Source organism: Henckelia pumila, chromosome 3 (assembly GCF_033568475.1).
Source record: "Henckelia pumila isolate YLH828 chromosome 3, ASM3356847v2, whole genome shotgun sequence".
NCBI classification, from domain to species: Eukaryota; Viridiplantae; Streptophyta; class Magnoliopsida; order Lamiales; family Gesneriaceae; genus Henckelia; species Henckelia pumila.
This window is the reverse complement of record NC_133122.1, coordinates 184,022,762-184,080,057: the sequence shown is the minus strand read 5'-3', so window position 1 is coordinate 184,080,057 and position 57,296 is coordinate 184,022,762. Positions and strand designations below refer to the sequence as shown.

General features: G+C 33.4%; 2 protein-coding genes across 2 annotated transcripts; both read left to right on the top strand.

The window, feature by feature from the left end:
- Positions 1 to 12,272: 12,272 nt before the first annotated feature.
- Positions 12,273 to 13,944, top strand: LOC140886171 (uncharacterized). The gene is made up of 2 exons (XM_073292678.1): positions 12,273 to 12,560; positions 13,120 to 13,944. The coding sequence occupies exons 1-2, from the start codon at positions 12,273 to 12,275 to the stop codon at positions 13,942 to 13,944; spliced, it is 1,113 nt and encodes a 370-aa protein (XP_073148779.1).
- A 7,324-nt stretch (positions 13,945 to 21,268) lies between these two features.
- On the top strand, positions 21,269 to 22,040 carry LOC140890130 (uncharacterized). Its single transcript, XM_073297890.1, has 2 exons — positions 21,269 to 21,454; positions 21,507 to 22,040. The coding sequence occupies exons 1-2, from the start codon at positions 21,269 to 21,271 to the stop codon at positions 22,038 to 22,040; spliced, it is 720 nt and encodes a 239-aa protein (XP_073153991.1).
- The last annotated feature ends 35,256 nt before the right edge of the window (positions 22,041 to 57,296 follow it).

Sequence of the window (57,296 nt, the reverse complement as noted above, 5' to 3'; positions counted from 1 at the left end):
TTTTTATATTTTGGTTTTCATTTTAGTTTTAAATCCATAATTATTTTAAACAATGCATATTTTCTTTGTCTCTAAACTAACATTTGCAGTCGTGAAAAATAAATTTAATTCATTACTTAAACCGTATAAAACCGACCAAAAAAACCGCATCGTATCACAAAAAAAACGGACCGAACCGTAATAAAATGGTTCGGTTTCGGACCAGAGATTTTGAAAATCGAAATAGAAAAAACCGAACAGTAGTAGAGTAAAATCAAACCAAATCGACCGATTCCCACCCCTAAGAGAGATTACCACCACCGACATCAACCAAATAGGAATGCCAAGGAATCAAATCATGACATTGTCTTCATTCCCAATATAACAGATTTTACGAGACAATTAAGGAATGATACTGAGACTCAATCGTAAAATTAAAAAAGAGCATATATTGTGGGGGATCGGGTTGCTAATCAATTCTTAGGGCCAATAAAAAGTTGATCATAATTAATCCAAGCTCAAATGAATTTAAATTTTTTTTTTACTAGGTGGCTCGCTCGAGCGAGCAGGGCTCGGGTCCAGCCCCTCCTAGCTCGCTCAAGCGAGCCCAAGTGGCGCTCGAGCGAGCTGAGCTCTGTTCGAACTTCCGAAATTCTGCTTTTGCTGTCAAAGATGGATGAATTCTGATGTACTTCAACTACAACAACTCCAAAAGCATACAAATAAAGTTAACATAAACCAATCTCCTTCTAAACATGCATTTCAACATCTCTATTCGATATCGTTCATCAAAAGTAGCTACAACAAGTGAAATACTCAAAGTTACTACAAGAACAAGTTGGGATCTTGAGTTCCAATACCAACTAAGTTCATTACAAGTTTATGACAGCAAACTCTACATCTAAAACCCGAAGCCACCATATTCTAAGTCTCTCTCTCGAGCTATCAATGTCGTCTCTGACTAGCTCCTGCCCCATCTGTTGTCATGCACACTTACAAAACAAGACAACAGTTGGAAACATCTGGTGAGAACATAATTCTCAGTATAAAAGACATATACATTCCATATCAATATATATCAACTTCAAGATATAAAGAATAAGTTGCATAATTCGTAAACGGACTTCGTTCGTTGAGATTTAAAGACGCTCCAGGCCTCAAGATTTAATAAAAACTCGGTATTGAGATTTAAAGCCGCTCCAGGCCTCAAGACTCGTATATGTTCTTGGATAGAGATTTAAATTCGCTCAAGGCCTCAAGATTCATATCTGAACCTTGGATGGATCCATTTTCGATAGTTCATAATCGATACGATACCAATATAACTTCAGTTATAATTTAAAGATCCACTATTTGTGATGGATCAACAATTCAAGTTCTAAAACACAAACATAAAATAGCAAGTATGTGATTTCTTCGGGAATACTCAAGAAATCAACAATCTCGAGTATTATATCCCTTTCAATCGATGTCGTCTTATACCTTCTTATTTCTCGATTCTTGAAGGCTTCAAATCTTGATCCAATCTTTCTAGGTTCAAAGGGCTGGATTCTCGAGCTCGTCAATCTCTTATCAAAGATGAAATTGGAGTGTTCCTTAGCTATATTTATCAGAAATGAAGTCATATCAGATTCAGCTCAATCACAAGATATCAAAATGGTTTCAAATCGTAAACCGGCGGCGTAACGATACAAAATCGGTAACAGAAACGATATCAAATCCAATATACCAATCTAATATACTCAAAACCAACTCATTTCAGCATATATATATCACAACCAACAAGATTAGAAATCATAATCTCGAACCACCCAAGCTTGACAATTCATATCAAATACTAACGATAACCGTTCTTCGATCCGACTTCGAATATGCGATACATAGAAGCTTAAGAATTCATAACCATGCTCAACTTATGATTTCTTCAATATACATGATTTAGAAACTTACTGAATCTTATCAATACTTACATCAAATCAAACCTCTTAAATATAGGATTCTAGAACTATGCTCGGATTAAAAATCGGACAACCGGATCTTCTTGAATCTTATTTGGAAAGTGAATTTTGAAGTTGAAATATAAAATATGAAGGGAGTCTCGACTTTTGCTGATAAAATCTGATGCAATTCATGTAGATACACGTTAATATACATTCACATGCCAAGTGTCCTCCACTAAATCCACTATTTGCATTTTGGCCCCTCAATTCTTTACTATTTGCTAATCAGCCCTCAAAACTTCTTTTTAATTAAATTTCAATCCTAAATAATTTAAGAATATTAGAATTTAAATCTAAACTTCAAAAATTCTTAAATTAAATATTTTCGGATTAAAATTAAATAATCTCGGATTAAATCAAATAATCCCGGGCCTTACAATTCTCCTCCACTAAGACATGATTTTGCCCTCGAAATCGCATGCAATCTGTACACACATAAGATAAGGGAATAATAAAATACCGAATAAGACTCACGTCAGTGAAATAACTCTGTAAATTTCTGTCTCATGTCTGATTCAGTCTTCTAAGTAGCTTCTTCAATGCCATGTCGTCTCCACTGAACCTTGACCAATTGAATAGTCTTTGTTTCGGAGTTGATTTTCTTTCTGATCAAGAATCTGCATCATCTTCTCAAAGTAACTCAATGTCTCGTCAAGTTCAACTTCATCAGGTTGAAGAACATGAGAAATATCAGGCTGATACTTCCGCAGCATAGATACATAAAAATATCATGTATTCCAGATAAAGATGGAGGTAATGCCAGTCTATAGGCAAGATCGCCTATCTTCTCGAGAATCTCATAAGAACCTATGAATCGTGGAGATAGCTTTCTTGGCTTGCCAAATCTGAATGTGCCTCTGAACGTTGAAATCTTCAAGAATACTCTGTCCCCCTGATCAAAACATAACGGTCTACGTCTGACGTTCTCATATGTGGACTATCTATGCTGAGCTGTTTTCATTTTCTGCTGAATAAGCTTCACTTTCTCAACCATCTCTCGAATCATATCTGACCCAAGTTCAGGTGTCTCTGAAACATCATCCCAAAACAGAGGATATCTACACTTCTTCCCATATAACGCTTCAAATTGAGCCATCTCAATACTCGTCTGATAGCAGTTATTATAAGAGAATTCCACGAGTGGTAGAGAATCTTGTTAAGTAGTGTTAAAATATAACACCACAGCTTTAAGCATATACTCAAGTGTCTAAATAGTTCGTTCTGACTGTCCGTTAGTTTGAGGATGATATGCAGTATTCAAGTGAAAACGTGTACCTAGAGCTTGTTGCAGAATGTGCCAAAAGTGAGATGTGAATCGAGGATCTCGATAAGATACGATAGACTTTGGCACTCCATGCAATCTAACCACTTCTCTAACATAGATCTCTGCCATCTGATCATGTCTGTATGTCATCTTATATGGAATAAAGCACGCAGACTTCGTCAATCTATCAATAATCACCCAAATAGCATCGTAACCTCTGGATGAACGTGGTAGCTTCGTAAAGAAATCCATGGAAATGTGATCCCACTTCCATTCAGGAACAGATAAGCTATGCAATAAACCACCTGGTTTCTTCTTTTAGGCCTTCACTTGTTGACAATTCAGATAACGAGATACATATTCAGTGACATCATACTTCATATATTTCCACCAGTACTGATTTTTCAAATCGTTGTACATTTTTCTGCCACCAGGATGAACAATGAATCTACTGCAATGAGCTTCTTTCAATATCTGTTGTCTCAAATCTGAAACATCTGGAACCACAATTCTGTTATTCACATATAAAACATCATCAGCCCTAACCTGATATTCAGATTGAAGCCCTGATCTGACCATCTCAATCGACTTCTGAATACTCTGATCATCTTTATGTGCTTCTCTGATTCTGATCAACAACTCCGGTTCAGCACTGATAGCACAAATACGAATAGGCTTCACATCTGTTTCAAATACTAATCCAGCAGTACATCAATCATCTATCAAATGAGAAATACCGATAGTAGATAAAGATAGGGAACATATCTTTTGACTCAATGCATTTGCCGCTGCATTGGATTTCTCTGAATAGTATTTGATCTCGCAATCAAAATCTTTCAACAACTCAAGCCATCTTCTTTGCCTCATGTTCAGTTCAGACTGCGAAAACAGATATTTCAAGCTTTTATGGTCAGAATAAATTTCAAACTTCTCACCGTAAAGATGGTGTCGCCAAATCTTCAATGCAAATACAATGGCTGCCAATTCAAGATCATGAATTGGGTATCTAGTTTCATGTGGCTTCAACTGTCTCGAGGCATAAGCAATAACATGTCCTCACTGCATAAGAACACATCCTAGTCCCCTGTGAAAAACATCACAATAAACAGTGAAATCACCAGTACCTAAAGGAATCGCCAAGACTGGTGCACTTGTCAACCTCTTCTTCAGCTCAAGGAAACTAGCTTCACAAGCTTCAGTCCAAATATATTGTGCATTATTCTCTGTCAACTGAGTAATAGGCTTCGCAATACTAGAAAAATCCTTGATAAATCTTCGATAGTAACCCGCTAAGCCCATAAAACTACGTATTTCCGGAACTGAAGTAGGTCTTGGCCAACTGATAACTGCCTCAACCTTGCTTGGATCGACTGAAATACCATCACCTGAAATGATATGCCCAAGAAACACAAATTTCTGCAACCAAAATTCACATTTGGATATCTTGGCATACAATTTTTCTGTTCTCAAGGTCTTTAATACAATTCTTAGATGTTCAACATGATCACACATATTCTTCGAATAAATCAGAATATCGTCAATGAAAATAATAACAAAGTCGTCAAGATATCTCTGAAATATTCTATTCATCAATCCCATAAAAACTGTCGGAGCATTGGTCAGTCCAAATGACATAACAATGAATTCATAGTGACCATACCTCGTTCTGAAAGCTGTCTTTGAGATATCCTTATCTCGCACTCGTAACTGGTGATAAGATTAACATTTGGGGTTGTAGTTAGCTAGGTTCAAATTCATCATCTTAACAATCTGTTTCATAAGATTAACATATTAGATAGATGATCGCACGATAGTTTTTGTGATATATGATAATTATCGCCTTGACATTTATAGCGCTCTATGTGCAATTAGTGGCATATAAATTTCCAAAATGTAAAAAATATATATAGTTTACAAATTAAGTTGGATTCTGCAAAAATTAATTAAGCTCAATATGCCAAAATTTCCCAACTAATAAGTGCAAATTAAATTCCCCAAAAAAATAAAATAAAATTGATGAATGATGTTGCTACCATTAAAACTATCTTAATATACGATAAACCATTTTTAATATGTGTGAACCTCTATTGCGGCTATGCTTATATCAAAATGGATGAAAACTGTATTTTAGTCTTGTAATAATTTTGTCATTTTGTGATTTTGATTTTTTATGTTTTTAAGTTTTTTTTTTAGTTCTGTATCTTTTGATTTTTTTCAATTTTAGTCATTTTTCAATGAGAATATATGTAACGCTCGAAAATTTGCTACGTAAACCTGCATGAATAACTAGGGGATTTAATGAATTTTAAAAAATTAAGAATAAGGGGTTAAATGATTTTTATGTGCTATCTTGTGTAATATGTGATTTATTTGCATGTTTTAAATTTAGTATAACATTTAACCCGTTATTATGTAATTTATGAATTTATTTGATAAAAGTTATTTTGCGATCGCGTAGGCGGGACCGTGGATGAACGAGATAGATATTTTTTTTATCCCAAATTTTTACGAGGGGTTTTTTAGAGCCATAAATTATTATTTTAATATTTTATAGAAAATAGAAGTTTTAAAAAATATATATGTATAGAAACTCAGTTTTCACTAAAATAGGCCATTTTATGGGCTTTTAAGATACTTTTAAAAGCCAATAATTATATATTACGAAAATTAGAGTTTTAAATCTTAATATTTAGTGGGCTTAAAAGTTTTAAACTTGATTTAATTAATTTTAAAGCCTAATCCAATACACTATACAAATAAATAAGTTAATTTGACTTTCATTCTTCTCCACTCATCTTTACGTCAATCTAGCCCTCAAATCAGATTTGCAGCCGCCTCCCTCACACTCACACACTTTTCATGTGAAATTTTAAGAAATATTGAAGATTCGATGCCCCGTTCGTCTTGGACCACGATCTACGCGACGATAACGTAAATTCGAGCGTAAATAACGCAAAGACACGTCTCGAATCCATTCTTGACCACCATTTAAGTCATATACACTGTTTTTAAGCATGAATGATCTGATAATGCATGTGTTTTCAGTTTTGAATGACATTCTTCATGGTTCATGCATGTTCTCACGTTTTTTATGCATATGGTCCTGTTTTGGGCATGATTTCTGATATAGTATGGTTTGAACTGCTGCACCATGGTTTGGGGTCTGAGATAGGGTCCCTAGGGTCGAGTTTAGATGGGGGTTCAACCATGGAAGTGACTGGAAAAGCTCCTGGACGTGAGTGTGTGCAGAAGTCGCGCAGGTTGAGCAGTTCTTGTAGATTTGATCGTGTGCACTGTAGGGTACGAGTTTTAGGCTGGTTATAGTTGAGTTATAACCCCAAGACCCTTGGGAAGGTTTTCCAGGTGGTTCTCCAGCCAGTGGTGGCCGGATCTGGGCGGTCAAACGGCCGGAAGTCTGTGGTCGCGTTATGCACGTATAGCAGCAGAGAGGCTCTGTTGTTTTGGTTCGTTCTCCTTCTACAGGGCTTCGTTTTAGGTCAAATTTGTTGGATTGGAACTGTCTGGGTGTTGGATAAGTATGGGAGGTGGTTTCACAGCCAAAGGTGGCCTGAGAAGGCGACACGATTAGATGTTCTGAAGCCGCTTAGGGCTGGCTTGAGTTGGGCTTAGGGAGAGGTAAGCTAGGGTTGTGTCTTGTGTTTTGGCAGGCCGGGCTCCGCTTTTCAAGTTCGGTCGGGTCTAAAATTTAATGGGTCGAGTTAGTTTGGTCCGGGTCCGAGTTATATTAGTTGGGCTCGGATATTTTTATTTTAAATTAAATAAGAGATTAAGTTAATAATTAATGGGTTTGGGCTTGACTTAATTAATTAATTAGACTAATTTAATATTAATTTTGGGCTTAAATAATTAATGAAGTGAACCCACTAATTTGTCATGGGCCGTCTGATCCATGAGAATTATTGGGCCAAGTTGTGTCGGGTTTAGGAATTTAACGGTCTAATTTTTAGGCTGATGGACTAGTTAATAAATTATTACATTAATTTTGAGTTAAGTAATTTAAATGGACTTAAATAATGTTTTTAGTGAACCCATTAGCTTTTCATGGGCCTGGGGTCCATGAGAGTAATGAGTCAAGTCATGTTGGGCTAAATGCTTATTGGGCCAGTCTAAGAATTTTTGGGGTGGTCAGCAGCTCGAACAATTCCTTGAAAAAAATAAAAGGTCCGTAAACATATATTTAATTCATGCATGCATTTTTATTAGATATATAAGTATGATTTTTAAGAAAATAAATTAAATATTGAAAATTTTTAAGTTTATGCATCATGTAAGAATTTTTATGTGAAGTTTAAGGACATGTTAAGAAAAATAAATTTTTATGGAAGTTGAAGTGAAGGTGGAAAGTGATGTGGTTGGAGGCCGGGATACCTGGGTCCGGTGACCTTCTTGTTAATGTATATGTTATAATGAGCTTATAGATGCAACATCGAGTGTTGGTGAAGTGACAGCACAGAGGTGGAAATTACCCCACCGCCACGTACGTTGGTTTTTATGATTGATCAATCGTTAAGTATGAGGTCACCGACATGGATACAACCTGTTGAGAACTAAGAAATTAAGACATGTCATTTTATGAAACATATTACGTATAATGTTTATGATAAAGTATGATGATGATGTTTATGGTTAATTCATATGCATATATTTTTAAGATCATGCACGTATAAGTATATTCACGTATTTTATATGATGTGTGCTTGCGTGTGATTTCATTTGTTACATAAGGATAGAACGTGCTGAGCCTCTAGGCTCACTAGATTTAAATGGTGCAGGAGAGCATGAGAATAATGAAGAGAATGTGGTTCCGACTGGCGGCGATGACATATGAGCATCCATGCAGCTAGTACCCTTGACCATAGCTCTATTTATGATATTTATGTTTGAGAGTTAAAATAAATATTCCGCACATGTTTTATTATTTTGGATTTTTAGAGTATGCATGGAGTTTTATATTTACGTATTTATGTTCAAGTTGCATGGAATTTATGAAAGAAATATTATTTAAGAATTTAGTAATGGGATTTTTATGCATGATATATATATATGTATGGGCATGAATATATGTATTAATATTATTTTATAGTAAAGAAATAAATTAAAGTATAAAGTTTATTTTTTTAAAAAAAAAATTCATTAGTAGTTTTTAGGTCGTTTCATTTGGTATCAGAGCCATGGTCCTTGGAGGGTGACTATCCTGCTACATGGAGCTCAGAAGCCGCACTGCCAATTTGTAAGTTTTAAATGTTTTAAATTATGTTTTATGCATGGGACACATGATTTTTGTTTTAATGATTTAAAATAAGAATTTTATGTTATGACAGTCTTAAAGTTAAAAAAAAAAAAAACTTAGTTATGGAATGCGGTTACGTGGATAATTTATGGAAATTACAATATGCTTCTTAAACGTGTTGCACACGAGGATGACTAGAATGATATATGTTTAGACAAGTAAGTTTGAGAAATTATGAGATGTAAGTTTGACATTTAAATTTATAGATTAAGTTATAATTTTTTTTAGATTTAAGTTTGACAAGTTAGGATTTCTGATATTTAAGTTGAATTTTAGATATGCAAATTAAGTTATGTTTTTGGGATTAATTAAGTTTGAAAATTATTTTTGAAATAGTTTAGTCATGTGTTATTAAAAGACTAAGTTAAATAAAATTTCGAGGACGAAATTCCGTTTAAGAAAAGGAGAATTGTAACGCCCGAAAATTTGCTACGTAAACCCGCATGCATAACTAGGGGATTTAATGAATTTTAAAAAATTAAGAATAAGGGGTTAAATGATTTTTATGTGCTATCATGTGTAATATGTGATTTATTTGCATGTTTTAAATTTAGTATAACATTTAACCCGTTATTATGTAATTTATGAATTTATTTGATAAAAGTTATTTTGCGATTGCGTAGACGGGACCGTGGACGAATGAGATAGATATTTTTTTATCCCAAATTTTTACGAGGGGTTTTTAAGAGCCATAAATTTTTATTTTAAGATTTTATTTTCAGAAAATGGAAGTTTTAAACCCAGTTTTCACTAAAATAGGCCATTTTATGGGCTTTTAAGATACTTTTAAAAGCCAATAATTATATATTACGAAAATTTAGAGTTTTAAATTTGAATATTTATTGGGCTTAAAAGTTTTAAACTTGATTTAATTAATTTTAAAGCCTAGTCCAATACACTATACAAACAAATAAATTAATTTGCCTTTCATTCTTCTCCACCCATCTTCACGTCAACCTAGCCCTCAAATCAGATTTTCAGCCGCCTCCCTCACACTCTCACACACTTTTCACGTGAACTTTGAAGAAATATTGAAGATTCGATGCCCCGTTCATCTTGGACCACGATCTACGCGACGATAAAGTAAATTCGAGCGTAAATAACGTAAAGGCACGTCTCGAATCCATTTTTGACCACCATTTAAGTCATATACACTATTTTAAAGCATGAATGATCTGATAATGCATGTGTTTTCAGTTTTGAATGACATTCTTCATGGTTCATGCATGTTCTCATGTTTTTTTATGCATATGGTCCTGTTTTGGGCATGATTTCTGATATAGGATGGTTCGAACTGCTGCACCATGGTTTGGGGTCTAAGATAGGGTCCCTAGGGTCGAGTATAGATAGGGGTTCGACCATGGAAGTGACTGGAAAAGCTCCTGGACGTGAGTGTGTGCAGATGTCGCGCAGGTTGAGCATTTATGGGAGATTTGATCGTGTGCACTGTAGGGTACGAGTTTTAGGCTGGTTCTAGTTGAGTTATACCCCAAGACCCTTGGGAAGGTTTTCCAGGTGGTTCTCCGGCCGGTGGTGGCCGGAGCTGGGCGGCCAAACGGCCGGAAGTTAGCGGTCGCGTTATGCACTTACAGCAGCAGAGGGGCTCTGTTGTTTTGATTTTTTTCTCCTTTTACGGGGCTCGGTTTTAGGTCAAATTTTTTGGGTTGGAACCATCTAGGTGTTGGCTAAGTATGGGAGGTGGTTTCACGGCCAAAGGTGGCTTGAGCAGGCGGCACGATCAGATTTTCTGAAGCCGCTCAGGGCTACCTCGAATTGGGCTTAGGGATAGGTAAGCTATGGTTGTGTCTTGTGTTTTGGCAGGCCGGGCTCCGCTTTTCGAGTCCGCTCGGGTCTAAAATATAATGGGTCGAGTTATTTTGGTCCAGGTCCAGGTTATATTAGTTGGGCTCGGGTATTTTTATTTTAAATTAAATAAGAGATTAAGTTAATAAATAATGGGTTTGGGCTTGACTTAATTAATTAATTAGACTAATTTAATATTAATTTTGTGCTTAAATAATTAATGAAGTGAGCCCACTAATTTTTTATGGGCCGTGTGATCCATGAGAATTATTGGGCCAAGTTGTGTCGGGTTTAGTAATTTAACAGTCTAATTTTTAGGCTGATGGAATAGTTAATAAATTATTACATTAATTTTGAGTTAAGTAATTTAAATGGACTTAAATAATATTTTTAGTGAACCCATTAGTTTTCCATGGGCCTGGGGTCCATGAGAGTAATGAGTTAAGTCATGTTGGGCTAAATGCTTATTGGGCCAGTCTAAGAATTTTTGGGTTTAAGTGGTCAGCAGTTCGAACAATTCCTTGAAAAAAATAAAAGGTCCGTAAACATATATTTAATTCATGCATGCATTTTTATTAGATATATAAGTATGATTTTTAAGAAAATAAATTAAATATATATTTACGGGCAAATTTTCATGAAATAAAGAAATAATGAGAATTTTTAAGTTTATGCATCAAGTAAGAATTTTTATGTGAATTTTAAGGGCATGTTAAGAAAAATAAATTTTTATGGAAGTTGAAGTGAATGTGGAAAGTGATGTGGTTGGAGGCTGAGATACCTGGGCCCGGTGACCTCTTGATAATGTATATGTTATAATGAGCTTATGGATCCAACATCGAGTGTTGGTGAAGTGGCAGCACAGAGGTGAAAACCCCACCGCCACGTACGTTGGTTTTTATTATAATCAATCGTTAAGTATGAGGCCACCGACATGGATACAACATGTTGAGAAATAAGAAATTAAGACATGTCATTTTATGAAACATATTACGTATACTGTTTATGATAAAGTATGATGATGATGTTTATGGTTAATTTATACGTGTTCATATGCATATATTTTTAAGATCATGCACGTATAAGTATATTCACGTATTTTATATGATGTGTGTTTGTGTACGTGTGGTTTCATGTTGTTAAATAAGGATAGAACGTGCTGAGCCTCTAGGCTCACTAGATTTAAATGGTGCAGGAGAGCATGAGAATAATGAAGAGAATGTGGTTCTGTCTGGCGGCGAGGGCGTATGAGCATCCAGACAGCTAGTAACCTTGACCATAGCTCTATTTATGATATTTATGTTTGAGAGTTAAAATAAATATTCCACACATGTTTTATTATTTTGGATTTTTAGAGTATGCATGGATTTTTATATTTTCGTATTTATGTTCTAGTTGCATGAAATTTATGAAAAAATATTATTTAAGAATTTAGTAATGGGACAAGTACGTTTATAATTTATCATGCGAAATGTAAATTTGAGTATAACCGAAATGTAGACACAGAATTATCCCGTATACGTGATGGAATCCGAGGAACTAATTATAGCAAGACTTGTGTGTTTTTGAATTAATAGTATACCAAGGTTTGGAATCTGACGAACTAATTATAGTATGCATGATGAATGGTTGTGATCAGATTAATATATGTTTTACGACTAGAGAGATTAATGTCCTCATAAAACCCTAAAAACAAGGGCAGCCTTCCATGTGTCCATGACGATATTATCGTACCAAAATACACACCAAAACAACTCTTTCTGTTGTTCTTCACAAACTGCAAAAATTAAAAAATAAAAAAAACCCTAATTTTGTTCTCTTTTACATCAGATCATTCTCTTATTTAAATTCCGGCCAAGAAACGGCGAAAGCGATGCATTCCAACGCACAGCAGAAGAACAAACAAGCTAATTTCATGCGAAAATTGTGCCCTAATTTCGACCGAGAAGATGGGCTGGAGACCGTGCTGGAGGTGCCGATCCCGGAGGAGATGTTCACCAAGATGGGAAACAATGTGGCGTTGCGGTGGCAGAACATGGCGACGTGGATGAAAGCTCAGACTTCCGACAAGTGGTCCTCGCCGATCATTGCCGGAAGATATAACGAATTGAGCTTCCTTTTGTATTTTGTGGGATCTCCTCTTATACCCATGCAAGTTCAGCTGGATCCATCCATGAATCGTCCCGTTAAACATGCTTCCATTGTGAGTAAATGACACTGCATGTTTTAGCCTTAATTATTTTCTCTTTGGGTTTTAAATTTTAATCTTATGATTATTTAGAGTTTCCCCACCTCTATAAGTAGTAAGTAGTAGATAGATCATATAACAAGTTTAAATCGAGATACAAGTTTTGTATATCTGAGCTTAATTAGTGTACAGATTTTGATAATCAGTGATATTCCATGTACGTGATATTTTTTTTTTCTTGAAAAAATGACTTTGATACCTGAGTAACTATGGTATAGTGTTCGAGAAAGCTTTTAGAAAGCACTTCTCAACTTTTTCTTAACAAAATTTTCACATGAATTGCATGTTACTAGCGAAATCCACCATTCATGTCTGAGCAAGTGAACATGCAAAATATATATTTCAAGAATTATATATAGTTGGTTCAACTGTATAGTGTATAATATTCAAGTTAATTAAAATGATAGCTAGTAAAGTAGACAGTTTGTATACAAATTGCTGATGTATAAATAGTAGTAACTCATTCATGACTCTTAATTTCTAAATGTCATATATATATATATATCGTTTCTAGGAAGCATCAACAGCCAAATACATAGTGCAACAATACGTAGCAGCAACAGGAGGGCAACCGGCGCTGAATGCGGTAAACAGCATGTGTGCAATGGGACAGGTTAAAATAAGTGCATCAGATTTTCATCAAGGTGACAACGAAAGCGTCAAGGTTACCAACACAGAGGAAGCAGGGGGTTTCGTGCTTTGGCAGAAGAATCCCGACAAGTGGTGCCTAGAGCTGCTGATTTCGGGATGCAAGGTTATATCAGGAAGCAATGGCAAGATTTCTTGGAGACAGTCTTCGAATCAGCAAAGGCCTATGTCCAAAGGTCCCCCTAGACCTTTACGTCGATTCTTGCAAGGCCTGGATCCACGTTCCATTGCCAATTTGTTCATCGACGCAGTATGCATAGGCGAAAAAATCATAAAGGACGAAGATTGCTTCATACTAAAGCTAGATGCAAGCCAATCTACGCTAGAAGCACAAAGCAGCCCGAAATCGGAGATCATTCATCACACCATATGGGGATATTTCAGCCAAAGATCAGGCCTGCTGGTTAAGTTGGAGGATTCCAGATTACTGACGGTGAAAACCAGCAAAGATGATGGGGACGTTTTCTGGGAAACGAGCATGGAATCTGTGATCGAGGGGTACAAGTATGTAGATAATGTGAATATTGCACATAGTGGGAAGACATTTGTCACTGTTTTTAGATATGGGGAGCAGTCAGCAAACCACAAAAGGGAATTGGAGGAATCATGGAAAATCGAAGAGGTCGATTTCAATGTTTGCGGTTTGAATTCTGAATTTTTCATGCCTCCCACTGATTTTAAGCTAAAATAAGGTAAACAAATTTCTAACAGTTTTGTTTTGTTTTGTTTTGTTTTGTTTTGTTTTCTTGTTTTTAGAAATCAAATCACGTATCTGAATCATATTTGTTCCAATTAATTCTGTTACAAAAAATTTCATATCATATTTATCCTTAGGCCGGTTTGGTTAACGCTCCGATGGGACAATCCCATCAAATGTTTGGTTACATCTTATTATTAATCATATAATTGAAAACGAATTTACAATATTATTATTCATTTTTATTATTATTAAAAAATATAAAATTGTAATTTTATAATCTTATTCCAAATTTAATTAATTAATCAAACCAAAAATGTTATTATTCATATTCAATGAATTCACATCCTACTCGAATATTTTAATACGTACTCACAATATTATTAATTTATATGTACAATTTCATAAACTTTCATCAACACAATTAAACAGACCCTAAAGTACCGTTTGATACATAGAATAAACGAATTATGTGTAATACAAACTAGCGACAGAAACACGCGCATAATATTTTATGAATTCTTTTATGAAAGAATGTATAAACAAACATGAGAAAGATTGGTTGAAGAAAAGATGAAAGAGGTTAGTGGGAAAAATAAGTTGAGAAAAAGGTAGAAAAAAAAAGTATAATTGGAAGATGATTTTTGGTGTGTCAAAAAATAGTTATTATAAGGTACTCAACCTTTATATAATAGTATAGATGACAAGTAGATATTAAATAAAGATACATAATTTTGTTTGTTTATGTGTACCAAGTTTGGTGAATATGACGAACAACTAATGTAATGTATAAATATTTGGCGTACGTAGTTGATTGTTAATGTAAATATGACGAACAATTAATGTAAATATGTTAATTGTTTGACGTCGTCTGTGGAAAGTTTGAGTTAAGACGTAGAGATGGTTGAAAAGAAATGGAGTAAAGAGCCCACACTACCTCATCTCGCCAAGGGCCGAGGATGGAGTAGCCTTCCCCTAGAAATACGATGGGGAATATGGCTTTGGAAGAGTTGGGCCAATTTATCACTAAGGTTGTGGGAGATGTCTTGAAGAAAAATTAGGAAGCCTCGCAAGGCCGAGGTCATGAACAAAATCAAGAGCAAGAGCAAGAGCAAGAGCAAGTGTCAGGTAAGGATGAAGTGGGTCAGCGGAGTCAGGTAGGGGGAGCCCTACCCCCTCCGGGCTTGGATGATCAAGAGGAGGAGGAAATGTGGAAGGAGATAAGGATGTTGAGACAACAACTTGGAGGCAAGGGTTCAACTCTTAAGATGGCAAGTCCATTTTCCCTTGCGATTTTGGAGGAAAAACTTTCAGCTAGTTTCAAGAAGCCAAGCGTGGGAGAATATGATGGAAGTACGGACCCGAAAGAACATATGGGAAGATTCGAGAACGCCGCCTTATTGAACCAATACTCTGACGATATAAAGTGTCGAGTATTCTTGAGAACGTTGGTAAAGTCCGCCCAGCAATGGTTCAACATGTTGAAGTCTGGGTCCACAAGGTTTTTTGAGAATTTCAGTGTAGTCTTTATGCATCGGTTTGCTAGTAGCAAGAATGATAGGAATCTTAGATGCATGAAAAACAAACACGATTATAAATGAATCGTACCCTCAATTCAATAACAAAAGGATTCAATAATGTTGTCTCAATCTTTTGAACAAATAAGTTTTTGGATATTCACCTCTACTTTATAACAAAACTAGCAACATATAATCACGATAGAAAACAATCAACAATTCAGTTGGATCTTGAAAGGAACCTGTCTTTGAAAACCCAAGTGAAAATCAATTGACAAACGTCACAAAGTTTATGAAACTTTGATAAGTTTGATTTTGATAAAAACAAAGCAAAGCTTTGAAAAAATTTTAGAGAGAATTTTAAAAAATTGATAAAAATCAATAATTCAATAATCAACGTAATTGTTCTCAATGAATGAGAAGTTTACAATATATAAAAGAAATAAACTAGTAATCCTAATAGAATTAGACTAAAGATTTTTTAGTTGGATTATAATTCTCAAATCTTAAAGATAATGTAAAAATACTTCAAAAGATATCAAAGATATCTCAAGATATCATCTAAAAGTTTCATAATAGACTTATAAGACTTAAAATAACACAATATATCAAAATATATCAAAAATACTCAAAATTCCATACACACACACACTAACACGCCTAAGTGTGTGTAAAACTCGAAGGCGCGGGCGCGCATGAAGTACGTAAATCCGTTTTCAAATTTGATCAGGCAGTGCGGGCGCGCAGGCTTTTCGCAGGTAACGCGCGGGCGCGTGAGTTCAGGGGCGCGAGCGCGCATAAGCTTCAACCATTGTGACCAATTTTTGTAATTTCTTCAATATTTTCTTCACTTTTTTGGTCTTTTTGGACTTCAATATTGTTATAACTTCTCCAAGATGATCTTCAAGCATTTCAACTTGATTCTCATGAATTCCAAATCCTTCAACTCTCGATTGTAAATCACGGAGCAAATCTTGGAACAATATAAATCTTTGAGCACCTCCTAGATTCATATCAGACTCCCCTTCTTCAAAAAACTTTGTCCTCAAATCTTGCTCGTGACCTATAACAAACAACGAAAAATTAGTAAAACTAAGAATTTTATTGAAAATACACTTAACACGTATTTTCTCGTTGCAAGCTTTATCATCCAACTCAAGCAACTTTTCCTTGTCACTTAATGTACCTTACATTCTCATTACAAAATCAAAGAACACAAAATTCTTCATGCTTAAACTAAACGCCTCATAACCATTAACACACATAAACAAGATTAAAATTCCATTAAGCAATACATACACGAAATTCCTTCCCTTCTTAGACCTGGTTAACCCTAACACAAAATTCATAGATAAGTATAAACATTGTTCCTTAGGAATAAGAATTAATTCGCATAGAATATGCCACTCACGACTTCACTCAACATATCTCCTCATATGCAACCACAAAAAATATCCATGAAAACTATTCATTGTTTTATAACCTCCCAAACAACACATCAACTTATACTACATGATCCCACAACAAATAACTTATTCAATGATGAAGATGGAATGAAAATTCTATTCTTCTTAAACAAACACTTATTTCTCACATAGAATTTTTCATGAGTGTCATGCAAACATAACTCAAACATATTTTTCAAATAATTATCCAAAATGCATTCAACTCCTTAACATTCTCAATCCACAACAATTTTAAAAACAAGGTAGATAAAAATACGTACCTTCGTGACAGTGTAGTAACTACCACATACTCTTTATCTTGTAAACACTTAATCACCTTTCCATCAAGAACTCTTTTTCCTTGATGACTCATACCATAAACAAATAAAACAAGTTCTCTTGTGCACAATAGACACACTTTAAAATTTTCATAAAAATCCCCATCACTTTGTGTAAATAACACAAGTATCAAATGTTCAACATGACCATTCAAAATTTTGCTATATACTATGATATAATCAAAGTATACCATAACAAATATATCTCTAGGCGCATGCAAAACACAACATATCAATCTCATGAAAGTATTATGCGCATTAGCTAGACCAAAAATCATTACTAATCACTCAAAAAAATAAAACTTGCCACCTATATTATTCATGAACAATTCTCTCATATCAACAACTCAGATACTTCACAACAACATACACAAAATTATTTACTCTTGTATCACACCAAGATTCCAACTCATTAAGATCGAAAAATGACTCCAACACTACTATATGATCCAAATTATTCAATTCCTCAACATACCTAGATTCCAATAACTTAAGATCAAGATGTGAATTCAATCCATATTTCATAGATATCATATTCACAAATCTCTCAACAAAGAATTTAAATCCAAAACAATTGAGAATTTAGACAATACCTTTTAAAGTAGACATTTGATTGGTATTCAACATTTAAAGTTAAATCATACCTCTGGAATGGAATAACTCTCAAATCCCTAACCTCTCCAAGGAAGTGACCAACCTCACATGGAACCAACATGTTAAGACTTTTAGTATTATTTCTCCTTTGCTTCTACATCAACGCATCTCCAAAATCCTGCAAAGAAGAACAAACGATGCTCGGGATTGAACCGGCTATATCATCACAATGAGATAAAACCTCTTTGTACATAAGTACTTTAGGGATTTTATTCATTCGCACAAAATTTTCAACGTCACAATTTTGGACCATAATATTTTTTTTTTTTGGTCTCTTTCCACTCTTTTTTTTCTCTCTTTTCTTACCTCAAAGACCACGTCACTTTTTTGTACACTCTTTTTTTTGGCCTTTAATATTTCATTTTCATTCTTTTCAATGGTTGTCTCACTTTTTTTATCACTCTTTTTTTTTCAGCCATATCACTCAAATTTTGAATTTTTAATTGATCCTCAAAAAATTCTTTTGGATTCAATTACAAAAAAATAATACATGAATTATCCAATAACTCATTACTAGTTTCACTAGTAACATCAACACTACTATCAACCACATCATGCACAATAAAAGATTTTTCATCAATCAATGATTCACCCTCCACCGCACATATTTCAACAATCACTTCATCAATCATTGGAGAATCATCATTCTCAATTTTCTCAACTTCACTTTTAGACTCAACATCCACTATAACTTTGGATTCAACATCTATTTGAGAATCCACTACTCTTATCATAGCATTATTTAGACATTGACTCATATCATGCTCAACTTTTCTATGACACCATAAACATGAAATATCACAAGTACGATAAGTTGAAAGTTTAGTTGTACCTTGATATTCACGTTTGAGAACTTCATAGAGATTAGGAGCAAAACGTTTTCTCATAGCTCTTTTCAACTCATCCCATGTAGAAATAGGACTCATTCCACGTCTTTTCCTATTCTCATCCAATCTATCCCACCAAGTGCAAGCATAGTCGGTAAACTCTTTTATGACAAGTTTCACTTTCCTAGCTTCAGAAATATCACGGCTATCTAATACACTCTTTATCCTTTTCTCCCACTTCAAATATAATTCCGGATACTCATCTCCATGGAACGACGGAATTTTATTTTTATTACTTCTATTACTATCACACCCATAAAATCTCCTTTTACTCTCCATATACTCATCATCATCTCCACCAACAAAATATTTTCTATAGGACATCGTACTTGCAAGAAAAATATTAGTAATAAATATTTACCTCGCCCAAATTCTAACAAATCATTTCAAAGAAAATCACTCAAGCACTTTTTTTTCCACTCAAAATATAGTAGAGCTTTTGATTTGTGTGGGAGTGTATCAAACTCACAAGTTCAAAATTTGTAAACACTTGTCAATCGACTCATGTAGATTGCACAAAAACAAGAAATTGATTTTATGAAGATTGAAATAACTTTGTACCCAAAGACTCACAAAACACAAGAAATTTGCCACAAGTTATTTTTCCACCTTTTTTTTAAAAAAAAAATTCGGTCCTTTTAATTATTTTTTTTGACCAAAATAATCCACCCTTTTTTTAATTTTTTTTTTTAAAAATAATAACTTTTAGCACAAGACACGAAACTTGGGAAACAAGGTTGGAAGAAACGACACAGAAATTTGACGAAGGATATACTCCAACGAAGAACAAAGATATGAAGAAGAAAGAACACGAAGAACTACTATGGATGAACGAAGAATAGATAAGAAGAACAAATAGAAAGATACGACTTACTTGATAAAAGACCTTAAGCTCTGATACCAAATGATAAGAATCTTGGATGTCATGAAAGACAAACACGATTATAAATGAATCGTACCCTCAATTCAATAAAAAAAATATTCAATAACGTTGTCCCAATCTTTTAAACAAGTAAGTTTTCGAATATCCACCTCTAGTTTATAACGAAACTAGCAACAGATAATCACGATAGAAAACAATAAACAATTCAGTTGGACCTTCAAAGAAACCTGTCTTTGACAACCCAAGTGAAAATCAATAGACAAACACCACAAATTTAAGGAAACTTTGATAAGTTTGATTTTGATAAAAACAAAGCAAAGCTTTGGAAAAAATTTAGAGAGAATTTTTAAGAATTGATAAAAATCAATAATTCAATAATCAACTTAATTGTTCTCAATGAATGAGAAGTTTACAATATATAAAAGAAATAAACAAGGAATCCTAATAGAATTAGACTAAAGATTTCCTAGTTGGATTATAATTCTCAAATCCTAAAGATAATGCAAAAATAATTCAAAAGATATCTCAAGATATCATCTAAAAGTTTCCTAATAGACTTATAAGACTCAAAATAACACAATATATCAAAATTATCAAAAATACTCAAAATTCCATGCACACACACTAACACGCCGAAGTGTGTGTATAACTCGAAGGCGCAAGCGCGCTATGTAGAGGTGCAGGTTCGCTATGTAGAGGCGCGGGCGCGCATGAAGTACATAAATTCATTTTCAACGTTAATCAGGCAGCGCGGGCGCGCAGGCCTTTCGCAGGTAACGCGCAGGCGCGGGCGCGCATAGGCTTCGACCATTGTGACAAATTTTTGTAATTTCTTCAATATTTTCTTCACTTTCTTGGTCTTTTCTGACATAAATATTGTTATAACTTCCTCCAAGATGATCTTCAAGCATTCCAACTTGATTCTCATGAATTCCAAACCCTTCAACTCTCGATTGTAAATCACAGAGCAAATATTGGAACAATATGAATCTTCGAGCACCTCCTAGATTCATATCAAAGAATATAAAAAGAACTCCTTGAGTTTATTTGTGATAAAGCAACAGGACCAGGAAACTTTGAGGGAGTTTATTCAACTCTTTAATGGTGTGGCTTTGAAAGTTCCGACTGCTACTCTTGATATAGTGATAAGTTCTCTTTTACCTGAGGGTTGAAAGGAGGTGAATTCTTCAAGTCTTTGGTTAAGAAGCCTCCGTCAAGCTACGTTGATCTTTGGCACAAGCGGAGAAATACGTGAATCTAGAATACACTCAAAGAAACAGGAGGACTGAGCAAAGGCAAGAAGGTAGTAATGTGGAAGGGGTGGATAAGAGAGGTAGGAAGAAAGGCATGGGAGAGAGAGAAGATGACCGAGCTCTAAGTAAAGGGAAATTCTCACCTTATGTCCCCATGGATCAAAACCGGGACAAGGTGATGGAGGTAGAGGAGAAAAGAAGGAATCAAGTAAGTTCAAAGGATTGATGAAGGCCCTAAGTTGGCTCCACCTATGAGGAGAACAAGAACTTCGTCAAGAGGTAATCAAGAGTTTCATTTGCCCCTGAGGCAAGGGCGAGGTCCTCCTTGGATAAATCAAGAAATGGAGGAGCCGAGAACAGAGATAGAGCGTCAGGGTCCTCCTCAAGGATTTGACCAACGAAGTATGATGATGGACAATGCTAACAATCCTACGAGAAGTATGATTCATATGATTTCAGGAGGTGCCACCGATGGTGATTCTGGGCGAGCACGTAAAGCGCATTGGAGAAGGATGGAGAACTTTGAGGTATCTAAGGAACTGAATTTACCACAATCCCGTTATTAGTTTTGGCCCCAAGGACCTACGAGGTGTTGTGGCTCCACATAATGACGCCTTAGTGGTGACAGTTACTGTTGCAAGTTATGATGTAGCAAGGATATTTGTTGACAGTTGGAGTTCAATAAACATATTTTTCAAAGGGACGTTGGACCAAATGAATATAGAAGGATGTGAATTAGAGTCGATCTCTACACCATTGCATGGAATCACAGGCCATGCTATTCGACCAATAGGGCAAATTGATCTCTCGGTGTCCATGGTAAGCGATCCTAATAGGATAACCAAGATGGTAAGCTTCACGGTTGTAGATGATCCCTCATCATACAATGGAATTTTGGGTCGGCCAGCTATGAAGGACTTTAAAGTCATCGCTTCTACATATCATCAAAAGCTCACGTTTCCAGTAGAGAGAGAAGTTGGGGTCTTGCGTGGGGATCAAATGGTGGCACGACGATTTTATGACGGGGTGGTGAGAGAAGGAGAAAAAAGAGAGCGGATGGAGGTTAACATAATAAAAAGTGTAAGGAGTATGTTGTCGGTGGTTGAGGAATAAATATAGGTACTTGAAGAGGAGGAAAGTCATGAAGAAATAGAATTGGGGGTCTTGGGAGGAGAAACTTAGTTCTTGGGCTTATTACTGAGAGATGTACATGGCGGGGCTTGGAAGAGGTCTTGAAAACCTTGTCGCCTTAAAAAATGTTATCCTTAAACTAATTTTTGATGTATATCATTTTTAACTATTTCTTGTGTAATCATTTGAATTTCAATGAAATTAATTTCTCTTTCTAAATGTAATAAGTGTTATTTTGATTGAGGGTAAAAGATGGTTTTGTTGGGTCACTAGGCCTTGGGTACTTAGGTGTATTTCACCTATAACTCATATTTTGCTACTATGGTTAAGGCCAAGTAGAGGAGTTAGTGGGTGGAAGGTGAAAAGTTGCATTTTCATACTTCGGCTAAGGCCAAGTAGAGGAATTAGTGGGTGGAAGGTGAAAAGCTGCATTTTTCCTACTTCAGCTAGGCCAAGTAGAGGAGTTAGTGGATGAAAGATGGAGAGTTGCATATTTTCCTACTATGGCTAAGGCCAAGTAGAGGAGTTAATGGGTTAAAGGTGGAGGCTTACATTTTTTCTACTATTACTAAGACCAAGTAGAGGAGTTAGTGGGTGAAAGGTGAAGACTAGCATTTTTCCTACTATGGCTAAGGCCAAATAGAGGAGTTAGTGGATGAAAGGTGGAGGCTTGCATTTTTTTTTCTATGGCTAAGGCCAAGTAGAGGAGTTAGTGTTGCAAAATTTACGCTCGCAAGCGCACGATTGTCAAGTTTTAGTGATGAATAGAGTATCGTTCCCACGAGGAGTAATATGAACTTACCTAGTACTTTTAATTAAAATAGTTTAAACTTTATTTAGAACATTAATATTTGAAAGATTTGCAGAAAAAAAAATAATCAATGGATTTTTAGTAGCACACACACAATTTTCAGAGAAATATCAATCAGAGGAAAAATTGTCCAGAGTTTATATTTCACCTGGTTTCGACAACAATCACTCCTAAGTAACTTATTTTCATGAATTCCTTTCAATTAATAACCAAGAACACCTAGATTTTTCTATTTCCCTTTCTTGAGTGCCAAATAGAGTGTATCAACTACAGTTCAATTCCAATATCCCTATTAAGAATCTAATTGCAGCGATATATGTGTAAAACAATGTTCTTCTTAAGGCTCTATTAACGCTATATACTCTCCCGAGGTATATAAACTATTAACAGTGTTATTTCTATTGGTCCTATTCAAAATCCCTTCTCCCGAGTATCGGATTCAAAATAAATATAACAAATCAATTATTGATCAAGTAATTGAAATGACAATCAATACTATAAAAACAATTAATCTATGGGAATTCAATTCAATAAAATTAAAAAGTTGTAAAAGTGTCTACACCAGGTTTCATCATCCCTCTAGACTAAAGAATTTAGTTCATACTCAAATTCTGATGAAACCAAAATATATTCATGAAACTAGACATCAAATCATAATTTAATAAGAAAACGGGAAAGAAAAACAAATCCGAAGTAGCTTCCGCGTCCTTCATCTTCGCTTGCTTTGATGTTCTTCATGTTTGATGCAGATTTTCTCCCAATATTTTCTCTCAAATCTCATGTTTAAGCTCTAAAAATTTTATGATGTTGTGCGGCGGCTTCCTCCCTTCAATTATGTGCATCCAAGTTCCTTTTATATGTGCTTCCAATCCAAAAAATAAAATCCCACGAAAGTCCAAAGGTTTACTTCTCGAAAAATCAAAAAATCTGACTTTTGTGATAGCGCGGGTGCGCTTGAATAGATGGGCGCTCGCGCATGGTTCTCTAACTTCTCCAGGCTCAAAATTTCTCAAACGGCGCGCCCGCACATGAGGATATGCGCGCCCGCACATAGCTCTCGGGTGTGGAATTCTTCAGAGAGCGACAATTTTCAAAAACTATATCTCACAATATAACTGTCGGATTGAGCTAAAATTTTGACAGCAGCTTCAAAACATCCTAAAATGTATTATGAATGGTGGAGATCAGGTTTGGATGTTTAAAAAATTCCCAGTAATTTTCTGAAGTTGATGATCCGTAATTCACCTTTCCGCTTTTTCTCGGTATTTTTGCGCCAATCCTTGCAACTCACAAAAAAAAAAACTAATATGCATAAAATCCACTCGATACATCACAAAAGTCAAATCAAATCATATATAAATTAAGTGCATAAATTGCACTTATCAGTGTGAAAGGTGGAGGCTTGCATTTTTCCTACTATGACTAAGGCCAAGTTGAGGAGTTAATGAGTGAAAGGTGAAAAGCTGCATTTTTCCTAATTCAGCTAAGACCAAGTAGAGGAGTTAGTGGGTGAAAGGTGGAGAGTAGCATATTTTCCTACTATGGCTAAGATCAAGTAGAGGAGATAATGGGTTAAAGGTGGAGACTTGCATTTTTCATACTATGGCTAAGGCCAAGTAGAGGAGTTAGAGGGTGAAAAGTGGAGGCTTTCATTTTTCCTACTATGGCTAAGGCCAAGTAGAGGAGTTAGTGGGTGAAAGGTGGAGACTAAAATTTTTTCTACTATGGCTAAGGCCAAGTAGATGAGTTAGTGGATGAAAGGTGGAGGCTTGCATTTTTTCTACTATGGCTAAGGCCAAGTAGAGGAGTTAGTGGGTGAAAGGTGGAGGCTTGCATTTTTCCTACTATGGCTAAGTCCAAGTAGAGGAGTTAGTGGGTGAAAGGTGGAGACTAGAGTTTTTTCTACTATGGCTAAGGCCAAGTAGAGGAGTTAGTGGGAGAAAGGTGGAGGCTTGCATATTTCCTACTATGGCTAAGGCCAAGTAGAGGAGTTCGTGGGTGAAAGGTGGAGACTGGCATTTTTCCTACTATGGCTAAGACTTAGTAGAGGAGTTAGAGGATAAGATATGGAGGCTTGCGTTTTTCCTACTTTGGCTAAGGCCAAGTAAAGGAGTAGATGATCGAAAGTTGAAGTTCATATTTTTTCTACTATGGCTAAGGCCAAGTAGAGGAGTAAGATGGATAAAAAGGGAGACTAGCATTTTTTCTACTGTGGTTAAGACTTAGTAGAGGAGTTATATGATGAGAGATGGAAACTTGCATTTTTCCTGCTTTGGCTAAGGCCAAGTAGAGAAGTTAGAGGGTTGAAAGATGAAGAGTTGCATTTTTTCTACTAGGGTTAGTGTCAAGTAGAGGGGTCAGAACATTGGAAGTTGAATATTTATATTTTTTCTACTAAGATTATAACCTAGTAGAGGAGCTTAAAGGGAAGGAGGTACAATGCATATTTTTTCTATTAAGGTTATAATTTAATAGAGGAGTGCAAGGTGACAGAGGACCTAGTATATGTGTGAAGATGAAATTTTCATTTTTTTTACCAAAGAAAACCCTTGAAGAGGAGTTGGCTTAGTTGGGAAATGTAAGACCCGAAAATATTAAGTAATTACAGAATTTGAGATTTAAATTTCGAATATGAGAAAATATTAATGTGAGAATTCACGGAAGTAGAGATTTAAATTTTGGGTCGAAAATACTTAATTTGAGGATTTACGGATTTTAAGATTTTATTATCTGAAATTCTTAAATTAAAAGAACGGTTAAGGAATTTAGGTTTGAACTATCCAACTATCGAAAATATGGTTTATGATATATTTTGAGAAGAATTCAACTATTAGTGATACAACTAATAGGAATTTGGGCAAGTAAATCTCATAGACTGAATTAAGAAAATTTCAGCTAAAGGAAACATGTCGAGATGATGGTTTTAGGGAATTTGATAGACCACGTAAGATTTAAGTAAATTGGATTCAATTAGTAAAGTTATGCAAATAAAAAAAATAACGGTTTGAAATTCTTTTGGGTTTAAATAAGTTCGGATACAAATCAGTTTATTAGAATTTTAAAAAAAAAAACCATCTTTTTGAAGTTATTTTTCCCCTCTCGACTAACCTATTAAATTGATTTCTCTTTTTATCTTGCACAATGTTTACACATTGCATATGTCCATACCATATTTTGTATACAATTTTCTTTTTTTAAAAAAAAAAAAAATTTCGCCTCCGATTATACATTTTGAGTAACACTTCCATTTTTCCAAGACATCATTATTTATCTTGATCGAATAGTAAGTTTGACAATATCATTCTTTTTAGTTATTCTATTTACAAACATACCACAGTCTACTTAAATATTTTAGTTTAACCTCTTATGTGAATATCAAAAAATTTTACTTTTCGACTTGCATTTGTTTTTAGAATATATCCCTTTTGATTGTTATTATTTTACTGAACCATGTTATCGAGTCATATAATAAACTTTATATGATTATCAGCCTCACCTATTTGCTAATTTTTTTTTTTCACTCATAGTCTAGATAACCCAATATTTTTTTACTATTAAATATATTTAGCATCCTAATTTTATTTGTTTGATTGGGTTATTGTGGCATTTTTTGAGCTACAAAGTTTTGTAGATCGTTATTTAACTAGATTCATCTTTTCACAATTGACTACGTTTTTTACGTACCTGATTCAGTTGTTTAACCAAAATGGTTAATTTCTTTTTTGATAATTCACTTGTCCGAGCTTTTCAGAGTCATTGCCTGTCTACATGATAAAATCCATAACGCACTTCTATTGTCCAAGTCATTTTACTTAGTTTTCATAATCATATTGATTATACTAAGTTAAATTAAATTTTATTTATTTTCTATCGTTAATTTGTTTTAGATATCAAAATCCTTGGTATATGATGAAATAATCATAAATACAATTAATATTCTATTCTTATTATTTCATGATGAAAAATCTATTCAATTTTCTTCCATCATTGTCACTTTCGAAAAACTAAGATTTAAAATTTTAGAGTAGAATCCATTAATATTTAAGTGGATATAAGGAAACTAGGCTACATATTAGAATTATAATTGTATGTAAATTCAAAATTTACAAAATAGGTAAATCATGGTCATTTAGTTTAAGTTAAGACCATAGTCTTCCGATAGAAGGAGTACCTATAAGGACGAATGTAAGTTCAATTAAACAAAGAGCTTGATCGAGATTATGATCCAACAGATGTTAAGTTCCAACCTTGCATCAACTTCAAATCAAGATCTGATATCACAAATTTGGAAGAGTGTCCAACAACATATGGTTTCTATGGTGACTCTTAGCGTTTTATATCAACCGCAATTCAATGGGATGATTGGGATACATTTAGACCATCAAGAATATACTACTATCATGATCCTTAGATTTCGATTCAATTGAAATGGAATGAAGAAATACTATACTAAAACAGCTGTTAGATTCCAAATGTGTGGGAAAAACAAATTAGAAAACTTGAACGAAGTTGAAGTATGAAGAAATTCCAATTCAAATTGTGAATAAAAGGGACCAAATAGTTAGGCGACGGACCATTCCCTACGTGAAGTGGTTTAATCATTCTAAGAGGTATGTCACGTGGGAACTCAAAGAGAATATGCGGAAACAATATCCTTATATTTTTGAAGAACAACTCAACTCAAGTTTTGACGACAAAACTCCCAATAAGAAGAGTGGGATGTGAGAACCCAACATTTCCAGCAGAAATGAAGAGCCATAATCGATAGAATTAGGAGCAGGTTTGTTCAAATTCAAGGATTGATGTGAAAAGTTGTAACAACCAAAGAAATTAAGAGGAATGATTGCTCTTTATGGGAATTATTGGCCATGAATGGGAGGCTTTTCAGTTTATATTTTCAGCCTATAAGTAGTGGCCAAAATCTGGATGAAGACCATACCCAAAACTACAATTTCGAGCACCACTATCCCACATATTTAAGTCCCAACCATCTGTCATTTTTTAGCACCCTTTGTTATCCAGAAACTCAAAGAACTCAGCATCATTTCGAAAAGATATTCTGGCCATTTTTGAAACCAGTGAGCCACATTCTGAGAGTAAGTTTATGTCCAATTTTGAAGCCTAAATATATTGCTCATTGTCGAGCACGAGTGCAGATAAGAAACCTTGGAATTCGGCATCGTTTCGAACATATTTTCTATCAACCATCGAGACCTTTGAACAAGCATTTTGAGAACCAGATTCTGTCCATTCTTGAAGACCTCTGAATCTGCCAAAATTTGAATCCAGTAGCAGAATTTCAAGCTCTGATTTTCTGCTCTCAACTTTGAGTGCAAAATCTGCCCAGAAAACTTGGAGTGTGGCATCGGTTCGAAAGAGCTTTCATTCCAAATTTCAAGAAGACTTCCTGTCCACTTTCGAGCAAAGATCTTACCTTATTTTCAAAGAAGTTTGTTGTCCAATTTTGGCGATACTTTCTGTCTGAGTTTGGAGCAATCACCTACAGCAACCTAAGCCAAAAAGTTGTCCAAAGTCGATCAATGAACCGCATTTTTCTGTCCAAAACCAAACGGCTTAGATCGTTAAGATCAAGAAGATTCTATTTTGAACCTAGTTTGATATTTTCTCAGTTTGAGGTTCTTCAACAATGTCTACTCCTACACAATTTTCTTATAAATCAGATATAGTAAGTGGGCTTTTATACTTCTATTGCATGATATAAGTTTTTACACTTATATTTATTTTTGTGTGAGTTTAAGATATATAAAATAAATTACTTATGTTTTTGAAAATTCGATCGACATGATAGTATATTCGTTCCACTTTGATATGCTATTTGTTGGCTATTTATGGTATTATTTGAAGCATGTTAGAGTTATTTGGAAATATTTGAGATGCACTGTTAAGAGTTGATTTAGAAATGGTTAAGGAATTTCCGATAATTTTATTTGATATGGCCTAGATGCGGTGGGTTATAATAACCGTTCTTTTGGACTCGCCCCTTAAAGGAGTAACATATAGGGAACTGATAAGTAAACCATTGAAAATGAGATAATTAACTGTGCAATGTTTGCTTTGTATTTGTATCAGATTATTCATGATTAAATTATTTCGAGATTATAATATATATATACATGTGTATATTTTGGTATTTATCATGTTCGATCGGCCCCTACTTGTTGAGTGTTTCCCAAAACACTCACCCTTTTACTCTCCCTTCCCAAATAAGAATGAAGATGAGTTAGATGACGAATAACAAAATATTTTCTGGGGCTGGTGAGGATGGATCAGTTCAAGTTGAAGAAATATTTTTACTTTAAATTTCAATTTCGATTCTGCATTGTCGCACTTTTGTTTTTCTCTGTAAAAATAGTTATGGTTTATAAATAGACTGGTTTTTGGAAAAATTTGTACTACAAGGCTTGTTGTTTCAATGTTAAATTGTTAAACAACGCCGATGTCAACTAGACCCGTTTTTGGGGCGTGACACAATCCTTAGAAGTCCCTCGTTTTACCCGATAGAAGTCCAGAACAGGATCATACTAGGTTGTATCCTACTTTATAATTTTATTCGGTCTCAAATGCCAGACGATCCAATCGAAGACATAGAACAAGATGTGGTCAGGAGGATCTTTTGCTAAACTGACAGTGGAAAAGTTCAAAGTGATGACGACAATTTTCAAGGGTATCAAAATCAACTTAAGAAACATTCTATTCAAAATCTTTATTCAAATTATGACTGCATCCAAGAAATCACCAGGTTTTGTCTCTCAAATCAATAAATTACTCGAATGTTTTGGAGTCACTCTTCAAGAACCCTCTCTTTTACCCAAATATAGAGTGCTGAACTTTGAATACCTAACCAGCTTTCACTCGAAGGAGTCTACCGATCATTCTACCCAAAAGAAATCAAAAACTAAAGTCAAGAAAAACATCAAAAAGAAGAGGAATCTCATCATTGTTGATAGCGAAAAACTGACAGTGAGGAGATCGTGAAACCTCCACCGAAAAAGTCAAGAACTCTACAGACATACCAAACTAATAATTTCCTTGGTTCCTAAATCTTTGGATATTTCTACATCAGTAGCTCCAAGACCATCTGATGAAGCACTAAAGGGTCAATGCATTCAAACTATAAATGATCCAAAAGGGAAACAACCAATGGTTATAGAACCACTTCAAATCATTGAGCCACTCCAAGAATCACAGTCAGATGAAGCTCCTGAAGATGTCAAATTCTCACAGGCTCAATTCCAAACAATTTCAGTACCAATATATTTACCTCCAGCCATAACAAAAGGGGGTTTATCATCAGCACAATTAGTAGAGTATACACACTCTGGTCTTGATCTACAGATAGGAAAAACTCCAAATTTAATCGCCTCTTCTTCAGATGCTGACAGGCCCTCTAATATTATTCAAGTTCAAATTTACTTGGCCATGGATGAAGTTCTTGAATATGCTGAACAGAGTACAGACACACTTTATGATGAATGGTATAAGTATAGAACTTCCACATTCCAGACATCTCAATAAAAATTGGGAGTTGAACAGATTTGTTAGATATAAAGAAATTGTGCTAAAAATATTCAAAACTGTTGATATTTTAGTAGCTATGGAAAGAAGGCAAATACTTCTTTGATCTCATGAAAGTCAAAAAACAAACTCAAACTCTTGCAGAACTCCAAAAGAATTATGATCCTACCGCCACAACTGCCTATGAGAATAGATCAGGTTTTACTCAACTACATAACGATTTGATCACAATTCAGATGAAAGTTAAATTTTGGGAAACTGACAAGGAACTGGTCATACCAGAACCCTTTGTTCATGAGAAACACAAGTCTCGATCTAAATCCCGATCTCGAAACAAGGAAACCACAAAGACTCAACACTCAACTGCATCCTCTACACATACAATTGACCAAGTCTTTGAGGAATTTCAGAAGGAAGTTTCTACAGCTCTAGAAGACAAGGATCTGCCATCCATTGAGAAACAAATGTTTGTCTCGGAAAATGAGTTAGTGTTCCCTGAACTTCAAATAGTAACCTTGGATGAAGTTATCTCCCAAGTTTAAACTCATGTTGAGCATGAAGAACAACAATCAGCTCTGATAGAGGAACTGCCCCATCCAACTAATTCTATGCAGAGAACTACTCAACCAGCATTTGATACACTCGTCCTAACCACTGAATCATCTACAGCTCTAAGCAATCAAGGACATTCTATGGCCATCATTATATATACTCTTAAATTTTATCAGTTCGAAAGAGTGAACATTCAAAAATATTTCTTTGATGAGTCTCTGGATCATCTGCAACTTGAGGAAATTCAAATACCAGATCCAAATACTGGTTTACTTAAGAAACCATCTGATCTACCTATGAATACTTCTCCAGAAAAATCCTAGAGTAACAGTACAAGTTCTCAAATTGATGATCACGTCCCTGGTAACGCTAAGTCATGTCACGCCCAAATTACCCAACTCAAATCAGATAAACAAAATATGCAGTAGTGCGAGTAGGGATCGTTCTCACGAGGAAAATGAAATTTATTGTATTCTAAAATAAAATAAAGGGGGTTTTGAGTTTTAAATTAACTACTAAAAAGTAACAACAATTAAATTTAAATTTTATCACTAACATGCAAGATTGAAAATTATACTGAATAAATAAATTAAAAACAAGTCTTGGTATTGGTCGACTACACCCTTGAAATCATTCATCTGATCAATGATTACCAAGAAATAATTAATTCTATCAAATATTCATCATTGAAAACTAAATTATTGTTTCACCTTAATCTTAGTTAACTAGACACAAGTGTTCTAAATTAACTCTTACCAATGAATTAACCTAATACAAGTGATTAAATTTAAATTCATGATAGCATGCAAACTAGTGAAACTGACGAATCTAGACAACACATACACAAGCGGATGTATTTAATCTAGTCAATTATTGTTCCTAAAATTTAATAAATTCACAAGAGGAAAATATCAATCGTAGTTGCTTCGCAAATTAGTTGATTCAAAAAATTACGATTTTAATTCTAATTTAGCTGTAGATTGTATAGCGAAATCCTAGGGTGATCAATCCAAAAATCTCACATACAAGCATGAAAAAAATCAGAACAACTTTTGATACTCAATAATAATTAAACACTGAAAATTCGAATCTCACAAACAAACAAAATCAAGGGTTTGTCTTCCTCAACCAAGTTCTAGAAACTAGCCACAATGATTCATGAAAAACGAAAGAAAAATCAAAAGAAGAGAAGAAATCTTAAGAAAAGATGGAATAAAAACCTAGCCGCCAAGGAATAATTGGTGTTCTATCTCCCAAAAGTCTGATAATCAACTTAACAAAACGGAATAAAGACTTAATAATATACTAGAGTCCAAAATAAAAGAGTTTCAAAAATAAAAATTCCTTCCCGAACTGCGCATCTCGCTCGATCCGTAAAGTTTAACGGATCGAGCAAAATATTCTCTGTCAAAATTCCTGCTTTTCTTCTAACGGCCGCTCGATCGGTAGAGTTTGACGGATCGAGCGGCCAAAGTTCTGTCTCGAAATCTTCCTTGCTTCATTTCCCTCGTTCCAAGATTCTGTCCAAATGTTCTTCAAAATGCACATCCTACAAAATAAACCGGAAAACATGTAATGTAGACACATAATATGAAATACAAACAAAATACTAAATTAAAAAACATAAATGCATGCAAAACAACAATATAATGATATTAAAATATGCAACATAAACACAAGTATCAGTCCCCAACCGCTAGCAATAGTCATTACCTCAGTTCCAGCGTCATCTTCTCAGCAAATCAAAGATAAAGATAAAGTTGCAGTTTCATCAACTGCTCTTCAAGCTCCCTTCAAAGCTCAAAGATCAGACATTATGAGCATTTTACATCAAGAAACTGCTAGAAACAACAGAGAGCATCTTTCACCAAAATCTGATACAGATGATGATTAGTATCAAATACTTTCTGAAATGGAATCATCGTTGAACTTTATGTCAAAAGATGTCACTGTTCTCAAATAAAATCATCATCAAACCAACAACAACATCACTTTTCTTCGCCAATCTTTAAGTTCTGAACTGATCAAACTACAAAACCAGTTTGCACTCTTAGACAAGCTACTACACGATTCAAGTCAACTATATACTTAATTGTCTCAACTGCAATACTCTCATCAATCTCTGGAGACCAAAGTTGACAGCTTGAATGTATACGTCCAATCTCTTCATACCTCTGTCAACTCAAATTCTTAATGACTTGCCAAACAAATTGCTTCATTGACAACTATTTCTCGGCAAATTCTACATTCTCATAGTTTTTTACCTCAACTGGCACCAGTCCATCAAGCACCAACACTTCATCTATCCTCTTCAAGTCGCAGCTCTTCTCTGCCAAGAGCTCCGACAGATCGAAGATAGTTTGTTGATTATTCATTATTTTATCTACAATTGTATCTGGATTTCACGATCTTAAACAACATGCTTTCTGTTCTACATTGGCTTTTAGTTGATTTATCAAAAAGGGGGAAGATCCGTACATTGAAATCTTGCAAAATTTCGATGATAAGTTAGTTTAATCAATTTACCCTTGGTGTTATCTAAGTTTTGATAAACACCAAAAAAGGGAAAATTGTTGAGAAATTAAGTTTTTGTGTTTATAGATAAAGTACTAAACTGAAGAAAAGCTTAAATTGACCTCTCAAAGGAAAAGGGATAAATTGAAAAACACGTCTCTCGGACTAGCTCAACTGATATTACTCAAGTCAACCAAACTGAAGACACTAAACTGACCTACTATCAATTTACCTTCGCGTTATAAGTCTACCAGAGAAATTTACTTGGATAGATTTTTTCGTACTCTGACACATTCTACAGAAGATAGTGCCGCGATCCAAGAGAATGTCGGCCTCAGAAATTGTTCGTGAAAGTGACAAATGCAACGGGAATATTTCAAATTCTATTTGAGGATCCATTTTGAAATTATTACCATAAGAATCCGAAGATTATAAATAAGGATCCAAATCGATTAAAGAACAACTTTTGCCAACTACGCTTATAGCAAGAATATCTGAAGCTCCAAAGTTTGGAAATCGATTAAGGAACTCAAAGCACAAACACCCAAATTGATACTTTGATCATTGAAGGATCATTCTTTGTGCCAAGTCAATCGAGTTGTAAACTTCGATATTTCAAAAGTCTAGGACTGAAACTGAGTTGTAACTACGAGTTCTTGTCTAGGTAGTGGATAAGTCCTAAACCGAATCGGGGTTTTGCAAAATTACTTGTAAAATTCAAAGTCTTCTAGTGATATCCTTTCGAGGAGAAAGAAGGGGTGATGTATGGATAATTGAAATCTTCGAACATCCATAAACATTTCATCGTGTCTTTCATCAGTTTACTTATTTCCTACCTATCTGCATACACCGATTTCACTAGTATTCAGAATCTGTAACTTGACATAATTTCGCACATTCACTGATTGTCAAATTGCGTTAGACACCAAGTTAAACATCGAATTCACTCATTAAACCGATTGTATTAAGTACATCCTTTTTAGAACAAATTTTGAGTGTACTCTCTCTCTCTCTCTCTCTCTCTCTCTCTCTCTCTCTCTCTCTCTCTCTCTCTCTCTGATCCTGGCAAATCTCTCTCTCTCTCTCTCTCTCTGATCCTGGCAAATAATAATAGATAGATTGATAGATAGATAGATATATAATATGTTGTTGAAACCATTGACGCCTTGAAAACGATTACATGACACCAAATTATAAAAATGATCGCAAGATGTGGGCATCAAATACATGACATGAAAAAAAAATGATTAAATTTAATGTCCATCGGTACGTGACGCGAAACCAAATACTATTGACATGACATCGAATATACACGGAATAATACGTTAAGATAACCTATTTTATTTTTGCATATATGTGAGTACATATATGATGCAATTGATTTTAATATAATATATATAGTCTGATCTATCTCATCTATATTATCTAATATCAATATTATTATTGTTATTACTTTTAAAAAATATTATTGTTTTTATTATCTATTATCTATCTATATCTATATCTATTTCTATACTTTGTTTTTTTTTTATGAAAGTGTGAACTAAGATCAAAATTGACAAAATACGTGCATATTAGATGAGTATTCAGTTTTCGAAAGGATTAAAATATACCAAAAATACTTCAAATTTTCATTTCTTTGTAGATAAAGCAAACATATAATTTTCCTTGTGTGTGTGAATTAAATTACACGTTGATATTGAGATATATCAATAAAATATAGTCAATTTTTAATCCAAACTAACAATTTTTTCATCCGTTTAAAGTCTAAAAATTATAACAATTATTTTATGAGATTATTTTGCAATTAATGCATGAATATTTTTACAAGAGATAGAGATTGTTAAACGCTATAGATTTCTGTAATTTAAACATTGTTTTGAAATTAAGTGTTTTAAATAAATTACAAAATTGATTTATTAACATTACTCACTATTTTTTTCCAATATTAGTATGAAAGGTTCAGCTTAAAACAAAAATGATGTTTGTAAACTGATCTTGCATAAAAAAAAGAAACAAAGAATATATGATATGATATATTCAATTATTTTTAACAAAACTATCATATTTATATTATTTTTATAATTATTCAGGTGTATAAATATATCTATGTTAACGAGTCTAATAAATGCTAGGTAATAACTTTGAAAAAATATCTAAAATAATTATGGGTGATATATCAAATTAAATATCCTGAAAAAAGATTATGATGATGCAGATTCTCCAGATGAATAATCTACAAAACATACAATATCATTTATTATCAAATTTATTTTTACCATAACACGAGCAAAATTTTGAATGATTTACATTCGAATAAACATAAACATTTTATAAATGTTTTTTTATTGATTTTGCGTTTTAATAAATTTAGCGCAAATTAATTATTTTTTATTTCTTGAACAATGAATGTTAAATCAAATACATATAAATTTATTAGGCTCCATTTGGACATGTACTTATAAAACGTTTTTATAATAGTGTCTTTTAAAAGTTTTCATAACATTTTTTAAAAGTTGTTTTTAAGAGTAAATACGTGTTTGGCAACTATTTTATATAAATATTTGTATAGTAAAAAAGTTGTTTGGATAACTATTTTAGAAAAATAATTTTAAATTTAAAAATAATTAAGAAGATGTTTAGACATCTATTTTATAAAAAAATATTAATATTATTATTTTTCTCTTTTTTACTGACGAAAATTTTTATTTTTCCTTTCATTTTTTATATGCTTGTGTGATTTTATTTTATTTTATTTTATTTTTATTTAGTGCATAATTAAATATAATATAATATATATATATATATAGAGTTTTGTTATTCTGCCCACCCACCGTGCCCACCTAATGTGCCCACCATGAGGTGGCACTCAACTATTGGACGCACAATTCATCACATCCAATAGTTGAGTGCCACCTCATGGTGGGCACATTAAGTGGGCACGATGAGTGGGCAGGATAGCAAAATTGTATATATATATATATATATATATATATATATATATATATATATATATAACTAAAACATAAAAATTCTCATTTAAATATTGAAAGCGAAAAATGTAATAAATGAATTAAATGTATAAAACTTACAATCTCATTCAAAATGTTGAAAAAGAAACATAATTTATAATAATAAAAATTTTAACTACTTGATCTCGATGCATTTCACATTTGGTTCGCCATAGTAATTCGATAAATACGAAAGTCATACAAATATGTGACAAAACATGTACAAATTTAAATGAAAACTCAACAAAGAGTAACTTTAAAACCTACAATAAATATGGTTTATATGAGTTGTTCTATACTCCGATCGGGGATGTGAAATCGATAGAGATTAACATTTGTTTCTGCTGGTGTTTTGATTTTCAAACATGATACGAGATGGTGTTTATGGGGAAAAAAAAAAAAAAAGAGTTGTGGGGACAGACGGTGTTGTTAATTGTTTTATCCTTAACTAATTACGTATATCACACTTGAGGTTTTAAAAAAAAGAAAATACTGTGGCAAGTGCTTGGAAAACTGAAACGCACGTGGTTTAAAGAAAAATTCTTCAAAACTAATCCCAACATATTGAAGGGCTGTAAGAAATTCGAGTGAACTTATTTGAGAATGTCTCCAAATTATTCACTGAAAATGGAGTGCTCAACTAGCCAAATTTCACGTACTGATACGCTTTGTTTTCCTCTCGTCGAATTAATGAGGAATTGTAGCAATGATTCATTTATAAAAACATATATAAGATAAGGAATTACGTACATAATCCAAATTTAATTTGATTTAACGCTTATTAACAAATATAAAACAAATTATATTGTTTCAAGACATACATCATGAGATAAAGAAAAAAAATAAAAATAATACGAATCCATGACAAGAAACATTGAGTAATTTCTTAATCTCAATCAAAAAATCAATGGAAAACCCTGTATGTAATAACTTCATAAGCTTTTATATCAATATTGTATCAATATAAATCTATAATTAAACATTATTTTTTTGTTTGATTACTCGTTTTAATTTTTGTTTAAATTGATTGGATATCATCTATCACATATTAATTACATGTAAATTTTATTATAAGGCTACGCTTGGTTGGTATGATAGGATTATTGAATGATTAGTATATAAATGATAAAAAGAATGATTGAGATAGAAAAGTAATAATAGTGATAAATTAGTATTGTGTTTGGTATGATTTTGACAATGAGATAAATTTAAAACCTTTTATTTTTGGACAAAATTACCCTTGGAAGTATCTTAATATTATTTATTTTTTGGGATTTTTTTTAATGGAATTTTACTACCCAAATTCATCAAGTTCAACTGCTCCCTCTTCAACGAGATAAATGTGAGAAATCCCAAAAATCTTCAACAGGCACCACAAAAAATCAGATGACTCAGAATTTTTTTTATCAATTTCTCCTTCAAGCGAGATAATGGATTCTGCTTCAAGTCTAGAAGATTCTCTTTTTCATGCCCTCGAGTTGTTTGAGTTTCGTGAATTTTTGTTCAATTTTGTTTTCGTTTTGATATTGTGAAGATCGAAATCATTTTCTCAACCAAAACCAGAAACCAAACACCATCACAGAAATAAAATTTGTAAACAAGAATTCGATGTTGATTTAATGAGAAAGTGAAACGTTCATTTGTCTGCCAAGTTTATGATGTTTTTGCAAGTTTTTTTATTTTTTAATAGATGCTTTTGCAATTTGAAAACTCTAACGTGCACAGATGCTTTCTTCATCATTTAGATGGGGGAGAGATAGGTTGGGCATTTTTTTTGGATGTTGGAAAAGGGTAGAATTGAAAATAAATTGTGACTAAGAAAGTGATTGTTAATACATGGGGTGGAGGTGGGTTTACTTTTCATACATTAATATGGCTTTATCCTTTCGAGAATGGATTGGGTAAGATAATTAAAAACTCAACCAAACATTAGTTAAACCAGTCAAACCAACCTCAATCCAAGCTAATCATTTGTACCAAACGAGCCCTAAGATATATTATTATTTCAGACACTGTATTATATAATTATACTATTTCATTATGTAGCATAGAAATGTTAATTAATAATAGAAATGATTTTCTACTATAAATCGGATTATTAATTAACATTTCTATTATATATATATATATATATATATATATATATATATATATATATATATAATTAGTTGATATATCATATTATCGATCGATTGTGATGATATGTAAGAAATTGTTTTGAAATTTAGAAAGCATGAATTTAGTAGGAAATATATAATAAATATTTTTGTATGATTTACCTAATATGAACAATATTCGAATATATTAATTTGAATGATTAGAAATGTGCATTGAATATTTATTCCAAATTGCAGATATCGTTCAACCAATGCTATAAATTGAGTGATGAGTATTGAAGTTGAACATACCAATATTATATATATATATATATATATAATCAGTGGATATATCACATTATCGATTGTGATGATATGTAAGAAATTGTTTTGAAATTTAGAAAGCATGGATTTAGTAGGAAATATATAATAAATAAATTTTTATGATTTACCTAATATGAACAATATTCGAATATCTTAATTTGAATGATTAAAAATGTGCATTGAATATTTATTCCAAATTGCAGATATCGTTCAACCAATGCTATAAATTGAGTGATGAGTATTGAAGTTGAACGTATCAATATTATTTATATATATATATATATATATATAATGAATTATATGGATTCTTCAAATTAATTAAGATAAAAAAATGAATTCAATAGTAGTAGTGTTCCTAATGATAATTCTGCAGGTTTAAGATATGAATGCAAGAGAATATTGTTGGGCATATGGTAATTAAGTATAAAATAGTGAAGTGGGAAACTTGCTCCCCGCCGAAACTACGTTGTTGAGCGTGCATTGTTACTCTAAAGACGACGACCTCGGGATCAAATTCCGAAGAAGGGTGAAGAATGCAATATGTTATTGAAACCATTTACGGCTTGGAAACGATTACACGGCACCAAATTATAAAAAGGAAAAATAAGTTTTTTAGTCCAGTAACTTTACCTCATTTGGATTTTGATACATTAACTTTTTCGATGTTGGTTTTGGTACACTAACTTTGTATTTTCAATGTTTTTTGGTCCAACTGCATACATGTCAGCTTTTGATTGGTCCACGTCATTATTTTGGGCCAATCAAAAGTTGACACGTATGCAGTTGGACCAAAAAATACAGAAAATGAAAAGTTAGTGTACCAAAACCCATATCGAAAAAGTTAATGGATCAAAACCAAAACATGGACAAGTTAATGGACCAAAAAACTTATTTTTCCTTATAAAAATGATCGCATATCCGTATAAAAAATAGTCTAATTGCTCTAATTTTTTTTATGAAATAAATTAAAAATAACCTATAGTTTCACATTTAAAATATATATTTCTCACGTACTCGTTTTTCGCATCAATCAAATATATAATTACACACACATAATATATATTTCAAATATTGTAAATTGTATTATAAGATATATTATTTCAAAAACTGTATTATATAATTATACTATATTTCATTATGTAGCATAGAAATGCTAATAATATTCCAATTAATAGTAGAAAATCAAATATATAAATATATATATATATATAGATATATCACATTTTCTATTGTAATGATATGTAAGAAATTGTTATGAAATTTAGAAAACACAACGCTGGATTTAGTAGTAAATTATTATGATTTGCCTAAAAACAATTTTAAAATATCTTAATTTGAATGATAGAAATGTGCATTTAATATTTATTCCAAATTGCAGATATAGTTCAACGCTATATATAAATGGAGTGGTGATGAGAAGTTGAACATACCACTACTATAATAAAATAAATTATATTATATAATTAAAGATGAAAAAGAATATGAATTCAGGAGGAGGAGTAGTACTAGTAGTAGTAGTGTTCCTAATGATTAATTATTTGCAGGTTTTGGTTGTGAATGCAAGAAATTGTTATGCATATGATAAGTATAAAATAGTGTACGTGGGAAACTGGCTCCCCATCAACACGACGGAGACGTTGAACCTGCATTGTCACTCTAAAAACAACGACCTCGGGGAGCAAAATTTGAAGAAGGGTCAAGAATTCACTTTTAATTTCTGTGAAAGTATATTTTACGACACAAAGTTTTACTGCCAAGCATACTACGGTAACAGGAACCTCGATTTCGTAGCTTTCAGTTCCCTGTGGGAACATGCATGGTGTCGGCCTCATCGTGTTTGTTATTGGGCATTATCCGATCAAGGCCTTTTCTTTTCTTCCACCTATCCTCCACAACAGTTCGAAAAATTTTATGGGTGGAGCTAATATATATAAATTGACATTAATTGTTTTAATGATTACATATGTTTCTCATTTATATGAAATAATTATTCAATCTATATAAACAATATTAGAATATCTTAACTTGAATTATTAGATCAAAATGTGCATTAATTGAATATTTATTCCAAATTGCAGATATCGTTCAACCAACGCTATAATTCTGCAAGTTTTGGTTGTAAATGCAAGAGAATGTTGGGCATATGAATAGGGGTGGTTCGGTAGCAATCGATACGGTATATTGCTGAATACTGCATATTGTACCGAAAAATTTTGGTATGACATAAATTCATATCGTTCTTACCGAAATTTTTGGTATCTACAGTTTTTTTTTTTGTACGGTATATGCGGTATGATGGTATTTCGATATTTTTTCACAGTCCTGTGATACCCGTGACCAAATTTACGATATAATAAATAAAAATATCTTTGTAAATTTAGTTTATCTACTAGTGAAATAAAATTATGAATTGTTAATTTTAAATTTATTTCTAAATTTCAGTTCTCGTCTTAACATATAGTAAGACTTTTTAAATGAATTTTAAATGTAAAGAAAACTTATTATTTTTATTCACTAATCCCGTTTTCAAAATAATAATTTATCTTAATTGTTATGTAGTTATTCACTAATCCCGTTTTCAAAAATAATAATTTATCTTAATTGTCATGTAGATGTGGAATTATTAATGTTTAAAATTTTAAGAGTGACATTATATCTAATTATTTTATATAATTATTGTTTGATTATTAATTAGGTTTTATGCCTCAATTGATTGTCTTTTTAAATTTTCAACCATGAAAACTCACGTTCAATTATCTTTATCCACACATTCTTATTTGATTCTACCTTTTCATCGAAATATCTTTATATTTCAAATTATATTATTAGTTTATTTTAGATTAATAGATATTATGTTTTAGTTGATTTTATCCAAATTGTTTTTATTTTTCGGTTAATCAAAATTCATACGTACGTATTAATTAGGTATTTAATTGGTCTAATTTTTAATTAATCATAAGTACATCTTTGAAATTCCTAACTCTCACTAAGCATGAACCCACGTTTTGCCCATTAAATTATATTTTTTCTTCAAAACCGTATGAAATCCATTTGTTTTAGTAAGATTAACGTTTTTTGTGTGTATTTAATATAGAATTATTATTATTGTAACTCCTTTTCATAAATTATTATCATAAATTATTATCAATATGGATAATAACTTTTCCTAATTAATTTTTGTGGGATATTTAGGGAAATGGACTCGGTCAAACATTTTTTTAAAAAATTAACCTCCCCCAAGTGATTTGCATTACACTACAGAAGGTCATTTTTTTAAAAAAATGTTTGACCGAGGTTAAAAAACAAAATACCCCTTAATTTGTTAACCTTTCATGTTCCTTGTCTTGTGTATATAAATCTCCATTCTCATTACTTAATCCAAAAATTCATCCTACACCAAGAATTTTTAATTTGTTGTTACCAACTTGTATCTCTACTTGACGGCACAATCTTTCTACCGCAACTTCATATATTATTTCCTTTAAATTTACTATATATTTATTCCTTCTAAATGATCTTAGCGGTAGGAAGGTATATATTTTTTCCGGTTTGACTACACGAATTTCCATTTGCTGGTAGAACGGTAGTGGTGAATATCGAAAGCGTAGAGATCGATTGCCATAGAAAGACTCAATTATGCAATTGTTGACATTTGGGAATTCTTAGATATATATAGCTTTTAAGTTTTTGATCGAGGATGGTCCATGTTATGCATTTAAGGTCAATGAAAGAGGTAAGTGGGTTTATATATATGTTTTAAAATAATGATGTTCTTTATTTTGAAAACTCGATCGTACATTACTCGTTTCATATCCTTTGATTTCGTTTCATGTTTCGTTCTACACGATTCCTTGTTATGCACTGTTAGAATTCAACTTAAGAAATGGTAAAAAAATTCCGAAAACATGATATGATATAAGGCCCTGATGCGATGAGTTATAATAACCGTTTAAGGTCTCGCCCCTTTAGAGGAGTAACAATTAGGTACTGATCAGTAGCCATGATTAACGAGATGAATAACAGTATTATGTCCAAGTTTATGTTTCAGTTATGATATGTATTGATGCTCATTTTTTAGTTTTCCTCTTGTCTTGATTTTTGTTGCGACATGTGCTGGAACATGCTCCCTTTTGAATTCCTATCATGTATGTATATTCGATATTTGTATGTACGAACGGTCCCCACTTGCTGAGTGTTTTCCAAAACACTCACCTCTTACTTTCCTCCCCAGATAAAAATTAAGAAGTATTTGAAGAAGAAGAAGAGCATAGCTAAAGTTGGACTGACGAAAAAGGAGAAATTTAGAAGTGCTGCTATTATTTGAGTTTTTTGTCCCTATGATGATAAGTTTTAGCTTTCGCTGATGTATTCGGTTTATGTTTTTATTTATGGGATGTAAGAACAAATTTTGTCATGAAATAATATATTGATTTTTGTTTAAAGTTTGTACTATGAGGCTTGTTATTTTTTCATGTCATTTGAAAACAACGTCGATGTCGATCAACCCCGGTTTTGGAACGCGACAGCTACATATGAATTATCTAAAAATTTGATAATCATTGAAACAATCAATGACAGTATATATATATATATATATATATAAAATATAATTAATCAATCTAATATAGATATATAGATGTTTGCTATATTTATATATATGTGCATTATGTTATTGAAAGTATTCACAGCTTGAAAACGATGACACGACACCAAATTAAAAAATGAACGCAAGATGTGGTAATCAAATACGTGACATAGATTAAATCTAATGTTCATCGATACGTAGCGCGATACCAAACATGATATCGAATATACACGGAATAATACGTTAAGATAAATTATTTTATCTTTGCATATATGCGAGTACTTATATGATGCGATTGATTTTAATATAATATATATAGTCTGATCTATCTCATGCGTCTATATTATCTAATATCAATATTATTGTTGTTATTACTTTTTTAAAAAAATTATTATTCTTTTTATTATTTATTATCTATCTATATCTATAACTATATCTATATCTATATCTATACTTTATTTTTTTATTGTGAATGTGTGAAATAAGATCAAAATTGGCAAAATATATGTATATATTATATAAGCATCCAGTTTACTAAAAGATTAAAATATACCAAAATGCTTTGAATTTTATTTCTTTGTAGATAAAGTTGTTAGGATTTATACCAAAACGACCATCACGATAATAATTGCGTAATGAAATAATCAACAAGAACACCAAGAATTTACGTGGTTCATCCCATATAGGCTACGTCCACGGAGCTAATGCAAATCTTTATTACCGAAGAAATATTACAAGTATATACAAAAAACGCTTTTTCTCTCACATTATCTTAACCCTCGAGTATAATCGAAAAAATATTTCTCTAACTCACACAAGAAAATCCTGGAAAAAAACCCAATAAACTTTTTTTTTGTTTCTTTTTTCTTTGCTCTCGATGTTTTTGGGATACTCTAATCGGAAGAAATGAGAGCTCTCTATTTAGAGAGCTCTCTATTTAGAGAGCTCTCTGTACGCACGTCTTCAACCAATATCCATTCCACACGTTTCTTTTTCTGGTCAAATATGGCAGCAATAATGATGCCTCCACCAACCGCGTTAATTCACCTAATATGTCTTGAAATGACCCTAAATTCTAGTTTAATTAAATAAATGAGAAAAAAGAATTTTGGGATATTATTATTATAGAAAATTTTTTAAAAAAATTCGTCAAGACCTATCTGTAATTACTTAATCCGACTTGTCTCATCTCAGCATTTCAAAATTAAAAAAAAAAAGACTCCCAATAAATAAGAAACATAACACGATAACATAAACATCTGAAGAAAAGTAATCCCAACAACAACGGAAGAAAAGTTGATCACAGTTTACTTGCCCAGTATCAAAGCAGGGAATCACATCCTGCTAACAAACTGGAAGGTAAATAAGTATAAATAACTCTTTAGACAACTCAATAATGAAAAATAAAGGGAAGCGACGGTCATGGTGTGCTCCGCCAGATGCTATCAACCTTGGAGGTCCTGCCCCTCAGTCACTGGGAAATCATCTTCACTTGCACCAACCAGATGTAGTGAGCTTAAAGACTCAACAAGAATATGAGATGAAATAACGAATAATAAATATACAATTAAAAATAGCTTATACTAAAAATACATTTTCTTTCCTTAACTGAACCTCTAGCAAAGAGAGTGTCTTGAAAAATATCGCATGCACGATTGAATCTAACTGAAACTGAACTTAAACTGCAAATGCAAAGCAAGATTGAACATGTGGACTGAAAATACTGAACTGAGAACTAATAAACTGGGTTGTAGACTGATAAACTAAACTGTAAACTGAACTGTAAACTGATGAACTGAACTGTAAACTGATAAACTGAACTGTGAACTTAGATCCTTGATTGTGGCCCTTTTCTTTAGTTTTGATCGATCAATGGCTGCAGTATACTATGCCGGCAAGGAAGTCAGGATTTCTCTCAACCCGTCTTGCCCCGTGTTGGTATGGGAAGCCAAGATTTTACCCAGCCCATCCATACCCTGAAGTGGTAAGGGAAGCTAAGATTTCTCTCAACCCGTCCAAACCCATGAGGTGGTAAGAAAAGCCAGGATTTCTCCCAACCCGTCCATACCCTGAGTTGGTAAGGGAAGCCAAGATTACTCTCAGCCCGTCCATACCCTGATATAGTCACAATCAACTCTCTTTATTCAAAAATACTTTTATTTATCGACTCGACTCAAGACCTAGACTGAACTCAAGAAAATGACCTTCTTTGCAGATTTACTCGATACTCAAATAAATGAAGTAAGATGGTTGACAAGGATGGTGATTTAGCTGGCAAACCATGGCTAAAAATCCAGACTTTACTTTTTGGTACTTAGGACGTATCCCGAACAATCCACTTGCAAAGCTTATACTTATACAATTCTTAGTCAAAACGACTTCCGTTGAAAACACACTTTTCATGCCCTCTATACTTAACTAAAAGGTCATCCTCGAAGTACAATTCTTACCCAATAATTCCTAGATTGTAAGTTTCCAGGAAGTAACACTTAACATCAAAAATCCGGACCTTAACATTCAATAGCCTAGAACTCAACCAAATCTTAACCGAATTGGTTCCCGCTTTGTTCCCAAACCCGTGCCCTAAACCAAAACACCAGTATAGCAATGTTTTGCATGACTAAAACCGGACAGCCCCCAACTCTTAGTAAATTTGTAACGCCCGAAAATTCGTTTACGTAAACCCGCATGCATAATTAGGACAATTAATTATTTTAAAATTTAGAAAATGGGTTAAATGACTTTATGTGAAATATGTGAATTTATTTACATGATTTAAATATTATTTTTATCATTTAACCTGCATTTATGTTATTTATGAGATTTTTAAAATTTGTGTTTTTCGATCGCGTAGGCGGGACCGTGGATGAACGAGATATATGAATTTTATTCCAAATATTTTTATGATAATTTTATAAGCCTTAAAATATTATTTTAAGATATCATTTTCAGAAAATAATAGTTTTTATATATATAGATATATATGGAATCAATTTTCACTAAAATAAGTTATTTTAAATGCTTTTTAAGGGCTTTTAAAATTATATAAATATATATTACGAAATTGTGAGAAATATATTAATTTTTAAGAGTTAAATTTTATATTAAATATGATATATTATTTTCCCAAAATTATAACTCAATAATTTAATAATTAGATAAGTAAATATTATATAATTGGCTTTAATTCACCTTCTTTTTCACGTTGAATACCCTAGCCGCCATCTACCCCATCTCCCTCACGTTCATCAGCAGAAAACTCACTTGCACACACAAGTTTTTGAAGATTTAATCGAAGTTTTGAAGATCGTTCATCCCGGTGATCGCCATACGCACCATATTCACGTTTTTTCGAAAAAATAACTAAAGGCACGTTTGAACTCTCTTTTTGGCCACCATTTAAGCCATAATATTCTGGTCTTGCATGAAATCCTTTGTTGTAGCAAGTATGTTTGATGTTCGTGATAAATGTGCAACCATGTTGGAACCGTGCATGTATTCTCATGTTTTCTCATGCTTCTCACGAGTTGTTCCTTTATTTCCTGATCTGGAACGGCTAGGGCCTGCTGACTCATGTTACTAGGATGCAGGGGCGGATCCACTACAGGACCCAGGGGGGCCACGGCCTCCCCAAAAAATTTAAAAAAATTTAATACTATATGATTAATATTTTTGAAAACTAAGTACATATAACAACGGTCCCATTAATTTTAAGAAGAGTGTCACGTAGCTTAATGGCAAAAAGCTACATCATGTATTAGTCTGTCAGCGTTCGATTCTACCGGCTCCCATTTCTAATTTTCTTTTGCTTTTTTTCCTCTTATTCTCTCTTATGTTTTCCGTTTTCCTCCTCTCTCACACAAACTCTTGTTTGAATTTTATTTTATTTTTTCCTTCTTATTATATCTTTAATTTTCCATTTTCCTGCTCTCTCACTCATCCGTAATTTATTTTCCTATCATTTTCCTCTTTTTCTTTATCTAAATTATTATTATTTTTAAATTAATGATAAATTTTTTTTTATTGAAATTTTTAAAATTTATTCTCTAAAATTATATAAAATAAAATGATATTATAATAACAAATAAAATGGAAGAAGATATCATATTAATCGAAAAAACAACTTCAAATATCTTAAATATTTGTATATTTATTGATATATTTAAAATTTATCCTCTAAAATTAGACACTCTATTTGTTTCATATATAATCACTTTTTTATTTTTTTTCCAAAATATATAGACTCCTACAATAATTAATAATATTTTCCACTTTTTTTTATGAAATACGCTCATATTTAATTGAGATTTTCATTAAATATATAGATTACTTTCAATAATTTTTTACACTATATAAATATTCATTAAATAAGAATAAACTTTAAAATTTATTTACCAATTTACATTTCCAAAATAATTGTTAATATGTGTGAAAAATAAGTAAATATATATGTGTGTGTGTGTGTGTGAGATAAATTGAGTATAAAATAAAATTATATATATATATATATTTGAAGATGGACATATATATATTTTGAAAGTAATACAATAACATATTTCAAATAAATTAAAGAGAATGAGAAACAATATAGATCTAGGATCTTAGTTTTAGAGAGTCATTCTCAGACATGTATATTAACAAATTAAACTAGGTTTCATAGCAAAATGGAGAACGATTTTCTCTTTGATGTTTTGATGATATGTATTGAAAGAAAAATTGTTAAAATTTTTTGTATTGATATTATAATCGAAAACTTTAAAAAAATCTAATGAACGTCGAATTTCTTTAACGTACAAATATTTTGTTTGAAACATGCAGTTGATGCTTAATTAGCTGAATATAACTGATACTGTAATTTTTATTTTATTTTTTATTCTTATGCCTAGCTTGTAGGCGGCCCCCCCAAAACCGAAATCCTAGATCCGCCCCTGCTAGGATGTATTGTGGTCCCTAGGGTCGAACCAAGGCAGGGCTAGGACCTGGGAAAGAGCAGGCCGATCGGGTTCCTTGGTTGTAAAGCATATTACGGCAATTTCGTGATTTCCGAAACGTGGTTCGCTAGGTCTGTGTAGGGATCGGTTCAAAGCGAGGCATGACTCGTTGGAAACGCCCATACGTGCTCGTTGGAACCGCCCAGACGTAGCCGAGCTCCGGCCGGTTGGTGGCCGGCAGCAAGCCATAAAGTTTGCTGCTCACGGCCGAGAGAATAAGGGAGGGGTTGTGATGTCGGGTTTGCGGGGTAACGGGTTGGGTTTGGTTATTTTGGGTCCGGGTCGGGTCAAGTTAGACGGGTTCGGGTCCGGGTTATGTTAGTTGGGTTCGAGTATTTTATTTTTAATTTAATTAATAGTTTAAGAGTAATTATTGGCCTAATTTGGGTTAATTAAAATAATTGGGATTCATGGGTTTAAGTAATTGGACTTAAATAATTATTTAAGTAAGTCCAATAATTTTTTATGGGCCTAGAGCCCATATAATTTATTGGGTCAGTTTTTGGGATATTGGGCCCATTGGGCCAATCTAGGTAATTAATGGTCTTGGGCTTGGTTATTGGGCCAGATATGTCTTATTGGACTTGAATAAATTATTTGCCTAAGTCTAAGGAGTCAGCAGCCTGAACCAATCCATGAAAAATATGCATGGTCCGTAAATATGCATTTAATTATTGCATGAATATTTTAAGTAAGAAAAAGTATTATTTTTATAATTATATTATTAATTAATTAAATATATATTTACGGATAATATTTTATGAAAAATAATATCATGAATGATTTTTATGAGATGTGCATGATAATGTATGTATATTTATGATGTGGGGCATGAAAATATTTTAAGAAAGTTGAAGTGGGTGTGTGACAAATACGGGATTGGGGATGAGATACCTCGGTCCGGAGCTCTTTCCATAGAGTACGGGACTGAGAGTCGGGATTCTAGGGCCCGATTGCCTTTCCATATGTTATGATGATTTGCCTATGGATCCGGGTTCAGCCTGGTGAAGAGGCCAAGAGGTGGAGATCCCACCGCCACCTACGTTGGTTCATTGATTGATTAATCACTTACACGGTCACACGTCATGGATATAACCTTCAGAGTTTTTAAATGATGATATGCTCTAAGTATGATGTATGATGAACATGTTATGATATGATTATGCATAAATGTTTAAGTTCAGTCATGAGTTATGATTTGTTTAAGGACATGCATGTATATACGTAGTATTATGTATGTTGCATGTATTATGTGATGCATAAGTTTTTATCATGTTGTTATTATGAGATAGAACGTGTTGAGCCTCTAGGCTCATTAAACTTAAATGGTGCAGGTGGGCAAGAAATAGATCTAGAGAATGTTGTCCCGACTGGCGATGAAGACGTATGAGCTCCCGGCGGCCGGCTAGCCCGTGACCTACGCTCAAGTTTATGTTTTTAGTGGTTTAAATATTATTACGTTTTCCGCACATATTTTATGATTTATTAATGAGTTTATGGATTTTTATGTGAGGGTTTTATGAGAGGTTGGTGATGATATTTTGATGCATGGATTGGTACTTATTTTATTTGCATGCAAATTATTATGGATTTTAGTTAAAATATTTTTATGAAAATTTCTTTATATTTATAAATATTTCAGAAATTAATTATTTAATATATATATATATATACGCACGTTTTAAATATATATTATACTAAGTATTTAGTTATTTATTAATTTATTTATAGATGCATAATTTATATATATATATATTTTATATTAAGTATTTAGCTACTTATTTGTTAATAATAATAATAATAATAATAAAAATTAGTAGTAGGATCGAGTTGTTTCAAAATTTATGTTCGATAATCCTTCCTCCTTTTAAGTAGAGTCGTCAATTTGGGTTAGGCCCGCTGGGTTGGGCCGCCCCGCCACACAATTTAAGTGGGCTGAGTTGAATTTTTTTCAACCCAACAAAATGTGGGCCTAGATGGGCCAACCCGCCTAGGCCCGTGACCCGCGCGGGTTGGCCCGCCACGGGCCTGGAGAATTAATATTTTATTTTAAATTTTATTTTGATAAATGTATTTTTTAATAAAAGTTGTGAATTTTTTTTGTATTAATTACTTTATATTTTTATTTATATGAAATCAATAATTAAAATTTTTATTATTATGTTTCTATTAATATTTATTTATTTATGATATTTATAATTAATTATAATAATTTTTATTTATTTTTATTTGTAATGAACCAACCCGCGGGCCGGCCCGCCTAACCCGCAACCCACCTTGAATTGGGTTAGGTTGAGGATTTCCAGCCTGCCGGGATGATGGATCGGTCCGCCCTCGACCCGCCAAAAGGTGGGTTTTGGTGGGCCGGGCCGCCCCCTCTGACAGCTCTACTTCTAAGACACCTAAACCTCAATCTCCCATGGTAACAACCTTAAAACTAGGACCTAGACCACCCCTTAGACTCACACAACCCTTAGGACCGACTCCCTCACAAGTCAGTACCCCAGCCCGTGCATCAATCCCCCCTGAAACCCGATCCTCACAATTGCCAAACCGACAGCCTTTCAATCCATATGCTAGCTATATCCAACACAACCTAAGCGCTACCATGTGAGCTACGTTCTTACTCATGGTACCCTAATTCATCAATCCAAGACCACGCAACAAACGAATCACAAAAGCGCAAACAGAATATTCGAACCGAACCACATGAAATCAAACAACAGAAACATTTACTCGCATTTGCCCAACACAAGAACAACAACATATATTGGTCATGAACACGTGCAACAACAAGAAGGAAGCCTGAACAAGGGCTCGAATCAGCTAAAAAAAAAGACAGCAATATCGAACAGCCCTTAAATGAATCAGACAATGGAACATGCTCCCAAAGTCCAGAAATTTCGAAATGCAAGTAAGAAGGCAAGCACACATTCATATTAATCTACTTGGTGGCCAAAAGAAACCATAAATCTTGCCTCACGCCAAAAAATCAAGAAATGGGGCTCGGCAGTTGGTGATCGATTTGAGGGGGAGGAGATGGAGCTCGTGCAGCTCGCCTGAAGTTATGCCTCGCCGGGAAAGATGGAGCTGCTGCGGCGGAATGGAAGGGAAGGCAAGATGACAGATCGCGAGACTGAAAATGGAAGAAACAGGGCAAGTGTTTCATCGCCCAAGCTTGGAGAAGGGGATAAGGGGTTGGGCCGAGATTGGGCTGAAGAGACCTTTAAATGTAGATGAAATTTTGGGTTAGCATAATCCTTCACGGGCCGGGCCAACACAAATGATTAAGCGGGTTTGAAATATATTACATTAAAAAAAATATAATATGTAGTATTTTATAAGTGTTAAGCTCAAATTTTGCAAATACTGAAATTTGCAAATTTAAGAGTTAAATACTTAAATTTTATTTATCGGGTTTGAAAATGCTAATTTTCAATATTTAAATGTTTTGATGTCACAGCGATAAATAAAATATTTAAATAATAAATTGTGCGATTAAAAATAATTTAAACAAACTATACTAACGTTTAAAAGTCATTTAAATAAATACACAAACGGAATAAAATCTTTAAAACGACTCGAACAGTTAAAAGCTTTTATTTAGATAAGCTAGACATTTAAAATAATTTAAAGTGACTAACCGCTAAACTTAACTTATTTAAAATAAATAAGTTTAATAGCTAAAATCATTTAAATAACCATCCAATAGCTCAAGTAATTTTTAAATGAGAAAACGAAATAGTTAATATCATTTAAATGAATAAACTAATAATTATCATCATTTAAATAAGAAGGTTTAAACCTTTAAAATCTTAAAACAAATAAGTAATATAATAAAATACTTTAAATGAGTAAACTTAACAATTAAAAGAATTAATTTCATAGTTAGTAAAATAAAATATTTTAAATAAATAATTAATATTTTATTAACACGTAATTTAATTAAAGAATTTAAATAAATTAAACTTAAAAATAATAAATCTTAATATTTATTAAATTTATTGCATGCGATGTATTAGATTTTTTTTAGGTACTACATTACTCCCACTTGAAGACTTGATTCCAATCATGTCTTCATACAGTTAATGCAGCAACTCATGTCTCCTCTCTTATACTTGAAGTCCGACTGAAGTTGAACACAACTTCATTTTGTCAATGGTTATCGTTTTCGTGAGCATATCAGCTAGATTTTTACTTCCAGGAATCTTCTCAAGAATTAAGATTTCATCTTCCAAAACTGATCTGATAAAATGGTACCGAACCTGTATATGCTTCGTCCTAGCATGATAAACATGATTTTTTGTCAAATGAATAGCACTCTGACTATCACAGTGTAACGTACTATCCTCAAGCTTTTGTCCCATTTCCTCAATGAATGATCTCAACCAAATTATCTCTTTGTTTGCTTATGTCACTGCAACGTACTCAACTTTAGTAGTCGAAAGTGCGACTATCTTTTGCAACTTGGACACCCAGCTTACTGTCGTACCATCTAATGTGAACACATATCCAGTATTACTCTTCCTGCTGTCCAGGTCACCACTCATTAAGGTATTACCATGGTCGTGCTTTTGAATCAAATAAAATCAGAAACAATTAATATTGTTTCCTGTTTAATTGTTTTGTCCACGCGTTTTTATTGTGAGTAATTCGTTTAGAGATCTTGAAAATGTATTAAATTTGGACATGTATTTATAATTGTAGGGTGACGCAAGTGTACGGTCCATGAGACACAAACAATGGACGCACTACAACGACTGGTGTGAGATATTTGGTAACGATCGGGCAGCCAGGGTGAAGACAAATAATTTCAGAGACGTGCTGCAGGATTTCCTCAACCTTGAAAATGTCACACCATCGGATTAGTTCAATTGCGAAGTCTAAACTCCGACTTTTCCACCTGTAGAAGCTGCATCTGAATCGATCTCCGACTCATACTCCATCATCTAAAACATGTCCAGGTGCATCCTCTAAGACAAAAAAAGGAAGAAAATAGAAGAACTTGACGACTCTATTGTTGGAGCAATCAACAACTTGGCTCATGTTACCAAGTTCACAATGCCAGACTTGGTGAAGTAAATGGAAGCCGAGGAGAAGATATCGGATGCAGAAGATGTGGTATTGGAAGGTATTCAACAGATTTCAGAATTATTGGAGGACGAGCAAGTACAGGCTGCAAAAATTTTGTTCCACAGTCATGACGAATTGGCGCTATTCAAGCGTCTAGGTGAGAAAGGTAAGATATGTTTGCTGAAATGCTTGCAAGGGGGCGAGTAGGCGTTTGGAATAATGGTTACACGTAATGTTTTTTTTTTGTACCGCCTGCATAGCAGAACCGTCTTTGAATGCTTTATGATGACAAAGTTTTTTGTAGTATATATTGTGTTGATGGTCATGCAGACTTGGAACACTACTGTAGGATTTGGTTAGTATTGTTTTGTGCTCAATGTAATCACTCGCTTCAGTGCTTGTAGTGATGGAAGCCGGTTGTTAACCAAGAAGGTGTTTGGTTACACTCGTGTGTTGTTGTAATGTGTATTAGGTTGTATTCTGCAGATTACCGCATTTTATTGAAATTATGCACTTGGTGTCACTTCATATCTTCTAAGATTCACTTATAATTGGAATAGTTCAATGCATCTTCTCTGTTGCTTGTGTAATAGGTGGCCTTTACTAATCAATGTTAATACAAGTTTGAAGCTAATTACCTCCACAACTAGGCAATAACGACAATTTTATTTCTACATTGATTCTGGAAGATATCCGTTTTAAGCTATTGTTACAATTATGTATGCATGCATGTTTCTGTATCTAGGCACATTTGTGTGCATGTATAGCAATTGATTGAATGAGGTTGATGTTAACTGGATAAACTTTTTAACTTCCAAAATATGGCAATAAACATTACATATCTCACAACATATGTTGCCCACACTTTACAAAACACGAGTAACACACCTTGCCTTGCATAATGTCTACTTGCACACGAATTTCAAAAATAATAGTTGTTATATTCATAACACACACTTTTCCTTACACATTTGGTAAAATAAACACAACTTTTCATAACATCATCAATTTTTATACATGAACACATAACTTGTACACACAAACACATAACAAGTTCAAACACATATTTTCCGAATGATAAATACGTACACACAACTCTTCCCCACTTAATGTATCCAAAAAGTTTGTGTCATGGATGGTACACTGACACAAGTTCAAAAGGGTGGGGCAAGAGTATAATATGCATAACGTTAAATAAACTTAGTCACTAATCTCATCGCTGGTGTCAAGCACGATCACAGTCGGTGATGAATATTTATATTCTCCTGCTTCAAAGTCTTTTCTATGCAGTCACATTGAAGTTTGTGTTTGCAACTGATCATTCTCTCCTTAGCTTCATCAGACGCAGGCTTGTTTGGATGAGAAAGCTTCGGTTTCTTAACACATTTCTGGTCGCTTGATGGAGATTGCAACATGCTTACAAACATGACTTGTTTGCTTGAGTTCTCAGCTACATCAAGCACCTATATTTTTTCATCAGAGCAGAGGTCAACTAATGGTACACGATATTGGCTTGTGACAGTCTCTTCCGAACCCATATTCAAACTCACAGACATGTTGCTGAAACCTGAACGAGAACTAGAAGCACACAGTTGGTTTGTAATTTATATCAGTAGAGGTTGAGGCATAACAGAGTTTTCAAAGTCAAGGAAGTATATTTTTTTACAGCCCAACTACAACCATTTAATACAAGTCTTTCAAACAGTGTCCAAAAATAGATTTCTCAAGATCAGCAGGTACTTAAGATATGCAAATCTTCTTTGATACAAACATATACTACAGTTGGTAGTTGAGTGGAATTAAATGACTCTAAATTCTAATAATAACATAAATTACAACTTCAGTGTCACCATGAAAATATTGTCACCATAAAAGAGGAACATAATTTCGAATAAGAATAACCTGTGAATTCCACTTTCTCCAGTAATACACCTCTTCAAAATATCGGAGATGGCCTGGTTTCAGGTAACAATATTCTGAGGACTAAGACGAATGCTCAAACCTGCAAACTTAAGCTCTCTAAAATGTATACATACAAGACTTGATATTTAATATGGAAATAACATGCGGAATAAATATATAAAACATGATAGACTTACATTAAGCTTCAAACGATAAATTTCATGCCAAGCTAATACATCGAAAGTCAAAACAACAATATAAAAAATTCAGGAATACAGATACTAATATAGATGTGACAGTGAGGCAAAACACAACATACAAGAACTATAGGAATGCTACGTTGTTGAATTTCCCCGCATTTCTTGCAGTATTGCTCTGATCTTGGCGCATAACTTCTCCATTTTCAAAGAGTTACGTGCAATTTCACAAGCTAGATCAGATTTCTCCAGAAGTAAATTATCTAATTTCCTACTTCTAAGCACATCATCAATAGAACATGCAGATGGAGTAGACGTGGAACATTTTTGCTGTTGAGAAGGAGGATCATCAACTGAAAGCTTGATAAAGGACTCAAACGCAACCTCTGCATCACTCTTATTGTCGTATCCTTGGTGACAAGCGTGCTTGAAGCCAGACACTTGTGCATTTGCGTCGGATCATTTGTCGTACACTCCCAGATTGCGTCCCGAGAAAACAACATATGATCTAGGTTACATTTTAAAATATATATTATGTTGTAATCAACAGAAAAATGATATACAGGAAGGTAGAGCAACCCTTTTTCATTTCTAACTCACTGCCTAAAATAATTGCCTATCTTCATATGAGTAATTATTTCAAATTCACACATTTCCTAACCTAAATGATAAGAAACTTAACCAAATGGATAGTAACTTTTTGAAATAACAGATATCATATTTTCAAGACAAAATGAAGACATTGGAAAACTTAAAGCGATTATGCAAGTACGCAAGCGGAAGACTTAAAGCAATCAAAATAAATGCGGTAAATAAATGCGTAAAGTAAATAAAGCAATAAAAGAGATAGTATATATTTATGAAAGTTTGACAATAAATCGTCTACGTCTCCCATTCTTGGTTAAGTTCGATTAACCAAGGATCCACTAGCACTTCAATGTCTTGGCCTTGATGGATCAAAGGATAGCCGTACAACAACAACACGATTACCGTGCCGATACAACTCGATACACTTGGCCTTAAGGGCTCCAACGATAGCCTCAACAATAGCACAACACACTCGGCTTCACACTCGAGTGTTTATAATGATAGCACAACCAACTCACAAACTATTTTTACAAAAAACTCTCAATTTTGAACAAATATATTGAATTGATCTTTTATAGAGCACTTGAATGAGATAAGAAGCTTGCAAGAGGTGAGGAGTGAATTGGATTTATGAAAATGGCATTGGAATGCATCTATTTATAGTTGCTAATTTGGGCACATTCGGACCGTCCGAACTCACCTTCGGATCGTCCGAACTCTTCTGATTCAAATTCAAATGGCGCGGTAGTTGTACTGTTCGGATGGTCCGAACCTGACTTCAAATCGTCCGATCGGCGCCAAGATCCACTGTATTGAAAATTTCTCCGGCAAAATCTTTGACTCGCCTCAAAGCTATTCGGATCGTCTGAACCTGGCTTTGGAGCGTCCGAACAGTGTCTTCGTGGCCTCCAAACTGTGCCTCCAAACTGCACTACGCAGCAAATTTGAAAAAATCATATCTCACAATCTAACCGTCGGATCGAGTTGAAATTTGAACAGAAGCTTTAAAACATCCTAACTGCATTATGAACGGTGGAGATTGGATTTAGATGTCTCAA

What these genes read in the sequence shown, in the direction of transcription:
- LOC140886171 (XM_073292678.1), top strand. Translation starts at nt 12,273, where the DNA reads ATGCGAAAATTGTGCCCTAATTTCGACCGAGAAGATGGGCTGGAGACC. An exon ending in CCGTTAAACATGCTTCCATT is followed by an intron (nt 12,561 to 13,119) that starts GTGAGTAAATGA and finishes TATCGTTTCTAG; the next exon opens with GAAGCATCAACAGCCAAATA.
- LOC140890130 (XM_073297890.1), top strand. Translation starts at nt 21,269, where the DNA reads ATGGAGGAGCCGAGAACAGAGATAGAGCGTCAGGGTCCTCCTCAAGGA. An exon ending in GAAGGATGGAGAACTTTGAG is followed by an intron (nt 21,455 to 21,506) that starts GTATCTAAGGAA and finishes TTTGGCCCCAAG; the next exon opens with GACCTACGAGGTGTTGTGGC.